Source organism: Humulus lupulus, chromosome 7 (assembly GCF_963169125.1).
Source record: "Humulus lupulus chromosome 7, drHumLupu1.1, whole genome shotgun sequence".
NCBI classification, from domain to species: Eukaryota; Viridiplantae; Streptophyta; class Magnoliopsida; order Rosales; family Cannabaceae; genus Humulus; species Humulus lupulus.
This window is the reverse complement of record NC_084799.1, coordinates 17,620,835-17,692,923: the sequence shown is the minus strand read 5'-3', so window position 1 is coordinate 17,692,923 and position 72,089 is coordinate 17,620,835. Positions and strand designations below refer to the sequence as shown.

The following is a 72,089-nucleotide window of genomic DNA, read 5'->3' as shown; positions in this document are numbered from 1 at the left end:
TAATGGTGTAATAAATCAATTATGACCCTCTCGGCCTACTAACCCAACCATTAAACCTCTTTAGGGATTTCGGGGCATTACAAATAGGTTGAGTCATGTAAACATCTTCAAACAAATCTCCATTCAAGAAGGTTGTCCTCACATCCATTTGATTGAGTTCTAGATCAAAATGAGCCACTATAGCCATAATGATTCGCAATGAATCTTTGGTAGAAACAGGTGAAAAAGTTTCTTTGAAATCAATTCCTTCTCTCTGGCTATAGCCTTTAGCCACAAGCCTAGCCTTATACCTTTCCACTTGCCCATTCGAGTCACGTTTGATCTTATACACCCATTTGCATCCAATGGGTTTGCAACCTTTGGGTAGTTCAACCAACTCCCAAACTTCATTTTGTGACATAGAACTCAATTCTTCTTTCATTGCATCCATCCACAGCACATATTTAGGACTACTTATGGCTTCTTGATAAGTGACTGGCTCAGAAGTATCTCCCACGTCAAACTCATGTTCGTGCAAATAGATAAGGTAGTCATCAGGAATAGCAGACCTACAGGTTCTCTTTGATCTTCTCACCGTAACTTCATCATCCCCAACATCAAGATTTTCACCTTGTTCTTGATTTTGAGGTTCATCATGAGTTTCTATTGGAATCTGTTCAATCATAGGGTCATCAATAGGAGCGGAAGCGACAGGTACAAGGATGAAAATGCGTTCTTCCCTGAAAACAATTTCTCTTGTCCCTTGACTTGAACCAAATTCATCTTCAAAATAGACAGCTCTATCTGATTCTATAACCCTGGTGGTGTGAGATGGGCAATAAAATCTGGAACCCCTTGATCCAATGGTGTAGCCTACAAAATAGCCACTAATGGTCTTTGGATCAAATTTCTTAGACTGTGGATTGTAGGGCCTCTCTTCTGCTTTGCAACCCCAAACATGAAAATGACACAAGCTTGGTTTCTTACTTGACCATAGCTCATAAGGCGTCTTTGGGACAGACTTGTTGGGCACTTGATTCAAGATATAAGCTGCAATCTTTAATGCCTCACCCCATAAAAACTCCGGCAAACTAGAATGGATCAACATACATCGCACCATGTCAAGAAGAGTGCGATTTCTTCTTTCAGCAATTCCATTCTGTTGGGGTGTACCTGGCATTGTATATCTTGCATCAATGCCACATTCCTGTAAGTACCTAGCGAAAGGGTTGGGGTTCCTTCCATTTTCATCATAACGCTCATAATACTCTCCACCTCTATCGGAATTAACTGCCTTGATCTTCTTCCCCTTTTGAAGCTCAACCTTTGTCTTAAAAATCTTAAACGCATCCAAAGATTCAGATTTTTCACGAATGAGCTCTACATGGCCATATCGGGAAAAATCATCAATAAAGGTGATGAAGTATCTATAACCACCCATGGCAGGTGGAACAAAAGGTCCACATATATCAGTGTGAATTAACTCCAACAATTTTGTGCACCTGTTTGTTTTACTCTTTCTAACCTTGGCAGTTAACTTTCCTTTAATACAATCAACACAGGCAGTGAAATCCGAAAAATCCAAATCTTGAAGTATCCCATCTTTGATCAACCTTTCCATTCTGTCTCTAGAGATATGAACTAAACGTTTGTGCCACAACATAGAAGATTTCAAATCTAATCTTGCACGCTTAGAGCCAACAACAGTATTAAGACAAGAAGTAGAAGAAACAGAAGCAACATCATGCAAATCAAGTTTATATAAATTTCCACATAAAGTTCCATTTCCTACCAAAAGAGAGTCACGATACAAAGTGAGTTTTCCAGTTTCCAAAAGAAGACTATAACCTAGCCTATCGAAAATAGATACAGAAATCAAATTCCTCCTAAAAAATGGTATGTAAGCAACATCCTGTAATTCCAAAAAATATCTTGTATTCAACTGTAATCTAACTGTCCCCAAAAATTCAACTTGGACTTTTGTATCGTCTCCCATGTACACATGCTGCTCCAGACTACTCGGTCTTCTTCGACTTGTTACTGCCTGCAAGGAATTCATAACATGAATCCAGTATCTAACTGTAATGCCCCAAATTTCCTAATAAGGTTTAGGACCTTGATTAGGAGGCCGGGATGACCATAATTGGTTTATTATGTTATTAAATTGTTATATGCATGTTTATGTGAATTATATTATTATATGATGATAAATGCATGCATATGGGTCCACATTTTATTATAAGGGCATTTAGGTAATTTGGCCCGTTGAGGGCGTAATTATGTATTTTCATGCATGTGGGTGAATTATAAATAATACCACATTATATGTGGATTGGATCGAGCCATTCATCATGAGACAATCATGGAATGCAAGTTTTCGGTCTAATCATAACGAGATTAAGTTCAGGGCTCGAAGTGAGTCTCAGGGTAATTTGGTGATTATAACGTTGCCGGGAATTAGAGGGCAACATGATATGAATTATTGGCATTTGAGAATTTTGAGAATAACGGGAATTGGAGGGTGTTAATTATAATTAACGAGATAGGCGGGAAATGACGGTTTTACCCTTGGGAGTCTTTAGAAACCTTTATTTGACCTAGGGGTATTTTAGTATTTTCACCCCTAGGATTGATATAAGCCATTAGAAGGCCGTGGAAGTGTAAAAACAGAGCATCATTATCATCCTCATCTCTCCCTCCCGTACCTATTCTTCTCTCCTTCTTTCTTTTGATTTTTGAAAGCCAACGTGAAGAAACAAGCTAGGAGATCAAAGGTGGGAGCTTAGAAACTTAGTTCATCCATTGAAGAGGACTCAAATCCAACTTGAGGTAAGATTTCATCCATGAACTTAAGCTTTACCCTGTTTTTCTTATGGTTTTCAGTCAAAGGAATTTGAGGTGTTAGTTGTGAGAATTCATGGAAGTTTTGTGTAAGATTGCTTGAGTTTTGACGAGGGTGTGTTGTAGATGAAGTTTTGGGGTTGAATTTGATATTTTGATGATGTTTGGGATTGGTTTGGAGGTTTTTTTTTTCAAGGGAAGTCGCAGGGGAGAAGACCAGAATTTTCTCTGGTCTGCTGATGGCGCCCCAGCGCCAATCCTGCACCCCATCGCTAGGCAGGGCATGTTCTGGGCTTCTCTGACTTTGGGGCAGCGCCCCAACACCACTAGGCAGCACCCCAGTGCTAGTGCATTTTCCAGCAAGCCTATTTTAGGGCTCAGGAGGACTTTTAAGGCTCGGGGGTTGGTTCCTTTTGTTGGGTTTTATGCCCTTATAAAACCATGTCGGACATGTAGCACGATTTCATATTATCAATAAAAGTAGTAGAAATCATTTAGTTTGACAATTGTGTTGCTTTCTTGTTTTATTACATGATTATTGAAATAATACAAACATTTATAAAATCCCGAACATATGGATAGTTACAATTATAGTGACTAGATCACAGTGGATTATAGTTGTAATTATATGTTCAAAAGAACGAGTCCTAAGATTAGATCAGTGCATTGGATTTTCACTAATTAAGCAATCTACGATATGATCTACTTACACATTCAGGGTGTGATATCTTGTCCAAGGTATCGACCAAGTAGATAAGATCGGATGTATTTAGTTACATCGGACTAGGACCGATATTGATTATTGATTGATAAATAAGTATCGTTGTTATCAAATCTAATCAATGTTACAACGTTGACCATATGTTAAGTCGATCTTAATTCTGAGTGATAATATTCTGCTAATTATATTATAGTATCATTGATGATATTCTGAGTGATTTATTTTTATTGGCAAAGAGGAGAAGAAATAGATTTAAATCTTTTGACTTGTTCATTACCAGCTTACCCTACGGTCTAACCCATACTTACATCTTGGAGATTTATTAGTGTAATTGAGTGGGAGTATTATTCATAGATACGAAATCTATAACTTCTGTATGAGAAGTGAAAAGATGATTTCCTTAATTGCTTTTTTCAAAAGGTTAAATGATTGAGATCTCATTTCTGTGATTAAGTTCACGGAAATATCATTTATAAGGAATTTAGTGAGAGTTAAGGATAAAATACTGATGAGGGGTAAAACGGTAATTTGCACCCAGCTCGTTAGTAAGTTATCGATAGAGGATTGACTGATTGTAATGGTTATAACAATGGATAACGTATTTATGGTTTTGAAAATACGTTCTATGAATTCAAGAGTTCAATTCCGAGTCTATATTGGAGTCACGAGGAATTAAATAAGGTAGTGAAATTATTCGTAAATAAATTCACGGTAACTTGTTGGAGCTTGATTTCATGGATCCATGGTCCCCGCATCACCTTTGAGTAAATCATCTAGAATGTCTCAATTAATTGATTTAATTATCAATTAGGATTTTTAAAGTTGACATGTCAATTTTGGAAAATTTACAGAGATATGAGATTTAGAGAATAAAAGAGAATCTTTGGGTAAATTTATTAATATTGATAAATTGGTATCAATATAAATAAATAATATTAAATCAAGTTTCAAATTATAATTAGTTAATTTGAATAAGGATTTAATTAATTAATTAAAAATAAATAAATAATAGGTTTTGAATTTAGGCCCAGTTGGGATTTAAATTCAAAATAAAGAGATTGGGCCCAAGTCCATTTATGGCAGCCCAATGCTTTTATTTTTGTTTATTATTTTTAATTAATTTAAATTTAAATAAATCTCATTAAGTTGCCTATATAAGGAATATGATATCTAGGGTTTTAAGGAAGCAAGTCAGTCTCAGTTGATTTGGTAAGTGAAAACCTAGACAGTCTAACCTTTCTTGGCCACTCTCTTCTTCTTCTCTGCAAGATCTCTATCTCATGTGTTGAGAACCAGCCCACACTAGTTCTAGGTTGATCAAAGGCTTGGCGAGGAAGACTGTGTTGCTGATCTTGTTCAATCTCTTGATAATACTCTGCTACAGAAAGGAATCAAGGGTTGGAGAGATTGAAGGATGGAGTTGTTCCAGTTCCGCTGCGTAATGTAAGTTTTTACTTTACTCTGTATTTGTATCAATTTCATAGGAGATGTTCTAGGAATTTGCATGTTTGTTTGATAATATGTAAATTGCATGAAAATAAATAAAGATCCTGCAATGAGTTTTTCCAACACCTTTACCCCGTTTGGGTGGATTGAGAGTCTCGAGAGTGCGGGATGGATCCCGGGAGTGAGGTTTTAGATTGTAAACCTTTTTATAATTTATTTTATTGATGGGATTCCATATTTGGTTATGACTAGGTGACCGCTAAAGGATCAAATGATTGATTGTTCTCAAGGGTCGTTCTTTTATTAATTCTTGCTCGAACCCGAGGTAAGAAAACTGCACCCTGTGTGTATGGCATGCATGGTTATTCTTGATGCATGTTGGATGTTTAAATGTGACATGCATGGTTATTGTTGAGGCATGTCAAGTGATTAAATGTGATGCATGTGTTGCACGAGAAACATGTGATTAGGGCATGCTATGAATATTGAATATGAGATTGTTCAGAGCTTGAGCCTCTGTGTTTATGCATGATCCTAATTATGCTAGCAATTGTTAAGTAAGCATGTTGAATGTCCTATATTCGAATATTTGACATATGATATATGTTTGGTAGCATTGCTTACTTGTGTATGGCACTGACTAGTCAGGGATGACACTGGTCGCATATTACTGACATGTGAGTCAGAAACGGCATGAGCGTCCTGAACGCAGGGCCGATAAAAGATTAGATATAATCGATATCAGCGTTGAATGACTCTGGGAGCATTAATGCTGGACCGACCCAAAGGTCGATGAAAATTCTAAGTGCTTGACTAGTCTAGGACGAGTTACTCAGAGCCAGGGCCAAAGGCCTAGGTGACTGTTTGTCACATGGCTAGGGAGCGGAATCCCATGGTTGTGACTCTATGGTCATGCGATAGGTTATATTGGTGACTAGTTCATCAAGCACCTATTTTGTTCAAGCTAGTGAAATGATCACTTATCTATAAAGCCCCGATGACCCTATCGTCACATGGCTAAAGGGAACGGAACCCACCTTAATGACTTGTACAACTGTCACTCTTCTATTTAGGGCTATTAGCCCGGTATGGTTACCGGAACCACCAGTGTTAAATCACTTATCTGATTGAGATTGACTTGATAGTCATCCACTCAGGAGGGTAGGGTTCCTTATCCCGGATACCCATCATTACATGTATTTGTTTGCCTGCTTGAATAGGGCTATATTTGATAGGCGTGTGCCTTATGATTTGATGGCATGCCATTACCGTTCATGAGCATATTAAGTTTTCTTGCTGGGCTTCGGCTCACGGGTGCTATGTGGTGCAGGTAAAGGCAAAAGAAAAGCTGGACCATCCTTGAGTTGGAGAGCTTAGGTGACGATGTGTACATATGCGGCTGCTTGACCGCCACGACCGAGGGTTGAAAGAGGAATTAGGGTTAAACCTTATTTTGCCGCTTAGATCGGCTGGTTGTAAATATTTTATTGTAATAAACCTTTAAATTATATTTTTGGGATCCCAATGTATATAGTAAACATTCTAATGAAACGTTATATCTTAACTTAAATTTTTAATCCCTAAACCGCTAATCATACTTAGTTACACGATTTTGGCCAAATGACTCGATTAGCGAGTTTAGCACTGTTTATAAGGCACACCGTAACGGTCCCTGAAGTTTAGGGCGTTACACTAACCACCAAAAATTTGAGGGCACATCAATAATATTGGATTCTAAACAAACCATCACAAGACAGTTACCTTTCTTCTCTAGGTGAGCTTTGAGCTTTCTACAATTAGCTTTCTTGTGCCCAAAATTATGGAAAAAGTTGCACTTCCCTTTGAAAAACTCATTCTTATGACCATTAGAGGATGAGCTAGACTGTCCATTCCCTTTAGGACTAAGTGCCTTTTTCTTAGGAGGTTTTTGGTTACCAGAGTTATTGGAAGTGAACTTTCTTTTGTGAGGATTGTTAGGATTTGTCACCATAGAGATGCTTCTTGCCCTACCTTTTCTCATGTCCTCCTCTTCCTTGGAAAGAATTGCAAACATCTCCCCAATAGTCCATTGCTATTTCTGAGCATTATAGCTTGATCTGATCGCATCAAACTGAGATGGAATGGTCTCCATCACCAACCACACCATGTAATCCTCACCAAGGTCCATACCCATGGCCTTAAGCTTGTGATAATAGCTCATGAGCTTGTCAATATGAGCCCTGATGTTAGTTGAACCATCATAAATGGTGTGATGGAGCATGTTCAAGTGTTCATTCTTCTCATTCTTTGAGAATTTCTAGTACTTTTCCTTAATGGCAGCAAGAAAATCCTTCGCATTTTCAGACTTAGGAATACTATCACAAATGGATTCATCCATGTGATATCTCATGAGCATCAAGCAACAATGATTGGAGTGTTCCCAGTCCTCATAAAATTTCTTATCCTTCTCAGTAGCATCATTAGCAGGCTTAGATGGTGCATCAATTCTCAAGGCCAAGTCCATTTTCATGAAAGTCAAATTCATTGTGATAGACTCAACCCATTGCTTGTGGTTGGTTGCATTCAGTGTCAAGACGGTGTAGGTTCTAGGATAGCTTAATGTTGAATGAGAAACAAGAGCAATAACTATTAAATGCATATTATAACAAAATCATGTCATTTGTGCTCTTTTCTCATAAATGATCGCAAAAAATAACAAATGATCTGTAAAGACCCAAGTTTACTAATGAGGCTTAAGGGCCTTGATTAGTGTGCCGGGAGGGCATAATCATAATATATGTGATTTAATGATGTAAAGCATGTTATATGACTATTTGAATATTTGAGATGCATGACTATGTGTATTAGTATGCATGTAGGCCCTGAATAGGTTAGAAGGGCATAATCGCAATTTTGGCCCGTTGCGGGCATAACTGTATATATGTGCGATAATTGTTGAGACCACATTATTATGTGGGTATATCTGTGATCTGTGAGTCAAGACGATCCTAGTGAGCGAGTTAGCGGAAAAATCACGGCGGGAATTATACCTGGCTCGGGGCGAGCCTGGGGGTATAAATGGGAATATAGAGAATATATTGGGGTTAATTTTGATAATGAGGAATATAATTGGTGATTAATTAGGTATCGGGAAGTAAGCGGGAAATATTAGAGACACTCGAGGAAATTAGCGGGAATTGGGTAAAATGACCAAAATGCCCCTAAGTGGATTAAAGGATTTAGGATTAAAAGGGAGGGCATTATGGACATTTGGCTTGCAAGAGATAAGTATGCTGAGGTAGAATAATATAGAAGTCTGAGGAAAGAAAGAAAAGAAGGAAAAGAAAGGGAAGAAAACAAAGCTGTTTTTCTAAGGGTCGGTTAGTGATCTCCTTCACCATTTCCTTGTGTTTTCTTGGAGCAAAACTCAGAGGGGAGCTAGGTTGGGCTGAGCAACAAGAATTCTGAGCTAAGCTTGAAGGGTTGGCAAGGGATTAGCAGGAACACACTAATACCTAAGGTAAGACTTTGGAGTTTTTAGTTTCTGGTTTGACTTGCTTAAGCTATGGGGTCTAAGTTGAGCTGATGGGAACTTTAGGGGAATTCAAGCCAAGGAATTGAGGAAGAACAAGCTAAGGAGGGCTAGAGGCTAACTTGAAATCAAATTTCCATCAAAGGTATAAAATTCTAAGCTTTAAACTTTGAAGTTTTGATTGTATTTTGCTGAGTTCTGAAGTCCAGGAGCAGCTATGGTGAATTTTGGAATTAGGAGTGGTTAGATTTTGTATGGTTATGATGCTTGGGATGAGTTGCACATGTTAGTGAGCTTGATTTTGAGTTTGGGGAAGTTTTGGTTAAGTTTGGCTCGAGAGAAATCGCAGGAAGAAGTTGAGCAGTTTGGCAGTCTGTGACTAGCGCTACAACGCTAGCCTTTGGGCGCTGTAGCGCTAGGCCAAGTTTGTTGAGGGCATTTTGGTTCTGTTTGTAGCGCCCTCCAATGAGCGCTGTAGCGCTACCCTGTGTTCAAAAAGGGATTTTAGGGTTATTTTCAAGGGTTTTTGACCAAGGGTTCGGGGTTCTATTCCACCACCTTGTTTGGTGGAACTAGGACTCGCCAAGGGCTCGGGATTGGTCCCGAGGCTAGGTTATAGACTTGAGGGTTGGTAATGACTTTGGTCTATGATTGTGGCTAGGTTCGCGCTAGGGCTCGGGAGGGATCGTGCTTGAGGATCACAGTGAACATAGCAAACCCAAAGGTAAGAAAACTGCACCCGGTTATATGTTTGTGATGGGACTAAGAGCTCCCGATATCTGTATAATGTCAATGATGGTATTATGCCATGGGACATGTGATAGCGGCCTAAGGGTGCCGTACATAATATTTGCGCACAGGGCACGGCTTGGCCACTGGTAGCCAAGGACAACTTTATAATCACTGAGCTCGGTTTAAGCGGGCCGGAGTCATTGGGATAACGAAGGGTGCGACTTGAGGGTTCTAACCCTAGTTATCATTTGTGAATTGATGTATGATATGAGTTGATATGTTTGGTATGTTGAATACTTGGTTATTCTGAATGTTTAAATGGTTGAGAACATGTTTATGGAATATGTGATATTGAATTGTCTGTTGATCGCTTATGCTCTGTTATTGTGTTTTCGTGCTGGGCCTTGGCTCACGGGTGCTACATGGTGCAGGTAAAGGCAAAGGCAAGTTAGACCAGTCCTGAGATGGAGAGCTGCGGGGCTGAATGTACATAGCCAACTGTTTGATCGCCATGGCCGAGGAGTGGATCAGGACAGAGATTGCCTAACTGTCTATTTTGCCTTAATATGGCTAATACTGTATTTAATTCTTGAATCTTTTGTAAATGGTTTTAATCTTAATATTTTTGGGATCTCGTGTAAACAGGAAATGTTTCTTTATAAGAAATGTGACTTTTGAGACTAAAACATTTTAACCCTAGTTCCATTATAGTTTCAGAAACACGTTCTTAATTAAATGACTTGATTAGCAAGTCTAGCACTTTTATAAACACCCAGTGTAGCGGTCTTGGCTATCTAGGACATTACATGATCATTATGAATGCTAGAGTTCTTAAATAAACAAAAGATAGAATTCATTCACAAGTAAGAAAAATCCATTAAGCATTATAACCAAATACTTGAATTTAATATCTAGAGGATAGAAAAATTGTGGTTCATAAAGTTCAATAGACTTCCTTTACCATATTAAGCACCCTTACCAAATAATTATTATCGATAGGATAATTAATTACTCGTATGGATCTTAATGTAACTTTGGAGGAAAAAACACAAGATTTAAATAAAAAATTATTTAAATGTTCCACATTCACTAAACAATTTACATGCTTATTTTTATGACATGCAAGAAAATAAACAATAATTTTTGTCAATATATAATTAGATTTATGCCACAAAAGATTGAATACAAATAGAATTATAAAAAATAGAATTCATAGGTTAATCTTGTGCATAATCATATAGAAATGATAAAGTATTAAAGATTGAGTGAAAAAGTGAAAAATAGTCCAAAATGGACCTTACACTCGCCTCCACGCACCCTAAATTTCATTAATAATTTAATTAATTTTTTTTGACTAGTCTAGAAAATGACATGTCGTTTTCATTAAACGACGTGTCGTTTTTAAGGGAAAAACAACGAGCTTCACACGTCCAACGACGTGTCGTTTCTGCGAGGTCACCCCTGACCTTGGAAACGGGTTCGCGGATCGACGAACCAGGTCGACGGGACCCGAAGCCGAACCCGCTTGGAACGGACACCTCCAACCACCATTTCTGACGTCGTTTAAGGGGTTTTCATCCTCTCATTGTCGTCGACCACCTTCCCATATCCACTCGCCTCATATTCATTCAAACACATCAAAACAAGTATGAAACCCGAAATGGGTTTCCTCCATTTTTGAGCTTAAAAAAAACTTTGTTTTCATAACAACAATCATGAAATTTTTTGTGCAAAAAAATAGTCAAAACCCAATACTCATTATCAAACCCGATTTCTCATATTAATATATCATTTATTTCGAAAATTTGTGCAAAAAATCAGATTTGAACAAAATGGGTTTTTGTCTAAAAACAAGCCCTAAAACTCAAATGACATTGCTCTAATACCAATTGTTAGTTTGTAAACACAATATTATGAGCATTATATCTATAAATCAGATTCAACAACAACATTAAATGCTCATGCAACAACCAAGATCACATGAGAATGTAGAGAACATACCTCCCATGTTGCTCATCCCATCTTGAGCAATTTCCCCACTCCACAATCTACCAAAATCACACACAAGATCAAGTGTAAAATTGCAAGAGGAAGCTTATGGATAGCCAACCCTTACCACAATACCACTATGCCCCCAATTACCACCCATACACCATATATTTTATGATCCCATACCTTAAAGAGGTATTAGTGGGCTAATTGAGGCTCATTATAATATGAGGTGGTGAACTATAGTTTAATGGGCCAACACATAGTCAATAGGGTGCCACCATGTGCCTCTAATGCAATTAGTAAGTGTGAACCATCCCATTAAGATTATTTGTAATTAATAGGCACTTTGGTTAATGGTTGTGATTATGGAATAATATTTATGATTATATTAGTCCATAATAATAATTCTAACAAGTAAGCCACCTCAATTTTTGTAACGCCCTAAACTCTAGGGACCATTACGGTGTGCCTTATAAACAGTGCTAAACTTGCTAATCGAGTCATTTGGCCATAATCGTGTAACTAAGTTTGATTAGCGGTTTAGGGATTAAAATTTTTGGTTAAGATATAACGTGTCATTAGAACGTTTACTATATACATTGGGATCCCAAAAACATAATTTAAAGGTCTATTACAAGAAAATATTTACAACCAGTCGATCTAAGCGACAAAACAGGGTTTAACCCTAGTTCCTCTTTCAACCCTCGGCCGTGGCGGTCGAGCAGCCGCATATGTACACATCGTCACCTAAGCTCTTCAACTCAAGGATGGTCCAGCTTTCTTTTTCCTTTACCTGCACCACATAGCACCCGTGAGCCGAAGCCCAGCAAGAAAACTCAATATGCTCATGAACAACAATAACATATCATCAAATCATAAGGCGCACGCCTAGGGGATATAGCCCTGCTAAAGTAGGCAAATAGTTCAAACAATGTACGAGTGATCGATCAACAAGTCACTAACAGGGGGTCTGTACCTTTAAACGAGTGACTAATTCTCAAGTCACTAACAGGGGGTTTGTACCTTTAAACGAGTGACTAATTAACAAGTCACTATCAGGGGGTCAGTACCTTTAAATGATTGACTAATCATCAAGTCACTATCGTGGGATTCTGCTCTCTCAGCCATGTGACAAAATAGTCACCTAGGCTTTTGGCCCTGGCTCTGAGTAACTAGTCTTAGACTAGACAAGCGCTTATAATTTTCATTGACCTTCGGGTTGATCCAGCATTAATGCTCCTAGAGTCATTCAATGTTGATATCGATTAGATCTAATCTTTTATTGGCTCTGCGTTCATGATGCTTATGCCGTTTCTGACTCTCAGGTCAGTAATACGCGACCAGTGTCGATCCTGAATAGTCAGTGCCACACACAAGTAAGCAATGCTACCAACATATATCATATGTCAAATATCCAAATACAGGGCATTCAGCATGCTCACTTAACAATTGCTAGCATAATTAGGATCATGCACAAACACAAAGACTCAAGCTCTGATCAATCTCACATTTAACATTCATGGCATGCCCTAACCACATGTTTCTCGTGCATCACAAATGAGCAAGATTTGCTAAGCATTTAATATGCATTCAATGTCCACATTTCAACATTCAACATGCCTCATAATAATAACCATGCATGTCGCATGTATAGGGTGCAGTTTTCTTACATCGGGTTCGAGCAAGAAATAATATAAGAACGACCCTTGAGAACGATCGACATTTTAGTTCCTTAGCGGTCACCTAGTCATAACCAATTGGAATCCATTAATAAAGTAAATCAATAAGAGGTTCACAATCTAAAACCACGCTTTCGGGATCAATCCCGCACTCTCAGGAATCTCAATCTACCCAAACGGGGAAAAGAAACCCATCCCCGAGCCTTAAAAGTCATTCCGAGCCCTAAAATAGGCTTGCTAGAAAAATGGACCAGCGCTGTAGCGCTATTAGGTGGCGCTGAGGCACTATTTCAAGTCAGAGAGACCCAACTCTCTGCCCTGCCTAGCGCTGCTGCGCCAATTACATACCAGAATCTTTCTGGTTTTCCCTCCTTGCAATTTCCCTTGAAACCAACCCTCCAAACATCACCCAAACATCCAATTCAACCCCTAAACTTCATTTACAACACACCCTCATCAAAACCCAAGCAACCAAACTCAAAAACTTCCATGAATTCTCACAACTAACATCTCAAATTATCAACTGAAAACTTACTAGAAAAATAGAGTATAGCTTAAATTCATGGGTGAAATCTTACCTCAAGTTGGATTTGAGTCCTCTTGAATGGATGAATTAAGATCCTAAGCCCTGAAGCCTTGCTCTCCTAACTTGGTTCTTCAAGTAAGGTTCAAAAATTAGGAAGGAAGAATAAGAGAATGAGAGGTACGGGAGAGAGAGATGAGGATGATGATGCTCTGTTTTTTTTTTTTTTTTACAATTCCACAGCCTTCTAGTGTGATATAATCCCCTGGTCAAATGACCATAATACCCCTATGTCAATTAAATCCCTCTAAAGACTTCCAAGGGTAAAATCGTCTTTTCCCGCCTATCTCGTTAATTACAATTAACACCCTCCAATTCCCGCTATTCTCAAAATTCCCAAATGCTAATAATTCATATCCTGTTACCCTTTAATTCCCGGCAACGTTCTAATCACCAAATTACCCCGAGACTCACCCTGATCCCCGAAACTAACCCTGTTATGACTAGACCGATAACTTGCATTTCATGATCGTCTCATGCCGAATGGCTCGAACAAATCCAGATATAATGTGGTATTATTTATAATTCACCCACATGCATGAAAATACACAATCACGCCTTCAACCGGCCAAATTATCAAAATGCCCTTATAATAAAATGCGGACCTATATGCATGCATTTTTCATCATATAATAATATAATTCACATAAACATGCATATAATAATCTAATAACATAATAAATCAATTATGGCCCTCCTGACCTCCTAATTAAAGTCCTAAACCTTATTAGAAAATTTGGGGCATTACAATTTTTTTAAAATGACACTATGGTACTGGCGTTTTCAGTGCCAGTACCCAAGAATTTCCCTATAGTATAATAGATATATCATTTAGTACTTTTATAAAATTTAACATATCAATATAAATTTTAGAATTGTCTCTAATTTGCGGATATTTAAAACTAAAATCTATAGTCAAACTAACTCATACTCTTATAAATAACATAGTGTTACCATACACTTTTCATGTGGAATAATACATCCTATCAAGATATTTATGCATACCATTCTTGGACTGCTGAAAGGTAGAGCATTATAATCTTTGATACCATGAAAGCGTAGACATTAAATGTGAAAAGTATAGGGTGTCATCTCAAAACCAAAACTCTTATATGTAAATGGCATAGCGTTACTACACACTTTCCATTTCCATGTGTGACATTCTAATTGATTCCATGCTCTTATGGGGTGTAGAGATCTTATTAGTGATTTTGAAGCTTGTCCAGTTCAGCTACCCCATAATTTACCTCACCACATTGACATCTATGAAGTTTTTTTTTTTTTTTTGCTCCTGGTAAGCATTTTGGCTAAGTCTGAACTGTAAAAATTGGCAGTAGTTCTTTGGCGAATCTAGCAGCGACGCAACAAAATTGTTCATGACAGTATCTCTTGGAGTGTGAACATGGTCGCAGAATGGTCCCTTAACTACCCTGACAGATTTCAGTGCAGCAGTGATGTTCCTCCTCGGACTGCTGCTGAAAACTCCTGACTCACAGGTCCACCCTTCTTGGACAAGGCCGACTCCTGGGAGGCGTCTTCATCTGTTGTCCAAGGCCTGTTTTGAGGCTCATGTAGCAGGGGCTGCAGATGTTGTCCAAGGTTTGCTGCTATGTACCAGATTAAGATATAAGTCTGTTGTCAGAACAAGCACAAATTGTTCTCATCGTTTGGCACCTTTATGCATGACATTTTTCAACTCTGCTAGTTTTGATATTATTGTTGTTAATCATTGTCCTAGGATGGCAAATGTGGTTGCACAGTCATTAGCAAAGCTTGCTTTATCCATGGAAGGCTCCAAAATATGGTGGGCTGGCTACTTCATGGACATTCACTCTCTTGGGGTAATAGCTGATTCTCAGGTTTGATTCCAATGAAATTTGTTTACACTCAATATAAATCAGGGAATTTCTCATACAGGGCTTTAGCTTAAGCCTTACCAGTGGGGGTTCTTCAGTATTCTCGATCCGTGAACAGATTTTGACGTGATTTTTTTTATAACCGTGTATATTATATTTATTTAGAGCATCCTATAAATTTTCAGAAAATTCTAAATAGTTTACAATACAAAAAACTAGGATCAAATATGTTTTCCACGTACATAAAAAAAAAGGATAAATTACAATCATCACGGTAATATTAAAAAAATATCGTTTTTTACGGTAAACTAAAATAATTACACATTTACGGTAAAATTTATTCTTACTTGCCGTATAACACATCTGTTCCCCTTAAAATTTATTTGCTGTCAATTCCAATACTCAACTTATATATTATCTATATGTGAATAGATGTCTATATATATATATTTATATAATACATGTAACTAAATAATTTTTGTTTGCTAACCGGCCATTTATAAACTGCTAAATAAACAAATATATATTTATATATATATAATAATATCTCACTTATCTCACTCTTCTTTTTCCATTATTTACACTTCTGTTATTTTTTCTTTATTCTTTTTCTCGTCACTAATTTTAGTTCATTCATATTTTTTTGTATGTTAATAATAATAATTATAAATTTATTTATTTTACTTATAAATATTATAAATAAATATAATTATTGATATTAAATAAATATTTATGCTTATATAAATTATTATATATTTAAAAAATATAATTATTTTTATTAGTAGTTACAATTTAAAAAATATATATATGATACTTGTTTAATGCAATTTAATATTTTTATATATATTAGTTACAAAAACAAAATTGTATATTTTAGTTACAAACTTAGTTTTATATATTTTTGTTACAAATATGTTAACTTAATTCACAACTTATTTTTATAAATATTAAAATTAGTTCTGTAAACCTTTGTTACAAAAATAAAAAAAATAGCAAATAATTATTTTATAAATGTTGTTTACAAAAATATAAAACTTGTTTACAAATTTGTAAAACTTTGTTATATATTTGTAAATGTTGTTTACAAAAATATTTTTTTTACGAATCTCAAACATATGTTTACGAATTTGTAACAACTGTTAACAAAAAAAGTTGTATTTAACTGTCACTCCGTATTTACACTTTTGCCCCTCCGTGTTTTTCATAAAAATTCCGTATTTTTGTAGGCTACCGTATTTTTCATATATTTTTCTAATGTTAATGCATTTTTGTTAATTTCCCAAAAAAAAATTAGTCATGCGTGCAACATGTTTAAATCTAGTTTTTGGTACCATAAATTATTCAAAATTTTTTAAAAATTGCAGCGATGCTCTAAATAACTACAATATATACTGTCATAAAAAAAAAAATTGCGCCTAAAATGATTCAAAGGTCGAAAATACTGAGAACAGTAAAGCTTAAAGTGAAACACTATGCAATAATTGTCATATAAATATATATAAAAATTATAATGATTCAAAAGTGCTTTAACGTGTTGTAAATTTAGCTCGAGTACGTCCGCCTCCAATATATAAATACCTATATTTGTAGCCTTTTTAGAACTTGCAGTGCAGCTTTACTGTATAAATTTGACTAAAATATGTTATTATGAAACCACTTGAGGCTGGTTGGTACTTGGGAGCACTCTTTTGGTATATAAGATACAATTTTGTATTCATAAATATTAATAGCATAACAATGATAAATATAAAAAAAACTTCATGGAAACTTGTACATTTTTGCCTTGAAATTTCCATGATTTATCAGCATATGCATAATCAGATGAATATCTGATACATATTAAATTGTGTATTTCCATTGATGAAGACCATTAAAACTTGCTCCAAATAATCTCACGCATCAATTCTTCAGGAGCTGCAAAACCCGGGAAAGTAATAGCCACACAAAGAATAGGTTTAATGAGTAAACTAAAACTTGTGGAAGATATGGATAAAAACATCAAGTTAAAACAGCAAAGTGTATACCTTCTCCTTCTGTGAAGAGATTGAACTGCCCAATGGCTTGTCTAAGGAACATTTCGACTCCACTGACAATGATAGCACCGGCTGTTTCAGCTTCTTTCAATAATCTGGTTTTCTTGGGTGTGTAAACCGAGTCAAATACAAGCTCATAATCTGCCAAGCTTGCCTTGAAGAACAAAAAAAAACATCTCAACAAAAAGTCTTAAAATGAAATATATAGAAAATGTAGGTATTAGTAGTAGATCACCTCAGAAACAGGAATTCGATCTGTATTTGGGTGCATTCCTAGAGGTGTTGCATTGGCCAGAATTGCTCCTTTCTCTGGCTGGAACTTGGCTAATTCTTTGAAATGCCTTACTTCACCAGTTACAGCACAAGCAAGAGACTTTGCTCTGTCTTTTGGACAAAACAACAAGAGTCAGGACCAGTGTTTGTAGTGAGCCTTAACTTTTACTTATTATGATTTAGCTTTAAGTAAGAATACAAAGCTATGATTTAGTGAGTCAGGACCAGTGTTTGTAGTGAGTCTTAACTTTTACTTATTATGATATAGCTTTAACTTTTTTATATTTATCATTGTTATGCTATTAATATTTATGAATACAAAATCGTATCTTATATACCAAAAGAGTGCTCTGTCTTTTGGACAAAACAACAAGAGTCAGGACCAGTGTTTGTAGTGAGTCTTAACTTTTACTAATTATGATTTAGCTTTAAGTAAGAAGATTCCTACCAAAATCAATGTCGAAAACTACTACATGAGCTCCTCTACTTTTGGCACCAAATGCTAAAGCTCTTCCTGCTCCACCAGCTCCAACCAGCACAAACAACTTGCCATTAAGTGGAGAATCCAAAGATGCTCTTCCATTAGTGCATCTCTGAGCTGGAACATTCCAAATTGACAAAAAGATGAGAACAATGTCTGGAGAATTAGGAATAAGCATAGCATTTTTACTTGGGAAACTTTCATCCATGATTACCTTTGATTAGAGCATCCTCAATTGCAGTTATTGCAGCCTCACAATCTGTGTTATAACCAACCAGCTTTCCATCAATAGGCCTCCTTATAATTGTATTAGCAGCATCTATAGACTGATGCAAACATTGATTAGCACAAAGAGAACTTACTACTATAATCATAATTCAAACTAATACAAAAGCAACTTCAGTATTTTGAATGAGAGATAGTGCCAACCTGAGCAAGTTGATGGACTTCATCACAAAATCCAATTACAGCTTCCTTGTATGGAATTCCAACACTAGAACAACGCCATAACAAAAATACACTTAGAACTTAGAAGAGTGTCAATCCAGCAAAGAGCTCGTGATATCATTCTTTTCGTCACGAATAGGCTTACCTAAATCCAGCAAAGTCAGGGCTCGGATAGATGCTGAAGAATTTCTGAAGATCATCGACGAACATTGGAACATAAACTCCATTGAAATTAACATGTCTAATGACAGGATTGTGCAATATAGGACCTTTGCTATGACCAACAGGTTTGGAAATAAGCCCAAAAACTTTAGTATCCTTGTTTATGCAGTCAACTTTATACACTTCTCTAAGGCTAGCTAAGGTAGGTAAACCTGGTATAGAATCTCCCTCCATAGAGCCATACACCATGAACCCACCATATTTTGGGGACAATATTTGGCTTATAAGACCTCTGTCCCCAGAAGAGTATGCAATCAGTGGTACCTGCAGGCAGAAGCAAAAGCAGATTTGGAGTTTTTCAAATTGAACTTTAAGCCACTGAAGAAGAAAAACCATTCAATCATTTATCTAAATATCTTATTTACCCCTTTTCAGTTTTTCATTAGAAATTCTAGTGAAAGATTGCATAAAGTGAGAATCAGAGCAAATTACAAGAACTCAGACCTGGCAACTTGAGAGGAGATTAAAAATTCTTGGTATTTCTGTGATATCAGCTGCATTAGTGACTAATTTGATCATATCTGCTCCTGTTTCTTGCATACTTGCAATAATATTTTTCAGGTCTTCTTCTGAAGGGGTCTCTCCGTTCACATAACAGGACACAATATTTTTACTACCTCTGCTAGAACTCGTTCTGTGTTCTTCCATAAACTTAGAGGCCACCTAAAACACACGAGAAATTTCATTTTCAATGTCTACTTTATCAAAAATTGATTGATTTTTCACCTATACGATGAAAAAGAGCAAATAGTTTAAGACTTCAAATACCCCACAGATTTAAATGACAAAAAAGCCTCAAAGAACTACACCTCGAGCTCAAACTCCACATAATCAGCTCCCAACTCTTTTGCCAGATGAAGTGCCTCCATTCGAACATGTTCATCAACTTCATACAAACCACCATTCCACTTTGGCCTGAGATAATCAATTACAATATTTCAAACAAACAGAAATGAAAGTTTCTCATTTGTGACTTTGACATCAAAATTAAGATATGATTAGTTAGAAATTTTACCGATAAACGATAAGGGTTGTCAACAGTTTATCTTTCAAGATGATTTCAAGGTCTTTGTGAGGATGAAAGTTGTTAATGCAGTCCAGCCTGATCTCAACAACATCAGCGCCTTGAGCCTTAGCCTGGCGCATGCCCCTCACCATTTCCTCAGCAGATTTAGCCATTAATGGAGCACATATCAAGGTTGAAGCTTTCTTCATTCCAACACTTCCCATTATCAAATCCAACCCCAATGGTGAAAGGAGCTCAACTCTTTGTTGCTGACTTTAATGGAAAAACAGAAAATAGTACAACACCAGAAAAACTGACCAAAGGCACTATTTAAAGCAAGAATTTATAAGGAGTCAAAGTAAATATTTATGGGATTTACTTGAATTGCAAAAATAATATCAGCAATCTTAAAAAAAGTTGGCACAGAAAGTTGGTGGACCAATAGTGGATAAATGAATAGGTGGGTGGGGTAGGGAAGAGCAACAGAACAGAGGATTAAAAAGAAAAGGCATAGCTTGACACTTTGGCCTCTATCAAAACATGATAGCGGGCAGAGTGGGTGAGGTTCAGAAAAAACTTGGTTGTTGGAAAATGTCGGGTCAAACTTCTTTGTCAATGGTGAACCAGATACACGTGTTGTTTTCACTTTTAAGAAAGATCAATTCAAGTTAAGTAGACAAATCAAAATTAGATTTAAAATGAAAAACAGGTGACTTAACTAAACAAAAATTTTGAAAAAATACGTGAGATGGTTAGGATAAGGTCAAAAGTTTACCAAAACTCTAAATGATAATAATTCAATTTTCAGTCACTGAAAGCCACAGCAGGTCAAAGTCCAGCTCGGATCCACCTCATTAAAACGCCGGCACTCGGTTCACCGCATATGGCACATGACAATTTGATTTTGATTTTGTCTTCTTCTTCTCTGTGTACACTATCACAGTAAATTATTCTTTTTTATACACGTAGATAAGTAAGTTTGGAAAAAAATTGAAGTTATATCATGTAAAAATATAAAAATGTACACTATTGTAGTCTTGCCCAAAAATTATAAATATAAAGATTTTTAAAAAATAAGAATAAAAATATATTTTGTTTAGTTTAAATTAACAAAAAAAATTATATTTTAAAAGTTATTATTTTTTGTGTTCTATAATCATACTATTGGTCTTATATTTATTTTAAATATGATTATGTAAATTATAATTTAAACTTTATATTTTTTTTTAAATCTTATTTCTTTTTTTTTTAATATTAACTAGAAAAAATAGCCGCTCTTCGCGCAGTTTTTTTAATAATTAAATTTTTTTTTGAGAGATTGTGTATAAGGAATTCTTTTTTATCCTACGCGTGCAAGATGCTCCTTATATAAATACGTAAGAATGTCTTGACTATAATTTTTCTCGTGATAATGTTCATTATATAGCGAGCTTCTTACAGGTTTTCGAGAATATCTAAATAATTAAATTGTTGAAAATAAAACTCAAACTACTTGGTGTGCGTGTGTTTTTATTTAATATTATTATTATTTTATATGCTTTGAGTTGTTTTTTTGTTTATTATATATAAAAAAAAATTTAACATTTTTTTTTATATTTTTAGGGAAGAAAAATTATAAATTATGACATTTTTCACAATCATTCATTTTTTTCAAAATAATTTTTTTTATTAATTTAATTAGTAATGTTCTTAATCAAACTAATATCACGTATATACATGTTGATATCTTTAATTGTTAAGATATTTTGGTTTTGAATTTGAAATATCAAAATAATAAATCTTGAAGATAAATGTCAATTTATATATGATTCATTTATTATTATAACTATTAAAAAAATAGTTATTCATAAATATTTTATTTAAATATAAATAAAATATTTTTATTTTTATTTTAAATTTGAAATATCAAAACAATAAAAAGATAAATACAGATGGAAAATTTTAAAATAAATGTCAATTATATATAATTATTAAAAAATTAATTATTTCTAAATAAATTAAGATATTTTAAATTTTGAATTTGAAATATGAAACAATAAAAATATTATCATGAACTGGAAAATCTTCAAGATAAATGTGAATTTATATATGGTTGATTTATTATAATAATTATTAGAAAATTAGTTATTAATAAATATTAAAAAAAAAGTTACGGAATAAGTATTGCCATTATTGATGATTTTAGATATTTTTTTAATTATTTAATAATCATAAATTAAAGAAAATATAATTAAAAATGTAGAAAAATTAGAAATAGATTAGAGATTTTGACTTGAATTCTCCTTTTATTTTATTTTTTAAAAAGTCGTGTGACATTTTCCAATTTTGACATTGTCATTTAAAATATATTTGACGACAAACTTTATAGGTATTATTTATGTTTTTGCCAAATAAAATTGATTCAATTGGCTTATCACATTATTGTTGATTATTTGAGCATAGGAACAAATAGAACTTGAGTAACTTAATCCTATAAAACCAAGTTTTAAGGGTTTTTTGCTTCCTATTATTAAGTTCTTTTATGCATAGGGACCGTTTACTTCATTTAGATTTGATGAATTTGATTTCTTGACATAATTATAGTTTACCTTGTATGGTAACTTCTTGAATGTACAAATATGTTATTGGTCAATGACATTATTCATACTTGTTAGTTTTAGAAGTTGGCAGGTGTGATAAGTTATTATATATTATTGGTACTAAAAGATATTACAATACATATACATATATAAATTTTTCTATGTAGTAGCATATTTTGATGTAATGGTAAATTTAGATTTTTTCCATTCTATTTACTCGTTTCTCTTCCGAAAAAAGAGAATGATTATTGGGAGAGATTATAGACTTTTGCATCGTAATGATAAGATTCAATTCAATTGTACCAAAACTTCACATATAATAATAATAATATATTTAATAATATCCATCTAGAATAATATTTTATATTTATATACAAAAAGATATATTTGTATAAAATATCTTTAATTTAAAAAAAAGTCTACAAAAAATAGATATGAACATATTATTATAAATAAATAAAAATAATATCTTATTTAAATTTAAAATAATAATAGTAAATTAATTAACCACAAATAAACAAATAAAAAATAAGATGATTATATAAATTTTATTATTTTCTATTCATTTTCAACAATAATAGTAATTAAATGAAAAAAATAGATATATTAGAACTTGTAATTGCTTCCACATCATTGGAGATGGTGGAAAATCTTTCGATTAATGATACTACAAAATCTATCTGAAGATTTATACAACCTAATCATCCGATAACATCTAAAACATAATAGAAAAATAAGATGAAGATGTTAGAATGTCAATATCAATAATTTAAAGTAAAAACTTTATTGATTAACAAACATTAATAATTGAATAAATACCAAAACTTTAAAGATGAACAAACATTAATAATTAAATAAATACCCGAAATGATTGTGTAATCATTAACAAGTAAATCAATCAAATTTGGAGATATGAATTGGAATTCATTGAAAATTGAAATTGAAAGAGTTTAGAGAGGAAAAAAAAATTAGAGTAGAGGAAAATATGAGATTAATAGATAATGTTTAGAATATATATAGATTCACAAATAGATATCTATCTATATTTTAATAACAATATCTTATAAATATCTCATTTAAGTTTAAAAAATTACATTTATTATTATAATTTATAAAATGAATAAAAAAAATTAGACTAAATGAGAAAAAAGTGATTTGAAGAGTGTTTAAATTGTCACATAATCTCCAATATGATATAGATTTTAAGTAAAAAATAAAGGTATTTATTTTTTCATGAATATAAACTTTTATAGTATTTTTAATCCATGTTCAATTTTTTTTTTAATTATTTAATGTGATAATTTTTAATTTTATTGTTGTCATTAAAAGTTTAAAATATATATAAAAAAAAAAACTGTAGACTAAGGATCAAACTTTATTCAATCCTTGTATTGAAACTGAAAGGTAGGGACCAATTTACCAAAAAAAATATAGGAACCAACTTGTAAACACACGTAAAAGATGAGAACCAACACAAAAAATGTTCCACATATGCTTTGTGCTTCTTCTGTTGCTATGGTATGGCAGTCATTTATAGGAGCATTAGTTTCTGGTTTTCCAGTTCCACTATTTGTCTCTCAAGCTCCTCTAGTGGGTATTCTGACTCAAGCTTGTATTTAGCTATACATTTCATAACATTTCTCACAGCAGCTATTTCTTTGTCAATGGCCTGATTCCATACCACAGTTCAATCCACAAATGGACTCAGAAAAGGCAGGTATAACCTCATAAACACTATATTAAAACAATCCCAAAAAACAAAATGAGGACTTACTTGTTTTCTGGTTCCTTTCTTGTATGCCGTTTTCTTTATGAAGATTAGATAGCCCTTCAAAAGACGTGCTGCTGGCTTGAACTTATCACTCATCTCAAATGCATATATATGCTCAATAGCCTCAAATATCAGATTCTTTTGTAAGAGAGTTTTTATTAAAACTGCATGACAAGTGACACAAGAACCATATAGATTTCATCAAAGTGCTATAGAAAGTGTTTTCACTAGCCTTATTGAAGTATTTATAGTTTTTTCAATTCAAATGAACTAGCAAACAAGTTGAGGATCTGCTCACCTTCGATTCTATCTGTCAAACCAAGGATTTGACACAAATTGAGACACACTTTATACTGATTTGCAATTGTCATAAGACCAAGAAGCTCATCCCCCTCGTAATTAGAGGCTAACTCATAGGCTGCCACAAAATGCAGAAATCCATAAACGATGACAGGTTTTTGATACTTCTCTCCCAAGTTAGCTTTCCACTCATTTGCCATCTTCAAAGACTCTTCTTTCACTTGAGGATTGATCTCCGGCAATATAGTTATCAATTGTTCTAGCAAGAGAATGCAGCTTTTTCTGACTTTGTTCAATGATAAACCCTTAACAGACTTGGACTGTGAACGAAAAAATCCAGGCATTGCATCTAAAACAAGCTTTGCTGGATCAGCTGCATACTGTAGGGCATCATAAACCTCATTGCACAGTGAATCATGCTCCTCAATATGGTCATGAAGAAAATTTCTCAATCCCCTACCCTCCATATTGACACAGAAGGACTTAAGCTCAGGCCAAGGGTGACTAGAGGAAGAAGACATTGAATCATACTCCTCAGTGTGCTCGTAAGAAAAAAAGTCCAAACCTTTTCCAGCGTTACTGATACAGAACGCATCAAGCTGAGGCCAAGGGCCGGTAGATAATGAAGTCCTTTGGTTGTCCAACTGTAAATTTTCATTTGGAGCTGGTTCAAATTTTACTTGAGAGTCGGCAGAAGTGCTTGCTAACCAGTCATAAACAAGCAGCATATGATATGAAGATACCGTGAGTAAGTGAACTTCAAAAAGATACAGCATTAGGAAGTGAATTCAAAAATTAAACCAAATGATTACCCATATGAAGTTGAGCTTTGCAATTCAAACAACACAAATCGCTGAATTCAACATAACAAGAAGTATACTAGGCATAATAATGGAGATCCTTATGTTTCCCAATGTTTCAACAGAGAGGTAGAATAAACAACAATTCCAGGGATATAAAATTTCTGCATAAATTTATGAAAACTGGTGACGAAGTATCTGAAGTTTGATAAGATGAAAGCCCATAAAAGATCATACATAAACCGTTTCTGTTGATTACCAGGCAATATATTAGAGATACATCTCTAGCAGCTTAGCATTTCCCAATAGACAATAAGCTAGATTTATGACAAATAGTCAGCAAAGTTATACATACATACATACATATATATATATGGATATTCATTCTCAACTATCAAAAGAACAACAAATGTATAATCAGAGTTGGAATCTCATTACAAATTCTACTGTTCTCACCACATGCTAGAGTGGAATGAGTTTACATTTCCTATGATATAAAAAAAAAATGAAAAAAAGTATTTTCACAGATTGAATTCGATTAGAAATTCTATTGTTCATACCACATGATAGAAAAGGGTCTAGTGTTATACCGCTCCCATATGCTTTTGGTTTTTCTGTTGGCAGAGTACCAAGTATCCCCTTCTGCTGTTCCAGCTTCACAATTTGTTTCTTAAGGTCCTCAGGTGGAAATTCTGATTCAAGGTTGTATTTAACAATATATTTGATCACTGTTCTCATAGCAGTTATTTCTTTGTCTATTCCCTGATTCTGTAGGAAAATTTCAATCGATATGAGCACTCAGTGTCAAAACTTAATACTACAAATATTACTAGCATGCAACAGATAGGTTACATACCTGTTGAGTAACCGGTTTTTTGCCTTTTCCTTTCTTGTATATTCTTTTCTTAGAGTAACTCAAATAGCCCTTTAGAATACGTACTGGCTGGAACTTGTCAGCCACTTGATATGCATACATATTGTCAATAGCTTCAAGCAGCAGAGGTTTTTGTATGAGACTTTGGATGATAACTGTCAGCCATAAACCAAGAACCCTGGATTTTATCAAACTGCTATTAACGACATCCGAAAGCCTAATTGCAACTATGATCACCTCAATCTAAATTATCGTCATCCTAATTGGATAACCTGTCTAGTAAAAAAACACAATAGATTGCATGAAATATTGCACTTTCCTATAAAAGAGAGATCATATAAAGTTTAGTGCATAAATATATCTGTTTCTTGTTTAAAAGGAGAAGATACAAAACACCATATTTGGGGTCTACTCACCTTCTACTTTATCCGCTAAACCAAGGACTTGACACAAACCAGGAGAGGGTTGATACTGAGTAGCAATTCCAAAAAGACGAATAAGCTCATCTGCCTTGTAATCAGAATTGAATCCATACGCTGCTAGGAAAAGAAGAAACCCATACACAGTCACCGGACGCTGAAACTTCTGTCCCAAGTTAGCTGCCCACTCATCTGCCATAGCTGAGGCTTCTTCTCTCACATTAGGACTTACCTGTGGAGATATAATCATTAACTGCTCCAACAAAAGGATGCAGCTCTTTCTGATTTTTGCCAGTGCCAGACCCTTGTCAAACTCTGGCTGTGTCCGTAAAAAACCAGGTATTGCATCTAAAACAAGCTTTGCCGGATCAGGTGCTTGAGTTAGAGCACATTGAACTTCATTGCACAATGAGTCATGCTCCTCCACGTGATCATAGAGAAACGATCTCAGACTTCTTCCATCCATACCAACACAGAAGTACTTGAGCGCATCTGAGGGGCAATCAAATGACAAAGCTATCCTGTTGTCCAACTCTTTATCCTCCTCCAAAGACCAGTTAGCCTTTACTTGAGAATCAAAGACAGTGCTAACTAAGCAATTTAACATCAAATCAGTACTAAATGTATACAATCCTGATGCATGTAGTAACTGATTACTACAGAGTCATTCTCAACTCTACATACTAAATGTATACAAGGCATAATAAAAGAGAAAGACAGAGAGTCAAAACCTTATTAGAAATCCAACAAAAAAAACTACCAAAACAATTAACATACCAGGATCTTTATTGGCTAAATCGACCGTTGTGCACGGCTCACCAGCTTGTCCATGCTGCTGCCCAATAGTCTCGAAAACACTCAACATTTCAAAAATATCAAACTCATCAACCAATCCGTACGCACCCAAAAGAAGCAAAAACCCCATAACCTCCAAAACACCATTTTGCTCGTTCTCCATTTTTATCTTTGCCCTCCACTCTCGGGCTAATGTCGCCACCTCTGCCTTCACTGCGGGCTCAATAACTGGCCCCAGCCTTGTTAATTGCTCCAACAAAATCACACAACTCCTCTTCCGAACACTCCCTGAAAAACCCATTTCCTCATTCTCCGCGTAGAACTCTTTGACCGCATCCAGAACCAATTTTGCTGGATCATCAGACCGTTTAAGATCATTGTAAATCACATCATGTAACTTTTCTTGCTCGTCCACATACTGATTCAAAAACATCAACATCTTTTGTCCATCCATGCTTAAACTACGATCAAAATCAGAAATCCCTCCAAGCCCTTTCTCTTTCAATTCGACCATTCTTTCTCGCTGTTCTAACATTTTCAGGACCAAACCTATCTCATTCTCCTTGGATTCGATTTCTTTGAAGCGGTTGTTGATATGGGTCTCCTTCATTTCGAGCTCCTTTAGACGGGTTTCGCTTGACTTCTGCAGAGAGGCCGACTGGTTTTTAAAAAAACTCTGCTCCATTGAAGCTGCAAGCTTGAGACCATATGAGACTTGTATTTCCAGATAAGTTCTGTTTTCTCAATCAAAGATTGACTATGCTTCTGAGCTAGAAACAGAAGATGAAGATGAAGATGATCGGTCGGGGGAGTAACTGAAGTAAGAAGAAACTGAGTCTTTGGCAATTACAGAAGAAAAAGTGAGGACTTCATTTTCATGGGTCTCCGTCCCATATTTCGTAGCTTTTTCGAGAAAAGTAAGTGAAACACTTCACGAGGAAGTAATCTACGATGCTACAAACTTTAAACTTTAGAGAAGGAAGCAGAGTACGTAGGTGAAGAAATAAACTTTATAATAAACTTGTCATTATATATCATATATTTTTTTATATATAAACTGTCACAAACTGCCTATAGGTCAAGAAAAACAAGAAAGCGAAGCCTTGTTTTCTTAAAAACGGGTGAGTTGCCCTGCTCTGCTGTAGAAACTCTGGCATTGTATATAGTATATTCTTCATTGGGGTCTACCAATACCAATACCAATACCAATACCAATACCAATACCATGTTGTCTAAAAGAATTTTCGTCAGTCCCTTTTACCAAAAGAGAGAATGCGTGTCATTATGAGTATTATTATGATCTAATAAGGGTCAGAGCCAAGTTTTATGAGAGTTTGTGCTGGTTTGGTTCGAGGGTCATGCAAAGCCTAGAGCCCCACATCTTCTTAATTTGGCTGCAGTTTTCAGCCAAAGTTAGTGTGCCATGAATCAATGATCTGCAATTGTAGTCAAAGGGCTATTTTTCTTATTGGAACAATTAGTCATTCCCCTCCACTTTACTTTTGCTATTAAACGCATTTCTCCCACTTTTAACATTTTCTTCAAATACCTTGCAAAATTAATCTTATTTGACCCCTAATTTACTCCCTAAACTTTTTGTTTATCATTATATATATATAAATATATATATATATATCACATACATTGATGAATTTGTTTTATTTTTACCCTTGAATTTAACTTTTTTAATTTATGTTATAATATATTACTAAATAAAATTAATCAAAAATATGAAACATATTAAACTAATTATAATTTTATTAACCATTATAAAAGTTAATTTACCTTAAAAAATTAAATTAATAAATAACTAAATAAATAATATAAAATTTTGTAAGTTGCTTAAGTTTTTTTTAATCTTACTTATATAATTAATGTATACATTTAAAAAAAATTAAAAACCTTCATTTAGTTTTATTAATAATAAATAAATAAATAACACAGCCATAACAAAACTATATAAATTTAAAAATTCTTTTAGTTTTTTCTAAATCAACATTTTCCCAATTCTTTTTTTATTTACTTATAGCTAACAAATACATTAATGACATTATTAATAAATTTATCTTTATTTAATTTTTTCTAATCATTTCATCAATTATATAATCCAACAAAAATACATAATCAATTCCTGTAAATTATAGGTAAAAAAATGATAATTTTTTTTAACTTATGTAACAATTAAATAAAAATAAAATTAATTGTATGGTCAAATTTATAATAAAAATAAAATTTAAGAGTAAAATTGAAATAAATTTATCATGTATGTGATATTTATGATAGACAAGAGGTTTGGGGAAAAATTCATATTAAGAGAAGTAGTTAGAGGGTAAAAAAAGACTAGCTTTGTCATTTAGTAGGTATTTGAAGACAATGTCAAAAGTGAAGTAACAAATGCATATTGTTAACAAAAATAGGGGTAAAATGACTAATTGTCATTCTTATTATTTTTTTCTCCATAACCAAGAAAACCGTACTCAATGTGCCAAAAAGGACTCAAATCTATTGTCTAAAATTATGTATTAATTTGGTGTCTAACATATTACAATTAAACACTCATTTAATACATTTAACTTTTATAACAAAATAAACACTAATTAATATAGATCTAAAATATAGCATAAACATTAATTTTTTTAAAACGTTAATACATATTTATATATCTCTTCTATATAAAAAGAGTAGATAAGACATAACGAAAATTCTTGGTTTTAATGATTTTTTATTTTTTTCGGTTAACTTAACAGAATATTCTTATATTTAACAGAATATTTTTATAAATAAATAAACATGACTTAAACTTAAATAAATAAATAACTAAACAAATTAAAATAAGATATTTTTGAAATATTTTACAATAATTATTTAAAAATAATAAAACCATACGTTTTATAACTTAAATTTCACTTTTTAGAATAATATCATATTAAACATATAATATATATAATCTACTATCAACTAGCAAATAACTTAAATTTAAAATATACCTATAATATTAATATTATATTAAATATATAATATATAATTTCTTGTTGTTACTATCAAATTCAAAAACTAGAACAAACATAAATTTGAACAAAAATTAATTAATTAAAATATGACATTTTTAAGATATTTTATGATAATTTAATAATTAAATCATATTTGTTTAAAATAATAAAGCCAACTCAATACTACAAATTGCATAAACCACTCAACTTTCTTTATTATATAATACGCAAAAACAAGAAATATTCACCAATCGAAATACCCTATTCTACATAAACATTTATAAATATGTATATAAAAATAAAAATGAAGCAAAATGGTACCTAAATCTTGGCCTCGACATTGTCGATGGTGTCGCTACTCTCGTCCTCGAGAGTGATGGTTTTACCAGTGAGGGTCTGAACGCAAATCTGCATCTTTCTTCTTCTACTACTACCACGCCTTCTTCTTCTGGTTTTGAGGGTTTGAAAATTTTAGTGGAAGTAAGTGTGGTTGCATCATTTTTTTTATCTTATAAATTTGTGTGATAGTATGTATTTTATCAAGCGATTGAAGTTTTTTTCTTCATCAAATTTACCAAAGGATATTGCAAGATACATTAGAAACTAAAAATAGTTGATGTGCATGTATACTACTCTACACTATGACTTTTTCTATTATTATTTTATTATATTATTAATTTCTTTTAAATATTATTGTAATTTATATATATGTTATGTAGCATGTAAATATATATTAATATTGTGTTTAGATGTCATATATGTAGAGATTATTAATAAAATATTTATATATACTATAGAATTGTAATTCATTCTATTATATATATTTTAAAAAGTGAACCAATTTTTATTAAAATTATAGATAATGTTTTACCCTAATTTTTTCTTATATATTTATACATTATATTAAACATCTTTTATTTATTTTATGATATTGTTTATTTATTTAAAATTTATATGATAATTAAAAAATATAATAAAAAAAATACATATTTGAATAAGCAATTTACAACTTTAAACTAAGCAAACGTACACTTATAAAATAAGATTTCTGTGTTTTTACTTTTCCTTAAATTATTTTTTGGAAAATTCCAAAATTAACTTTTTTATGTTATTTTTTAGACTAAACTCAACAGGTTTTTTTATCTCTTACAAAAATCAGAATTATATATAAATATTTTTCTTCATCTCTTACAAAAAAATTAATATGCTTTTACATTAGATCTAAATTTTGTATTATTATAAAATAAAATGTTTAATCATGTTTCATTATAAACTAAAATGGAAAATAAATAATTATTCATGGATGAACTATTGTTCAAAATAACATAGCAGTATCTAAAAAAACATCCAAAAAAATCTTTCAGAAGAATTAATAACAAAATATATTTAAATTAAAATATCTTTGATTTTGCTGTTGACCATTTTTTCATAAATCTTATAAGAGCACTCTCAATGGATGAGGTAAAATATTTAATTCTTTATAATATAGAGAAAAAATTGTTAAATAATCTTCCAATGGGTGATGTAAAGTTATATTTTTTTACCTAAATGAATAGTATTTCTTTATATGGAGTGAAATACTATTCATCAAGCTATAAATATTTTATTATTTTTTTATAAACTTTTGTATATATATGAGTGTGATACTATTATATTTAATTATTTTATTTCTTAAAATGAATAAAATATTTTTAAAAAATATAATATTTAAATGATGTAGAGAAAAAATAGAGAAGTTGATATATAGTGTTGGCGCGGTTCTTCGCCAACAGGTAATTAAGAGAATGAGAGAAAATGATTAGTGCTGAAAGTAGAACCGTCACAGATATGAAATCTTAGAGGATGAACTTGGTGACCCAAGACACGTTTTTAAGTGGTTCAAATGTTAAAATCCTTCTACTCCACTAGTCAATATTATTGATATATTCTGGGTATTTGGTTACAAAGTGTATATCTCTTCAGAGACTATTTTTTCCAACCCTTATCAACTCCCAGGGTCTCCATATTTATAGGAGAAGGCACCTGGAAGTTGGTAAGGAGGTCATCCCGTGACCTTCTTATTTGTCATATCAACTCTGTGACATTCATGATTAATTCCTAAACCTGACACATAAGTATGGTCAAATCGATAGATAAGGAGATAATGGGCCGCACGGCCCAACCCAGCCGTGGGTGTCTGAATACGCATGTTCCTGCTGCGTGTCCGAGAAGCCAGGGAGATATCGGACACGTGATGTCAGATATAGGCACGTCTATCTTGCGTGTGTTGACTTTACAAAGGGTCAGAGATCCATGAGAAGCTCGTACCACGAGCTGCTTCCCTGACCCGACCTTCGGCCTTCAGACTCCTTCCCCCAGTCTTGGGCAGCCTTGGCGAGTCCTTGAGGATCCCTCGAGCTAAGGGGGTACGACCTCGAAAACAGGAGCTCCGGCCTAGGGAAATTTGCGGACTAACTGGGATTAGTCCGAGGCTCGACCTGCTAATCAGCCCATGGGAAAACCAGGGCGTACATCTGCCCCCCAAGCTCCTGCTCGTGGTATATGACGTCATATATAGAAGACCACAGTAGGGGCTTTTAGACTCCCCCACAACCCTTCATATTCCACTTTTTGTGCAGGCGTCTGATACGCGGAACGCCGTGGGTGGTGACGGTACGTTTTTCGAGAACCGCATTTAATGGCCTAGTCTAAGCCTAGCCGTCGTTTCGTATTTCGAGTGGAAGACCTCGGATCCCTCACTAGGGTCATCCAAGAGCCTTCTACACGTGATCCTTCACGTATATAAAAAGGGGGTGGCCACCCTACGCACGGGCCACCCCTTCATTCAAAATTTCCCAAATCTCTTTCCTTCTTCCCTCTCTAACTTTCAGAAGAACGAAACCCTCGACTCCGTTGCTGCCATTTTCATTGTTCAAGAAGCTTAGGCGCACGAGTTTCTCCGAAGCTTTGGAAGCTATTTCACCGACGAAGCTCCTATCAGCGCAACATTCTCTTCAATCTTCCAGCCATACACTGTAAGTTTCCTGACCCTGTTCACTTTGAAAACATGCTACTGTAGCTTAGGTAAAAAAAAATTTACTGTAGCCGCATGCAAGGGTTTTCTGGGTTGCGTGGATATGGAGGGTGACAGCCCTTTTTAGGTTAGGACATTTTTTCTTCTCTTTATTTTGAAGTATTTTATGTAATCCTTAGTACGAGGTGTTTTTACCTCGAGACAATTTGCCTTGCAATTTTAACTTACATATTTCTTCATGCTTTTGGATACAATACACTTCCCCTTCTTTTTTTCTTTTTTTTTTATAAACTTAGTTCGCGTTAACCGTTATTTATATCCCGAGCCCTTTAAGAAGAACCACGATCCATAAATTTAAGTTAACTTCTAAGTTTTATGACCCGGTTAAAACCAGGAGCTTATTTTGATAACTTAGTTTGCGTCAACATTTATCCATATCTCGAGTTCTTTAAGAAGAACCACGATCAATAAATTTAAGTTAACTTCTAAGTTTTATGACCCGGTTAAAACCAGGAGCTTATTTTGAAAACTTAGTTCGTGTCAACTTTTATCCATATCTCGAGCTCTTTAAGAAGAACCACGATCAATAAATTTAAGTTAACTTCTAAGTTTTATGACCCGGTTAAAACCAGGAGCTTATTTTGAAAACTTAGTTCGTGTCAACTTTTATCCATATCTCGAGCTCTTAAAGAAGAACCACGATCAATAAATTTAAGTTAACTTCTAAGTTTTATGACCCGGTTAAAACTAGGATAGGACTTAGTTCGCGTTAACCCTTATACATAGATAAGAATCAACATCTAAGTCGTTAAGGAGACCTGGTTATATCTAGGTACCATATGCCCCCCAAGTAACTGGGAAAGGGTCTTTCGTGCTTACTTTAAGATTACACTTGCAAATAAAAAGAAAAACTTGATTTTTATTAATACATAAAAAGTGGCCTTCCAGGCCTTACAAGTGGATCATTGATAATATTTCTTTAAGTGGATGGCGTTCCAAGTCCGTGGGACTGCCCCTCCATCAAGTTGAGCTAACTTATAAGTTCCTTCCTTGATGACCTCAATGACCTGGTATGGTCCTTCCCAGTTCGGTCCCAAAACTCCATCTTTGGGATCTTTCCCGGCTAGGAAAACTCTCCTTAGGACCAAGTCGCCGACGCTAAAGGTACGTTTTTTGACTTTAGTGTTGAAGTAGCGGGTGATCTTTTGCTGGTAATGGGCGAGCTGGAGTTGCGAATCCTCTCGCCTTTCATCGATAATGTCTAGGGAATGGCATAAGAGCTCGTGGTTCCTATCTTGGTCGTAAGACTGGACTCTATGCGACAGAACTTTAACTTCCACGGGGAGGACTGCTTCACTTCCAAAGGTTAGGGAGAAAGGAGTATGACCCGTAGGAGTCCGATGCGAGGTCCGGTATGCCCAAAGGACCTGGGGGAGCTGCTCTGGCCAGACCCCCTTTGCCTCATCTAATCTTTTCTTGAGGCTCGCCTTTAGAGTCTTGTTGACAGCCTCGACCTGGCCATTTGCCTGAGGATAGGCGACAGAGGAGAAGCTTTTTACAATTCCGTGCTTTTCACAAAACTCGGTGAATAGGTCGCTGTCGAACTGAGTGTCGTTGTCGGAGACAATTTTCTTCGGCAGGCCGAATCGACAGATGATGCTTTTAACCACAAAGTCGAGTACCTTCTTCGATGTTATTGTTGCCAACGGCTCTGCCTCGGCCCACTTAGTAAAGTAGTCGATGACTACCACGGCGTAACGGACCCCGCCCTTTCCGGTAGGCAGGGCGCCTACTAGATCTATCCCCCAAATGGCGAATGGCCAAGGGGCCGAGATCATTTTCAGTTCAACTGGAGGAGCTTGGGCAACCGCAGCGAAACGCTGGCACTTGTCGCACTTTTTCACATATGAAATCGAGTCTTTGGATAGAGTTGGCCAGTAATAACCTTGCCTGAGAACCTTTAAGGCCAGGCTTTGCCCCCCAGCATGGTCTCCGCAGAATCCTTCGTGAATGTCCTGCAGGATGGCCTGTGCCTCACCTGGATGAACGCACCGGAGGAGAGGTAGGGAATGTCCACGTCGGTACAACACACCATCGACCAGCGTGTACCTTGGAGCTTGATACAAGACTCGCCGTGCATCGTTACACTCTTCAGGCAGCTTGCCCTCGACGAGATACTCAAGAATGGGGGTCATCCAGGTTGGCTTGACATCAATCATCTCGACCTCTGCCCAATCTCCTTCTATACTTGGTTCTTTCAAGAATTCTATTGGCACCAACCCCAGGGTTTCTGTCTCTCCCGAGGTAGCGAGTTTGGCGAGAGCATCTGCGTTGGTGTTCTGTTCTCGAGGTATCTGCTCGATCGATCCTCGCTCGAATGCAGACAGCTCGGATTTTACCTTTGCCAAATAGGCGGCCATCTTGGGTCCCCGCGACTGATATTCGCCCAGAACCTGGTTTACCACGAGCTGGGAGTCACTGAAGCACTGGACGGAGCTCGCCTTTAACTCCTGAGCTACCCTTAGCCCAGCTAACAAAGCTTCGTACTATGCCTCGTTGTTGGACGCCTTGAACCCAAACCTTAGCGCCGAGTGGAACCTATGTCCTTCGGGGGATATTAGAATGATTCCAGCCCCGGAGCCGCTCTCGTTAGATGAACCATCAACGAAGATCTTCCACGAAGAATGCGGCGAGGCGACTTGAAGTAGGCCTTCTGATGGATCCTCCTGGAATCCCGTGCACTCCGCCACGAAGTCAGCCAACGCCTGACTTTTTATGGCAATTCGTGGAGTATAGAAAATCTCGAACTGACTGAGTTCGACTGCCCACTTTAACAAACGTCCCGATGCTTCAGGCTTTTGCAAAACCTGCCTTAGAGGCTGATCGGTCATGACGTGTACCGAGTGGGACTGGAAATACGGTCTGAGCTTTCGCGAGGCTGTGATTAAGCAAAACGCCAATTTTTCCATCAGTGGGTACCGTGACTCTGCTCCGAGGAGTCTCTTGCTGATGTAGTAGACTGGCTTTTGAACTTGGTCCTCTTCTCGTACTAGCACGGCGCTAGCTGCATCCTCAGTGACGCCCATGTAGAGGAAAAGAGGCTCTCCTGCCCTGGGCTTGGACAACACGGGCGGTTCAGCCAGATGCGCCTTCAGATCGAGGAATGCGTTTTCGCACTCTACTGTCCACTCAAACTTCTTGTTTCCCCGGAGCAGGTTGTAGAAAGGCAAACACTTGTCGGTTGACTTGGAAATGAACCGGTTGAGTGCTGCCACCCTTCCTGTGAGGCCTTGGACATCTTTCCGCGACCTGGGGGAAGGAAGCTCGAGCAGTGACCTGATTTTGTCGGGGTTTGCCTTGATTCCTCGGGTATTGACTATGAACCCCAGGAATTTCCCCGATGCGACACCGAACGTGCATTTCTGAGGATTGAGCCTCATGCCGTAGTCCCGTAGTATTTTAAAACATTCTTCCAGGTTGGAAACATGGTTGTCGGCAGTCTTTGACTTGACGAGCATGTCATCAACATACACCTCCATGTTCTTTCCGATCTGGTCCACGAACATTCTGTTTACTAGCCTCTGGTAGGTAGCTCCGGTATTCTTCAGGCCAAACGGCATGACCTTATAGCAATAGACATTCGTTGGGGTCATGAAGCTGGTATGTTCCTGGTCTGCCGGATTCATCGCGATCTGATTGTAGCCTGAGTACGCGTCCATGAAGGACATGAGCTCGTGCCCCGCCGTAGCATCCACCAGCTGATCGATCCTTGGCAATGGAAAGCAATCCTTGGGGCAGGCTTTATTCAGGTCGGAGAAGTCAATGCAGGTCCGCCATTTCCCATTGGGCTTTGGAACTAGCACGGGGTTGGCGACCCAAATTAGAAATTTGGCTTCGCGGATAAAGCCGCACTTTTTGAGCCGGGCCACTTCTTCTTCTAGGGCTTCAGCTCGAGTTGTTCCTAAACGCCTTTGCTTTTGAGACTTGGCAGGAACGCTTTTATCCAGATGGAGCGTGTGCATGATGACGCTCGGGCTGATCCCCACCATGTCCTTGTGAGACCATGCGAATACGTCCAAGCTATTCTTCAGAAACGTAATCAGCTCCGCCTTTCTCTGGTCGCAGAGGTTCTTCCCAAGCTTAACTGTCCGTGATGGATTTTGTTTATCAATGTTCACCTCCTCGAGCTCCTCAATAGCCTGGAGCTCGGATCTGTCCTCGCCTACTCGGGGGTCAATGTCCTCACTCAAGGCGATCTTTTCCTTTTCGGGATTCTGAGGTTTTTCAATCTCAAGAGCCGCCAAGGGTCCCTGAGATTCCTCCTCGCTCTGAATGGCCATTGCCAGCTGCCCGGGTTTAGACTTTCCCTTCATGAAATGCTATAGCATTCCCTGGCAGCGAGCTGATCACCCTTGATGGTGCAGATTCCTGTTGAAGTAGGGAACTTCATGGCGAGGTGTCGAATGGAGGTGATGGCCTCGAAAGCTATGTGTGTAGGTCGGCCCAAAATGGCGTTGTAGGCAGCGGAGCAGTCAATGACCACGAACTCAAGTAGCTTGGAGACTGTCCAAGACTCTCCTCCTAGGGTGATCACCAGCTCGATCGTCCATATCGCTGCCGATCCTTCTCCCGAAAAACCATACAGCATCATGGAGGTCGCCCTTAGCTCAGCGACGGTTAGACCCATCTTTTCTAATGTGGATCGGAATAGGAGGTTCACCGAGCTTCCGTTGTCCACCAACACTCTCCTCACTCTCCGGTTGGCGAGCTGGACTGCCACGACCAAGGGATCATTATGGGGGAATTGGACATGGCCTGCGTCTTCCTCCGTAAACGTAATCAGTTGCTTCTCTAACCGCTGCTGTTTTGAATGACGCTGCTCTGGGATGAACTCCGCTCCATTGTGGGCCTTTAATTCATTCACATACCTCTTCTGGGCACCTCTGCTCGTGCCAGCCATGTGCGGTCCTCCAGAGATGGTGGATATCTCTCCCTCGACCACGGGAGGAGGGACGTCCTGATCTACCCGAGGCCCGGGCTGACTGACTGGGACTTCTGGAGCGGGTCGACTCGCTGGGACCCTGTTTCCTGAGTACTGTGCCAAGGGGCCTGCTCGGATAAGGGTCTTGATTTCATCTTTTAGATGCCTGCAATCGTCGGTATTGTGGCTGACGTCGTTATGGAAACGGCAGAATTTTGAAGTATCTCTCTTTACCTTGTGGTGTTTCAATGGCTCCGGCCTCTTCCAGGGGACCCGAGCAGCGCTGGCCAGGAAAATACTTTCCCTGGACTGGGTGAGCTCGGTATATGTCGTGAACACGGGCTTGAATTTATCCACAGACTTATTCTTCTTTTGACCGTGCTGGCTGTTTTCACCATTTTCCTTTCTTTCGCCACCACAGGGCTGGTTGTTCTATGCGATCTCGGGGATCGCCACCACGATCTCTGTCCCCGCTCCAACGGGTTTCTCGGGAACCTGGCTGGTCCCTGCGGCTGAAGCTTCAGCTTCTTCTAAGTTTATCCACTCTTGGGCTCTGTTAAGGAATTTGTTAACCGAGCTGACTCCCTTCCTCTGAATATCTTTCCACAGGTCTCCCCCGACCAGGATTCTGATTCTCATGGCCATGAGCTTAGAGCTATCGTCAGCGTCTCTGGCTCGAGCAGCGACATTCGCGAATCTGCTCAAGTAGGCTTTCAGCGTCTCACCGGGCTGCTGTCTCACGTTAGCTAGGGAATCGGCTTGGACTCGAGCGGCCTGGGAGGCGCGGAATGCCCTTTTGAAGTCAGCTGAAAAGGTCTTCCAGGAGCTAATTGACTGCCTTTTACTCTGCTTGAACCACTGCCTGGCAGGTCCGGTCAGTGTGGAAGGGAATATCAAGCAATGCAGCTCCGGGCCAATGTTATGGGCCATCATTAGGGTGTTGAACATCCCTAAATGGTCTGACGGGTCCCCGTCCCCGTTGAACTTTGACAAGTGAGGCATACGGAAGCCAGATGGGTATGTCGTCGCTGCTATGTTGGGGGCGAAGAGTTCCATTTCGTCACCCGAATCATATTTGTCTTTTTCTTTTTCTGATAGGAGCTTTCTCATCAATTCCTCCATCTGAGTTAGGCGCTCGAGGGTTTGGTCCTGAGATCCTTGGTTATTCCGGGGCTGTTCAACAGCTCCGGACCCATTGTACATATTAGGTGGGTTGTTGCCCCTCCTTTCTTGAGATAGGTTATTTGGGACATTCCCTCTGTTACGTACTTCGGATCGGACTCCCGCCGAGCGGGCCGGGCTACCATCTCTAGCTCGATCCTCTCTGTGAGAGTTGAGGCGATCTCGAAGGTCGCCTCCCTGGGTGGTCTGGTGACTTTGCGCTGAACTCAGTCGTTGACACAGGTCTCCTCCGGAGAGATCACTCCGGCGGCTGCCGGTCCAATGACTCCTGCTAGACAAGCTCGGAGTGCGTCTTTGGTGGTGAGGACCTGAGCTTTCTTCAGGCGCCCTGCTACGCCGGGAAGGTCCTGCTGATGGTGGGTTTCTCCTACTACTCCCGTAAGCTGGGATGTCTCGGACGAGCTGAGGAGATGGATATCTGATTGGAGAAGGAGGATGCCTGATTGGGGAGGCGATCCTAGTTCCGTCTGGACGGATCAAATTTGGTGGGGGCCTTTCGGCCCTGCCAGCTTGCTGGTCCCGCTCTGGGCGAGCTGGACGAGGCGCAGAACGATCTTCTGGGATGGGCTGACGTCGCTGGCCCTCCCCGGATCTCCTTCGGAAATTTCCTCGAGCTCTCCTGGGCGTTCTCGAGGAAGGTTGAGAACTAGGAGTTGACGTCCTGACCGAACGGCTGTATTGCTGTTGTTCGGTTCCAGGCATTTCCCTGAAGTTTGCCTCTTGATGGTGCGATGAAGGGGTGGAGTTGGCTGCAGGAAGTCTATCCGAACGGCTACGCCTGGGCCGATTACCCCGGTGAGACTTAGGAGCCTCACCTTGCCTCTCTCCAACGTTAACGTTGGTTGTGAGAGGGGGTAGTCGGGCCAGAATATCCTGGATTTGCCGACTAGCAGTTGCTAATTGGCTCCTCAGCTGAGCGTTCTCCATCTCCACCGCAATATAATAACACGGGTTCGGATTAGGTGGCCGGGGCGCCGAACTACCAGTATTGTCTTGGCCCGCCGGCTGCTTTCCTGGCCTCTATTGGACTTCAGGAATTTGTTCATCAGGGATGGCAATATGGTGGGCCTCCTGCCCATCCTGCTGCTCTGTTTCGTTGCCATGCCTGGATCGAGTGGTCACCATAGTTGGATGTTTGTGGCAGCACTAATTGAACTTGCTCTCAATGAAAGCACCAAACTGTTGGTGCGGTTCTTCGCCAACAGGTAATTAAGAGAAGGAGAGAAAAGGATTAGTGCTGAAAGTAGAACCGTCACAGATATGAAATCTTAGAGGATGAACTTGGTGACCCAAGACACGTTTTTAAGTGGTTCAAAGGTTAAAATCCTTCTACTCCACTAGTCAATATTATTGATATATTATGGGTATTTGGTTACAAAGTGTATATCTCTTCAGAGACTATTTTTTCCAACTCTTATCAACTCCCAGGGTCTCCATATTTATAGGAGAAGGCACCTGGAAGTTGGTAAGGAGGTCATCCCGTGACCTTCTTATTTGTCATATCAACTCTATGACATTCATGATCAATTCCTAAACCTGACACATAAGTATGGTCAAATCGATAGATAAGGAGATAATGGGCCGCACGGCCCAACCCAGCCGTGGGTGTCTGAATACGCATGTTCCTGCTGCGTGTCCGAGAAGTCAGGGAGATATCGGACACGTGATGTCAGATATAGGCACGTTTTTCTTGCGTGTGTTGACTTTACAAAGGGTCAGAGAACCATGAGAAGCTCGTACCACGAGCTGCTTCCCTGACCCGACCTTCGGCCTTCAGACTCCTTCCCCCAGTCTTGGGCAGCCTTGGCGAGTCCTTGAGGATCCCTCGAGCTAAGGGGGTACGACCTCGAAAACAGGAGCTCCGGCCTGGGGAAATTTACGGACTAACCGGGATCAGTCCGAGGCTCGACCTGCTAATCAGCCCGTGGGAAAACCAGGGCGTACATATAGTATAATGTAAAAGTTTGAGATAAATTATAAAAAAATATATGTTTTGGTGATATATTTTATAATACACTTTCTCTATAATATTTAGCTAAAACTCACAAAAACACATTCCATCAGCTCCTTTATATATATATTTATAATAGCTATGCACAAACTCCAATTAATCCATATTTATATTTACATAACATTTAGAGCACTCCCAATGGGTCCTCTACTCCATCCTTTAAAATACCTCATCAAAACACATCTTTTTCTATTTTACCTCTAATTTTTACATTATATCATACATCAGCTTCTCTATATATTTCTCTACATCATTTAAATATTATATCTTTAAACATATTTTATTTCTTAAAGTAAAATAAAATAATTAAAAAAGAAAAAAGAAATAATAAATATATACTAAATGGAGAGATAAAACTTATAAAGAAAAATAATAATATTAAAATATTATATAAATGATATGTAAATGTTATGTAAATGTAGATATGGATTAATTGGAGTTTGTGCATAGCTATTATAAATATATGTATAAATGAGCTGATGGAAGATGTTTTTATGAGTTTTAGCTAAATATTATAGAGAAAGTGTATTATAAAATATATCACCAAAATATACAATTTTATAATTTACCTCAAACTTTTACATTATACCTTCTCTATTTTTTCTCTACATCATTTATATATTATATATTTTAAAATATTTTATTCATTTTAATATATATAAATAATTAAATATAATAGTACCACACTCATATATGTATACAAAATGTTGACGCCGTTTTTCGTCAACAGTGAAAGGAGAGCACGTAAACAATAACTGATAATGGCCAATTAAAATATGACAATACAAACACACGACTTTTACGTGGTTCAGCAGTTAAATCTGCCTAGTCCACGAGTCTCTGTTATTAAACTTAAGATTATCTCTTAAAATTCTTCAAGGATGAATTCTTCAGAGTTTTCTCTCAAGGTTCAGAATTTCGGTCCCTTACAATGGTACATGACCTCTCTATTTATAGAGAATGCTGCAGAATACTATCCCACATATTTTGGGTAGTTACTCTTTTTGTGTAAATAAAATAAATGGCTTTAAATGCCTATAATCAGATATAAAAGGAAACGTCCCCTGAAGACCAGGGGGCGTATAACTAACCAAATAATATCCCATGATATCATGGGATTTACAACAATAAATGTAGACTGCGTCTCTTGTGGATAACACTTGTGGATATTCAAAGTCATAATCATGCCTCTCTAAGGCCTTAGTCCCTCAGATTTCTCATCAGCTTTCGAGCTAATGACATCTCCCGAGGTCACATGTCTTTCGAGATCGTATGCGCGTCAGGCCCGGAACCCCCGTCTGAGGTCATTCCTGAAGATAGATGCGTCTCGGAAGCTACCTTTCGAGATCGTAAATATTTCAAGGTCACCACAATCGAGGTCGTCTCAGTTTTGCAGGCTCGATATTTAATCCTAGAGCATACTTCAAATTGTACGAGTTCATTTGCTGCGAATCCAGCTTTCGAGGTCACATTTAACATGGCTCGAAAACTGGGTACAACATCTTGCCCCCTCAAAAGTATTTGTTCGAATTCTAAGAGAAGGAAACTTTTGAACTACTTTCCTCGGGAACCATACCGTCATACACTTTTTGAAAATGGACACGCGTCAGCCAGGTATTGCTCATTTTTGGTACTTGAGTACCTTGGAAACATGCCCACGATCATCCGTCTGCCACCTTTTCGGCGCCATCTTGTCATTGATCCCCATCTGTTGGATCTAGCAAGGATTTCATTCAACGCCCCAGATTAATCCCCCTTTTTCCATCTATATATTCGAGACCCCACTCGTCATCTTCTTTTTTATTTTCGTTCACCAGAAGCAAGAAAAGAAGAAAAACGAAACCAGAGACCTTCCTATAAGGTTTCTATCCTGTGCATGTTTTCTCAGCCAAAGAAACAAAGAAACCCTGGTTTGTTCGAGTCCGTGAGTTCTTATTTGCAACCTCTCCTTCAATCGACGATCTCTCTGCAATCGCCATTATTGTGTAAGTATGCAATCTTTGTTTTTCATTTTGTTAGTTTTTGTTCATGCTGTTCTTGCTGTGTCTGTGTATGTACTAGTTTACATCCTTAGCATAATATGATAGGAGATTTCCATCCGATAGGCTCTTGTGCTTTTTTAGACTCCCAACACAGAATTTACATCACTGGTTCATATCCAGTTTTGATGTTTGAACAAGATTCCTGTTTTCTGGGTTTTAAAATTTTAAGAGACGTTTCTTGTACACCAAGATTTCGGGTAAAAAACATTGGCCTTGACAAATGCACGAAACCCAAGGCTGCCCTTTCTGGTCATCTGCCACTCTTTTTTCCCTTGATTTTCGAGATTTTTAAAAAATTATCCATTCTCCTTCCCTTTTCGTGGAACGCACGCCCTGACTCTCTAATAAGGGTCTTAATATATAGCTTGTTTTGTTCCTACACTCCGAGCTCGTCTTTTCGAACTCGTAATTCTTGCATGCATGGCCCTCACCATTTTTTCTTTCTCGCTAGATGTCACAGAATTAGGAAAGACGGTGGGGGTTGTTGCTGGCAATCCCTTACGAGCCAAAAACCCCGAGCCCAGAATCGGTGTTCGCTCGGAATCAATGCCGGATTCGGGAGTACGAGCTTGCACGCGAGCAGAAGGATATTCGAGCTCATTACCACCGCCAGATAGACGAGGCCATAGAGGGGAAAAGGAGAATTCTTCAGGAGGCCCTCTATCCGGAATCCAATTCAGGACCTAGGCCGATTCCCCTCGACTCTGCACTAAAGGTCACTGTCGCGTATAATCCAGGAGAACTTCAATTTTCACTGATGGGGGAACCTTCTTCCTCACAGCCGAGGAGAGAAATGTTTGAGGCCGAGCACTATTGGAGCTCGGTTACCACAACTAGTCAGATAACTGAAATCCTGGCTTTCCACGGCCTCAGCCTGTCAGGCTCCTTGAAGTGTCGAGCTCCGGCCGACCATGAACGAAGCTGTTTCGCCCCTGGGGGCCATGACGCCAGGTTGAAGTACGCGGCGCGGAGCCAGGAACACATGAGGGCGGGAGCACTGTTGCCCTTGAAGTTTTTTTTCAAGGACTTCACGGATTTCGTTGGGTTGGCCTCGTTCCAACTCAACACCAATTCTTACAGGGTGCTGTCTACCCTGAGGTCCTTATACCACGAGATGGGGTGGAAAGGACCTTCGCCTCAGGAGATTTTGTATCTCTTTTGTCTGAAAAGTAACCCCTCCCGAGCTCGGGGAGGGGATGGCTTTTATTATCTCTCGAGCTATCCCAAAGAGAAGAAGGTCTTTGAAGATCTTCCCAATCATCCACCTGATTTCAAAAAGGCCTTCTTTTGGACAGACGATCTGTCCCCGTCTCGACACTACTCGTTCAGGCGAATTCGTAAGTTTTCTCGTTATTTTTATTTCTGTGCTCGAAATTTTAGCTCTTAAATCCACACTTAGCTGAAATGTGTCTTGCCCTTCAGCCAATTTTTAGCATCCCACTCCTGACGATACAATGAAGGGGCACAGAGAGACCCTGCTCCAACTCCCCCATGGAAGGAGGTCTCTCTTGTACCTTTTACATGAGGATAGGCTCCGAAAATGCGGACTTTTGGGAGAGGGCCAGTCCACCTTTGACTGGTCCAATAAAAAATATGAACACTGGGAGCAGGTGCCCCTGCCCACAGGCGCCCTTCCTCTGAGGAGAGAAATGAGGCCGCCACTTCCAGTTCGCCTAAGGAGTCCGCTGTCGGGGAATGAGGCTAATGATGAAGCCTCGAGCTCAGATTCGGATGAAGTTAAAGCCCTCCCTACCTCGAGAATGTGGTCCCCCACCTTACTAAAACATAAGCCCAATAGGTTAGTCTCATGCCCACAGGATAGATACCACTTCTACATATGGAGTTGGGTAGATGACTGTGTCCATAGGTTTGATAGTGGGCTCGGGAAATACGACACCATGTATACCATGGACGAGGTGTGGAACGGGATAGCTGTTTAGTACGGGACCAACGATTATAGGGACCTTTTGAGGTTATCACCCACATATAGGGAAGGTACTCCCCCTGACTCCTCTGAAGACGGGGGAATTTCATGGTCCCCAAGCTCGAGCTCGGGGGAGAGTTCCAGTTAGGTTTCCTCTATCATCACTTTATATGTCTGTGATACTTAAACAACTTATATGCTTCTCTTTTGCTGACTCACACTATGTTGTGATTTGTGCAGGCAAGATGGACTCCGACCTCGACAACATCATCGAAAGTGGTGGCGCCAAGAGGAGCAAGCGTCCCAGAGCGGGGTCGCTGAAGACTGATCGGCCGAGTAAGGGCCCCAAGAGGTCCAAGAAAACCCCTCCCCCTGCTCTGCCGGTTTTGAGCTCCATCGCTACGGCGACTTCCCAGGCCGACGCTTCCACAGCGGCGCCGTCCTTGTAGGTCGTCGCCCCTGCAGTGGCGCCGACTTCGCTGGTCGGTCCCTCTATTATGGTTGAGCCCCAACCTCCTGTCATGGTTCAGTCATCCTTAGGTCCGCCTTCTAGAAAGCCTTCTGCTTCTCAGGCTCAGAAGTTATCAGTTTCCAGCCACATGGATGCATATGTGGTCGACAATGCCGCTGGGTCTCATGGGTCTACGCTGGTCTCGGATGTTATGTCCCAGATCGGCCAGAGCTTCGGCAGTCTCGAAGCTCCCCAATGGCAATGCTTGAACGATACCCAAGACTGTACTGTCCTCTATGATAAGAGTATCGAGCTCGCTGCCGCGGTAAGTATCCTTCTACAGTCCTTCTTCTTGGTTATAATCACACAGACTTGGTGTTAATGATGACTTTTTTATTTTTCCGTCTCTTGCCTTTACCGCCCAGCTCAATTATAAGTTGAACAACGAGATTCATTCGAGCAAGTCTCATGCTCCAGAGGCGAAGGATCTCCACCTCAAAGCGAGCGATGATCTGAAGGCAGCGAATGCGAAGCTTGAGGCAGGAGCTAAGGAACGTGAGGACATGGCCACCAAGCTCGGGAAGCTGAAAACTGAGCTCGAGGAGCATAAGAGGGAGATCACCCAGCTCCAGGAGACCAACAAGAAGCTTGAAGAGGAAAAGGCTACCACCTTTGATATCATGGAGGATGAAAAAGCTCGTCTCCTTGCTGAGTACAAAGAGAAGAAGGATCAAGCGGTTGACTCAGCCATGTACCGAATGTGGGCCAACAATGAAGATCTGGACACCAGCTTCTTAGGTCCTCACGAGGCGACCCTTCTTGATAGGTAGAATGCTCGGCTCGAGAAGGAAGAAGCTGCTCGGGAGGCCATTTCGGAGGGAGCCCAGGAGGACAGCCATGCTATTCGTCCTGAGGAATCCGGTGCTGCTGATGCTAAGAAGGCCAAGGAGACTCCTCTTCCTTAAATCTGATCTTGGGGAAACCATCTATTGGGGCTGCGTCCCCTTATTTTTGTAATTATTTTAATTTATGCCCACGGGGCTGATACAATTTCTTTAAATATTACTTATATATGCTTTACATTTCTTTGCTCGAAATATTTTGCACATTTTTTATGGATGAATCATTTATGTTTATTTATTCATACAAACATATTGTGGATTTAGGTTCGAAGCTCAATGCATTCATGCACAGTTTGTTCAAATTATCCGCTTCCGACTTCGTTATTTTTCAAAGTCGGATATTACTTTAACCATGGACCCAAAAGTACTTATATGGTATGTAATGTGAATGATTTGGTTATATCTTTTTTGCTTAGTCACTTTTCCTCATCCTCAGTCTTTGCTCCAAGGTTAAGAGTTCGAAACTATTTTTCTTTAAGACATTCCAGCCTCGTTCTCGATTTACTCGAAGTAGGTTTAGGTTCCTACTTATCATCGATTAGTTTTTTGGCTGGTTTGTTCCAAACCTGTTAAGTTTGCACAATTGGTTAACTCCAAACGTTTTCGGTTTTTGATAAATTGGTTATGTCCGAACTATCTAAGCTCGTGTACCTGGTTATATCCAAATACTTTATTTTTGATAATTCGGTTATGTCCAAACTATCTAAGCTCGCGCATCTGGTTATATCCAAATACTTTGTATATTTTTTTATTTTTTAAGCTGTGTATATATACCAATGATGCCCCCTTAATGTCCTATGAGTGTGACCATAGGTTATTAAATTAAGAGAGATTGCAAAAATAAAAAATAAAAAGAGATAACATATTGAACGAAATAGATCTTTTATTTGATGGAATTCAAAAGCAAATAGACTAATACAGATAGAAAATCATGGTTACAGGCAACACTTTTCCTACACTACTGATAGTAAGGTCTAAGATGTTCGCCATTCCATGCTCGCGGTACCAGGCTCCCGTCCAATCTCGCAAGTTTGTACACACCAGGACGGATGATTGACTCTATCTGGTACGGTCCTTCCCAGTTCGGCCCGAGCACGCCAGCTGCTGGGTCTCGAGTTGCCAAGAATACGCGTCTCAACACCAGATCTCCTATTCCGAACTTTCGATCTCGAACCCTCTTGTTGAAATATCTGGTAGTTCGTTGCTGGTAAGCAGCATTTCTCAGCTGAGCCTCTTCTCTTTTTTCTTCAATCAAGTCTAAGGTTTCTTCGAGCTGAGTGTGGTTTGAACTTTGACCGTAAATCTGAGTTCGGATCGTTGGGATTTCCACCTCAATGGGCAACATTGCCTCGCAGCCGTATGCTAGAGAGAACGGGGTATGCCCTGTTGATGTTCGAGCTGTGGTCCTGTATCCCCAAAGGACTTGGGGCAATTCTTCGGGCCATCGTCCCTTGGCTTCCTCCAACTTTTTCTTCAGAGAACTCTTGAGGGTTTTGTTTACAGCTTCGACCTGGCCATTCGCCTGAGGGTGAGCTACCGATAAAAAACTTTTTATTATACCGTTCTTTTCACAAAAGTTGGTGAACAAGTCGCAATCGAACTGGGTTCCGTTGTCTGATACGATCTTCCTCGGCACTCCGTATCGGCACACAATGCTCTTTACAACGAAATCAAGGATCTTCTTTGAGGTTATAGTTGCCAATGGTTCAGCCTCCGTCCATTTTGTGAAGTAATCTACGGCGACTACAACATATTTCACTCCGCCTTTGCCAGTCGGGAGAGAGCCTATGAGGTTGATGCCCCATACCGCGAAAGGCCATGGGGATGTCAACATGGTCAGCTCAGATGGTGGGGCTCGGGGTATCGTGGCGAATCTCTGGCATTTTTTGCATTTCTTCACATACTCGAAAGAATCCGTTTTAATGGTTGGCCAGAAATATCCCTGGCGTATGATCTTCTTGGACAGGTTATGCCCCCCAGTGTGATCTCCGCAGAACCCTTCATGAATTTCTTCAATGATTTTCTTAGCTTCGGGAGGGGTTACACACCTAAGTAACGGCATGGAATACCCCCTTCGGTATAGCCTTCCATCCAAAATTGTGTAACGGGGAAGTTGATACATCAACTTTCGAGCTTGGTTCCGATCTTTTGGAAGAACTCCGTTTTCGAGATAATCAACTATTGGGGTCATCCAGGTTGGCTCTGTTTCGATCATATACACATCTTTCTCTTCTGGCTCGTTAATGCTTGGTGCCGAAAGGTGTTCTATGGGTACAACGTTTAGTTCTTCATTTTCGGTGGATGTGGCGAGTCGAGCTAAGGCATCTGCATTCGAGTTCTGCTCGCGAGGAACCTGTTCGATTGTATAGAATTCGAAACACTCTAACGCAGATTTTGCCTTCTCCAAATAAGCTGCCATTCTCGTGCCGCGAGCCTGGTATTCTCCCAAGATTTGATTAACCACTAGCTGGGAGTCACTATAGCAATGTATAGCTTTAGCTTTGAGCTCCTTAGCTATACGAAGTCCCGCGAGTAAAGCCTCGTATTCGGCCTCATTATTCGACTCTTTGAAGCCAAATCTTAGGGCAGAATGAAATCTACTTCCTGCGGGGGTAACCAAAATGACCCCTGCCCCTGCTCCATTTTCATTTGACGAGCCGTCGACGTAAAGTTTCCACAGCTCGTGGGTCGTGGTTATTACCTCGTCGTCGGCTATACCAGTACATTCCACTATAAATTCTGCCAATGCCTGTGCCTTAATGGTCGTTCTCGGGTGGTAGGTGATCTCGAACTGTCCGAGCTCAACAGCCCATTTAAGAAGTCGACCTGAAGCTTCTGGTTTAGACAGAACTTGCCTAAGTGGTTGATCAGTCAACACATGGATGGGATGTGCCTGAAAGTAGGGGCGGAGCTTACGGGATGAATGAATTAGACTGAGCGCAAGTTTCTCCATCAATGGATATCTTGACTCTGCCCCCAGTAATCTTTTACTGATGTAGTAAACGGGTCTTTGCACCCTCTCTTCTTCTCGAACGAGCACTGCGCTTATCGCGTGTTCGGTGGTTGAAAGGTATAGGTACAATACTTCTCCCGCTTCAGGTTTTGACAGGATGGGTGGTTCCGCTAGGTGCTTTTTGAGCTCTTGAAAGGCTACCTCGCATTCCTCTGTCCATTCAAACTTCTTACCTCCTCTCAGTAAGTTGAAAAATGGAAGACCACGATCCGTAGATTTCGAGATGAATCTGCTTAGGGCTGCCATCCTGCCAGTCAGACTTTGGACATCTTTATGCCTTCGAGGTGAGGGCATGTCAATCAGGGCCTTGATCTTGTCGGGGTTAGCCTCGATTCCACGAGAGTTCACAATAAAGCCCAGAAATTTTCCTGAAGATACCCCGAAAGTGCACTTCTGAGGATTTAGCTTCATGTTGTATTTCCTGAGCACGCCAAAGCACTCTTCGAGGTCATCAACATGGTTCTTGTTGAGTTGAGACTTTACTAGCATGTCATCAACATAAACCTCCATGTTGTTCCCTATTTGTTCTGAAAACATCATGTTTACGAGTCGCTGGTATGTGGCTCCAGCATTCTTGAGCCCGAATGGCATGACATTATAGCAGTATAGCCCTTTATCCGTGAAGAAGCTCGTATGTTCTTGGTCGGGGGCATGCATGGGAATCTGGTTATATCCAGAATATGCATCCATGAACGACATCAGGCCGTGCCCCGCCGTGGCATCCACGAGCTGGTCAAGCCTTGGTAACGGAAAATAGTCTTTTGGGCAAGCTTTGTTGAGATCTGAGTAGTCAATACAGGTTCTCCACGTCCCATTGGGCTTTGGGACCAACACCGGATTGGCTACCCAGTCAGGGTAAAAGGCATCCCTAATGAATCGGTTGGCCTTTAACCTGTCGACCTCCTCCTTTAGCGCCTTCTTTATGTCTTCGTCCAGCTGTCTTCGCTTTTGTTGCTTCGGAGGAAAGCTTTTGTCTATGTTTAGTGCGTGGCTTGCTACATTCGGGCTTATCCCCACCATGTCTGAGTGTGACCACGCGAAGACATCCAGGTTTTTCTTTAAAAAACAAATTAATTGCTATTTTGCCTCGTATTGGAGGTGTTTTCCGACCTTCACCTTCTTCGAGGGATCAGCTTCCTCGAGCTGAATTTCTTCGAGCTCCTCTAAGGGTTCGAGGTCAACTTTCTCCTCAATCCTCGAATCAATCTCCTCGTCAAATTCTAAGACTGCTCCGTCTTTGTTTTGTATAATAACGAGTGCTTGAGCGCTCGTTTGTTTCTTTCCCCTCAAGGAGATGCTATAGCATTCCCTCCCTGCCAATTGGTCTCCTTTTAATGTCCCGACTCTGCTAGGGGTCGGGAACTTAAGGACCAGATGCCTTACTGATGAAACTGCCCCCAGCCCAACCAGGGCGGGTCTCCCGAGCAGCACATTGTAGGCAGATGGTAAGTCTACTACCACGAACTCCATTATCTTGGTCACCGAGACTGGATAGTCTCCCAAGGTCACGGGGAGCTCAATGGATCCCATACAGGCAGTTCCTTCTCTTGAAAAGCCGTATAAAGTAGTTGCACATGCTTTCAGGTCGCGAAGGGAGAGTCCCATCTTCTCGAGGGTTGCTTTATAAAGGATGTTGATTGAGCTCCCATTATCTATGAGAATTCGGTGGACCCTTTTATTGGCCAGCTGAAGAGTAATGACCAGCGGATCATGATGAGGGAACTGAACATGGGAGGCGTCTTCCTCGGTGAAGGTTATTGGTTGTGTTTCAATCCTCTGGCTTTTTGGTGCCCTAGGTTCGGGTTCATAAGGAGACCCGTCCCCTGTCTTTAACTCGTTAACATATCTCTTTTGGGAATTCCTGCCTCCTCCTGCGAGGTGAGGCCCTCCCGAGATGGTTATTACATCCTCTCCATCTATCGGCGAGGGCCTATCCTCTTCCCGAGCTCGGGAGTTATTGTTTTGTGTCGTCGGAGGCGCGGCTACTCTCTAGCTCGCGGCCGTCTAACCAGTACTCTAGTTTTTGACATATTGCCGGAAGTAACCTCTCGAGATCAACCCTTCGATCTCGTCCTTCAATTGTCGACATTCATCTGTTGTATGCCCGGTGTCTCTGTGGAACCGACAATATTTACTGGAATCCCTCTTGGATTTTTGATTTCTCATCGGGTCCGGACGCCTAAAGGGGACCTGGTTTTCATTAGCCAGGTATATGTTCTCCCGAGACTCATTGAGCTCGGTGTATACTCTATACACGGAGAAATACCTTTCCCCTTTCTTTTTCTTTCCTCCCTCAGCTTCGGGGTTACTTCCTTCATTCTTTTTTCTCTTGGAGGGGTTCTCCATGGCAGGCTTTGGAGTTTCGGACTGGGGAGTCGCTTTGAGCGTCGACCTCGCTTCCTCTACATTGACAAACCTCTACGCTCGTCTGTTAAACTCGGTTATTGACCTTACCGGTTTCCCTTGCATGTCGTCCAAAAGGGCACTTCCCGGTAATACACCAGCTCGGATAGCCATTAGGTGCCCACTGTCATCTACGTCCCGAGCTCAGGCTACTTCCAGTTTAAATCTTGTTAGGTAACTTTTAGTGTTTCGCCCGGTTATTGCCGGACGTTAGTTAAGGTGGATGCTTCTGGTCTGACCCCCATCATTGCTCTGAACTGCTTCTTAAAATCTTTAGACAACTGCTCCCATGAGGTTATTGAGTGTCTCTTATATTTTTCGAACCAACTTTTGGCAGGTTCTGCCAATGATGTTGGAAACAACATGCACCAGAGCTCGTAACCCACGTTACTGGCTCTCATGATAGTGTTGAACGTGCTCAGGTGACTACACGGGTCGGTTTTTCCTTCAAACGTTGGGACGTGAGGGATCCGAAACCCTTGAGGAAATTGAGTGTTGGAAATATGGGGAGCAAACGGCTCGAGCTCCTCGTCAGAGTCCTCATATCGACCATTTCCTCGTTCATTCTTTAAAAGCCTAAAAGCTCTTTCGAGTTGATCGATTCTTTCTTGGACTGGGTCAGTAGGAGGTACTGTCTGGAATTGATTGTCATTGATCGTGATTCCAGGCTCGCATCTCTGCGAGGGATCTCTACGCCTATTCAAGCGATCCCTCAGGTCCGGATTTGTTTAATCTCCATTACCCCGACTCTGGTTCAGATGATTCGCAGGTCAGGACGATTCTTGCGGCTTCCAGTTTTATTACGACCTCGGTCATGTTTACTGACGGACCTGGTATCTCCGGACTCATCACTGGTGAAACTCATTGCTCGGTTATTTCGTGATGGATTCTTCCCACGTCGCCTCGTCTCCGCCGTACGAGACCGAGACGTTTGACTTTTCTCAGATGGAGCGCCTCTCTGCTCCTGGAAAGTCTTCCTGTTTTCTTGTCTTTCCCCCGCACGCCTTTCATCCTAACCTCGAACGGGTTGAGCGTTCCTGCGGGGGGGCGAAGGATATCTTATGGGTGACAGAGGGAACTGTATAGGCGACGGTGGCTACCACCCTTGTCGCGGCCTAGAGGGTCCAGAATTTGCCCGAGATGGGTCAGTCGCATTCGGTGTGCTCCCAGGTACCTGAGTCTGAGCCTCTGCAGGGGTTCGGTTATTCTCAGCTCCTACAGGCACTTCCACAGGAGGGTTAGCCGGGGCCCGAGGCCGAGTACTCCTCTGGGGCCTAGGTGGAGCGGATGGCTCTGCTGGTGCCGGAGGTTGAGTCGGCCTCCTTGTGGCAGCATCCTTTCGTGGACGCCCGCGGGGCCTCTGAGGAGGAACATGCACGTCCCTTGGAGGAAAACTTGGTTTTCGCGCGGAGGCGGGGGCTGAGCCACCTGCGTCTCTGCGGCTATCCTTGTCAACTCCTCATTCCGTTTGTTGGCCTCTGCCAACAGCTGCTTCAGTTGCCGGTTTTCAAGTTCCACAATAGGAACGTACCGCTCCGGATTGTAGTACATATCCTCATCCCTTGGTGGAGGGGGTGGTCCCCGGGAATCAGAGGACCCACTTCTCTCTTCAACATCCGGGATCTCCATTGGTTGTTTTCCAGGACGTCTTGGGTAACTTTCCTCAGGTGTGTTCTGATTGTTTGTGGCCATGATTTTCTCAGGGATGAATGCTTAAATCTCTCAATGAAAGCACCAAACTGTTGACGCCGTTTTCGTCAACAGTGAAAGGAGAGCACGTAAACAATAACTGATAATGACCAATTAAAATATGACAATACAAACACACGATTTTTACGTGGTTCAGCAGTTAAATCTGCCTAGTCCACGAGTCTCTGTTATTAAACTTAAGATTATCTCTGAAAATTCTTCAAGGATGAATTCTTCAGAGTTTTCTCTCAAGGTTCAGAATTTCGGTCCCTTACAATGGTGCATGACCTCTCTATTTATAGAGAAGGCTGCAGAATACTATCCCACATATTTTGGGTAGTTACTCTTTTTGTGTAAATAAAATAAACGGCTTTAAATACCTATAATCAGATATAAAAGGAAACGTCCCCTGAAGACCAGGGGGCGTATAACTAACCAAATAATATCCCATGATATCATGGGATTTACAACAATAAATGCAGATTGCGTCTCTTGTGGATAATCATGTCTCTCTAAGGCCTTAGTCCCTCAGATTTCTCATCAGCTTTTGAGCTAATGACATCTCCCGAGGTCACATGTCTTTCGAGATCGTATGCGCGTCAGGCCCGGAACCCCCGTCTGAGGTCATTCCTGAAGATAGATGCGTCTCGGAAGCTACCTTTCGAGATCGTAAATATTTCGAGGCCACCACAATCGAGGTCGTCTCAGTTTTGCAGGCTCGATATTTAATCCTGGAGTATACTTCAAACTGTACGAGTTCATTCGCTGCGAATCCAGCTTTCGAGGTCACATTTAACATGGCTCGAAAACTGGGTACAACACAAAAGTTTATAAAAAAATAATAAAATATATATAGCTTGATGAATAGTATTTCACTACATATAAAGAAATACTATTCATTTAGGTAAAAAAATATAACTTTACATCATTCATTGGAAGACTACTTAACTATTTTTTCTCTATATTATAAAGAATAACACATTTTAGCTCATCCATTGGAAGTGCTCTTACATATCCTTTATATAATATTTTAATATTATTTTTCTTTATAAGTTTTCTCTCTTATTTAGTATATATATTTATTATTTCTTTTTTTTAAATTATTTTATTTTACTTTAATTAATAAAATATGTTTAAAGATATAATATTTAAATGATGTAGAGAAATATATAGAGAAGTTGATGTATGGTATAATGTAAAACTTAGAGGTAAAATAGAAAAAAATGTGTTTTTAGAGGTATTTTAAAGGATGGAGTAGAGCATCCATTGTGAGTGCTCTAAGAGCTAATGGCTAAAAAAATATATATTATTTTTAAATTAAAACAAATAATGACAAGTAATTAATAGAAAATTATCATATCAAAATTAAGTTTTTAGAGACAGAAAAAAAATATCTCAAAAAAAATTCTATACATAATTTTATTTATGTAATATTAAAAAAAGAATATGAAGGTGTGAATTGCTGACAAAAGTTAATATTATTCTACTCAAAAAATAAAAGTTAATATTATTGTTAATTATATTTTTACTTTTATATTAATTAGTTTTTATTTTGTTATAAAAGCCACATATGCATTAAATGAGCACTACAAGTGTTAATTTGTAAAATACTAAGACACCATTCTAGACAGCAGATTTGAATCTAGTAAAAGAAGATTAGTTTTATCATTTAGTAGGCATTTGAAGATAATGTCAGAAGTAAAGTAACAAATACATATTGTTAACAAAAGTAAGGTGCAAAATGACTAATTGTCATTCTTATTATTTTTTTCTCCATAACCAAGAAAATCATTCTCAATATGCCAACAAGGAAAAAGAGTTTAATAAAATGTGTCATACATGATTTCGTTTAGCTAATTTCTTTTTGGTTGCTAAAATGGCTAAAAAAATTATATTTTAGAGATTTATTTTTGTCAACTTTATTCATGCTTCTTATTTTAGATAACTTAGATTATTTTAACTTTTCTTTATATAAATTTGCATATTTATTTATTATTAAATAATTTACACCAAAAGATAAAATCAATTAAAAAGATTTTAGAAGCTGTCTACATTTAACAAGTGAGAGTCCTGACAAAAAAAAAACTAGTGGGAGTAATCAATAATCAGTGAGTGGTCTAATATTTATATTCCTTTATTTATTATAACTAAAAACTAATTTGAATTTTGAAGAACCTTAAAGATGCTCTCAATCATTTGTTTTTAATAAATATATATTATAAGCCTTCTCAAGTTACTACGTGACGACATTCAAAATTCCAACTACTCTGCAGATAAATGGTTGCAATTGACAGAAGGTTTTGGTGGATGTATAATCAGAACCCTTTGACAATACAACAAAGTGAGCTACATAAAAGTCAAGCTAAATATATAATGCATCTTTTAAGAGGTTCTATTAATTAATTAATTAACCATACTCGTATACTATGAACATGCTATGTACCCGAGATCTTTTTAAGATAGCACCTTTAAACTAAGTGTAAATCCCACTGAAAATTCAAAATTAGCCTAGAACTATTTATAAAAGTTGTTAATGTCTACACTAGGAGGACCATCCAAACTGCCTAGGGTCTCCAGCAAAGCCAAAAGCATTTGATCCATGCAAATCAGGTGGTGGAAAGAGCACCGGTGGCGGTGGAGTGCCATGGTAGTAAAGGGGAGGGCCAACATGGGATCTAACAGTAGATGCAGATGTTCGAGGGAATTTGTGTTTATCTTGTGGTGGATTATGATGGTTGTCGTTTCTTCGTTTCTTCCATGTCTGTTCATGTTGTCGTTCAGTATTAGGGTGGACTGGTGGTTGCTGTTGCTGTTCGACTTTGGGGTAGACTGAGGGCTTCTGCGACTGTTGTTCGTCCTTGGAGCAAACATATGGCTTCTGTTGTTGCTGGTCAGCCTTAGGGAAGTCCAATGACTTCTGATGCTGCTGCTCAGCCTTTGGGCAGTCTGATGGCTTCTGCTGCTGTTGTTCAGCCTTGGAAAGGTCCAACGGCTTCTGCTGTTTTTGTTCAGCCTTGGAACGGTCTGAAGGCTTCTGCTGTTGTTCAGCCTTGGAATGGTCCAATGGCTTCTCATTCTTTTGTTCAGTCTTGGGGTGGTGGGAAGATGGCTTCTGTCGCTGCTGAGGCTTGCCCAGTGTGGCTGAGCGTCTCCTATCCTTCTTTATCCGATCTAGAAGATTAATGCGTTTCAAAATGTTGGCTGAAGGGAATTTGGACTCGAGATTGTAATCGGTAATGCATTGAATTACGGTTCTTAGAGCAGCAATCTCTTCATTTGTAGTTTTCTCCTGTAAGCATCAAGCATAGGTCTCAATAACAAATATATATATGCATAAATATAAATGAGTTGGGAATATTGACGGTGGAAATCAAAATCACGGACTAAGAAGCACAAGTCTTGAGAACAAATTAAGAAAATTTAGTACCTTTTCTTCAATAGGTCTCTTTGCCTTACAAAATTTTTGGGTAGAGTTCTTAAGATTCTCCACGTATTTAGTCAGCAATGGGACCGGTGGGAACTTATCAGTTAGCTTGAATGCACAAATGAGTCGAACGGCATCAGTGGCCTTCCTCCTTTCAATATATTTACGAATAAATGCTGTGAAAAACAAAACAAAGTTGCAGGTTTTACTAAAGCATATTAAGTTGAGGTTCCAAGGCAATCCAAGTAGTAGTCAGAACTCAGAAAATAAAACTTAAATGTAAAAGGGAAATTTGACTATTGATGCATTAAATAGGGTACCACAACAAAAATACCCAACCCACTGTATACATGTCCATTTGATCCTAGTATTTTCTTTAGTTCTAAAAATACCCTTGTCATTTGTTTCCCACTTTCTCTCTCTCGAAACCAAAATCTATCACTCTCCTTTCACATTCACTGTCAAATTTGTGGACATTGTCTTCCACGACCACGACCGCACATCAGTGACAAGAAATCTCGACCGGAGTAGGCGGGAAAAACTAAGAGATCGACGAAACAACCTCGAAATAGAAAAATGTGAGGGTTGTACTTGTTTATTCTGCAATAAATTGTACGAGTCTGGTTTATTTGTTAATTTTTTGTGCATAGGATAGATCGAGGCTAGGGAATGAAGAAATCTGAGTTTTTTTTCGAGATTTTTATTCACCTCGATAGTATATTTTGGTTCTGGGTGGCCTCAATAGAATTAGGCATATTCTGATTTTTGCATCGGCCTCGATAGAGTTAGATATATTATGATTTTGCATTGCCTCAATAGACCTCGATAGCCCATGCAAAATCATAAAATACCTAATTCTATCGAGGTCTACCAAGGTCTATCGAGGCACCTCAATAGCCCATGCAAAATCATAAAATACCTAATTCTATCGAGGCCTATCGAGGTCTAGCAAAATCAGAATATATCCAAGTCTATCAAGACCTATCAAGGCAAATACAAAAATCAAGTATGCCTAATTCTATTGAGGTCTATTGAGGCACAATCAAACCCAGAACCTAACATATACTATCGAGGCCTATCGAGGTGAATAAAAATCTCGAAAAAAAACTCAGAATTCTTCATTCCCCAGCCCGATCCATCTTATGATCAAAAAATTAACAAATAAATCAGGCCCAGACAATTTATTGCAAAATAAACTAGTAAATCCCTCATATTTTTCTATTTCGGGGTTGTTTCGTCGATCTCTTGGGTTTTCTCGCCTACCCGCCTACTCCGGTCGAGATTACTTGCGACTGATGTGCGGTCGTGGAAGACAATGCCTACAAATTTGATAGTGAATGCAAAAGGAGGGTGAGACATTTAGGGATTTTGGTTTCGAGACTGAGAGAGTGAGGGAGAGAATAGAGAGTCCGTGAGAGTAGAGAGAGAAAGTGGGAAACAAATGATAAGGGTATTTTGGAACTAAGGAAAATACTAGGATCAAATGGACATGTATATAGTGGGAAGGGTATTTTTGTTATGGTACCCTATTTAATGCATCAATATTCAAATTTCCCATGTAAAATAAAAAGAAGCAAGCACCAACAAATCCATCATATAATAGTTGCATTCATTTTCACTTCCTAATGACATTATACATAGATAAGGCTAGCTAAATAAATCTACTAGATATCGATTAATGTTTGGTAGCCGACGATAATTCCTAAAACAAGAAAAGTGCTTACTGCAATGCAACTATTGTAATTTTAAGCAAAATTCACAAGCAAAGCTGACAATTGAGAGCAAAATTTTAGAAACTATACCAGGAATCTTCTTTGCAAAACCAATAGTACTGCATATTTCAAGAGCTTGTTGATGCTGAGAAATTGTCTCCAAAAACTTCAGAATTTCAGTTTCATTAAAGGAAGAAATTAATTCGTATGTGGTCAGGAACTGTAGAAAACACAAAACCTCCAGAGAATATTCAGTGTTGGTCATTCTCATTTTCGCTTGCCATTCTAATGATAATCTTATTGAGTCTTTGTGCACAGGAGGTTGGATTTTTGGAAAGATTTTGAAAAGCTGATCAAATACGAGAATGTAATTCCTCATTACACTTGCCTCAAACCCTACTTCTCCTCGATTCCAATGTTCAGAAATAGACCCTTGTATAAAGTCAAAGACAATTTTAGCTGGATCAGGTGACGTTTGAAGAAGTGTGAGAATATTATTTTGCAAAGAACTTAATTGAAGATTTGAAGTCACAAGATTGGACGAGGAAGTTTCTGCTTGCTTGATTAACTGAAGATTTGAAGTTACAACTTTGGCCAAAGAATTTTCTTGCTCCATTAACTGAAGATTTGAAGTCACATTGTTGGCTAACGAAACTTCTGCCCGCTCGAATTTAACTGTGGAAAGATGGAAGCTTCTCATTAAGCATTTGGAATAATAATAAAATCATGAGAATACACAATTGAAAAATTTATCAAATGATATGTTTCAAGTAATTAAAAATGTGTGGACATGTTAGCAATTAACCAATCAGTTGACAATTGATGTTCACAATCTACACAGTAACACCAACAATGACACTAGCCAAGTAATATATAAACTGAATGAAAGGCAGCACAAAATAAGAAGGGCAATAACTGTAGACATGCCAAAGGAATGAGTATATTAGTAATGAAGTTGTTAAAGGATTTCAATGGAGTGAAATCAATTATCCACAACTAATATACATTAGAAACTCTCTAAAACGTTCAAATGTGCTACTGGCAGATATAACTATTTAGCTTCAATAACATATCTCTAAAATCCTCCTCATAGGATGGCATAGAATTCTACTTTAACATAAGAAAATTTTACTCATAAGAAAAAGTCTTTTTTCTTGATAAAATGTGAAATATGTATAAAAAGCACTATGATTTTTTATATAGGACATAAACAAGATGTTAACTCGAAAGAACTTACCAGGTGCGTTATCAGGGGGGCAAAGGAATTGACTTAATTCAGATGCCTGTCTGTGCTTACCAACAATATTGAAAAGAAAGCGAATCTCATTTGGATCAAAGGCAAACGCCAATCTATAGCTAGCTAAAAGCTGCAAAAATCCCAACACTTCCAAAAAATTCTCATTTGCCACTGCCATCTTAGCCTTCCAATCTCTTGCCAATTTCAGTGCTTCTTCTCCCACTCGAGAGTCAATCTGTGGTGAAGCTTCCATGAACTGTTCCAACAAAAGAATGCAGCTTCTCCTAACAATACGGACATCGAACGTCTCTGTACCTTCCCTACTCGAGTTCGAAGGGTAAAATCCATTCAATGCATCCAACACCAACTTTGCAGGATTTAATGAAGCTTGAAGAGCAGTAGAAATCTCATTGCAAAGCACATCATGCCGTTTCAAATGTCGATTCAAAAGCAGCTGCAAGTCTTCTCCTGCCTTTGGGATGGAGAATTGATCATTTGCAGTTAAAGGAGCAATTGCATTGTTGATGTGGGTGTTTTCAGATGGCTCAGTCTTAACTTGGGAGGAAAAGATATTGTTATTTTCTTGTGCTCTAAGTTCAGTTAATTTTTTAGACGAATCGTATTCTTTTTCCCTTAATTCGAACTCAACGACTCTTTTCTCGAGTTCCATCTCTTTCTTCCTCAACTCTTGGAAATACTCATCTACAAATTTCTGGATCGACCCTAGTTTCTTCTCTTTCAATTCAACTTCTTTGAGGCAAGCATTTACCTTATTTTCAAATACACTAACTTCCTCAAATTTCGATTTGCAAAACCTTTCTCTCAACTCAAGCTTCTCTAAAAAAGCTTTAAAATCTCTCTCTTTCATCACGTACTTTTCAGCACTCTCGTCGAGTATTCTTTTCAGCCGAGCAATATTCTTCTCTTTCAACTCAACATCGTTTGTAAGCAAACCAAGCCTTTTCTCTTTCAACTCGAGTTCGGTTGAGCATTCTACTATCGAGTTTTGAATAGAATTGAGCTTCTCCTCCTTCACTTTGATCATTTTATCACAATCATCAATGGAACTTAAACAAGTTTTAAGTTGCTCTTCTCTTGTCGCAATTTCCTTCTTATGTTCCTCGATAGATCTTCTAATGCCATTATATTTCCTATCTTTCAACTCAATATCTTCTCTGTAACCCCTCAAACTCTTTCGAATCAAATCGATTTCCTTCTGTTTAGACTCAACTTCTTCAGATTTTTCTTTTATCTTTTTCTCTAAACCCCCCAATTGCTCCTCTCCTTTTTTGATACGGTTACTTATACTAGCAAACGTCTCCTCTCCATCTTCAATACAACCCTGTAAATGATCAAGCTCCATCTCTTTGTCCGCAATGGATATCTGAATCGCAGCATATTGCTTCTCCTTAACATCAAGCTCGTCGCGATTCTCTTCAATCAAAGACTTGAGCGAATCGACATGTTGCAAATGCGATTCAATCACTTTAGATTGTTCTTCAATCAATTGTTCAATTCCAGCCAATTGGGTTTCTTTCGACGCAAGAAACCCTACGGCCTCCAATTTCTTCTTTTCCCCTTCGATACAATTGCTTGCAGAATCAAATTTCTTCTCTCCTTCTTTAATACGCCTCTGTACCTGATCAAACTCCCTCTCTTTCTTCGCAATAGACGTCTGAATCGCAGCACATTGCCTCTGTTTAACATCAAGCTCTTCGCGATTCTTTTCAATCAATAACTTGAGCGAGTCGCCCTGTTGCTTATTCAATTCAATCTCTTTCGAACCTTCTTCAATCAATCTTTGAATTTCAGCCAATTGGGTTTCTTTCAACGCAATGCTTGAGTTCAACTGAAACCCTTTGGCTTCCAATTCCTTCTCTCTTGAAATCACATCCTTTTCCCGCTTCATGAGTTGTTCCAGTTCGGTTTCTACCAATTTCCGGGCCGACGCGAGTTGGGTGTCAACGTCCTTCCACTGGAGACCGAACATGACGATGGAAGAAGCTCGAGACTGAATCTCATCGTAGGCCTTGCAGAGACTGTCCTGCTTCCACTCCGAAATTTTCAAGCCTGAGATTATGTTTTCCATTATTAAGAAGAGGAAAACAAACACGGATGACCGAAAATAAATCCAAAAAACATAATCCTCTAAGAGAACTGTATTGCCATGGGAAGCAAAATCTGTCTCTAAACCCTACCTAGAAACACTGCGCTTCCAATTAAGTGTGAATAATGTGAATATATATATATATAGAGAGAGAGAGAGAGTGGGGGTGTGAGTGGGAGGGGGAGTGTGACTAAATTTGACATGTGCCAGTGCCACGTTCCGTGAATAAACTATTATTTGACTATAGCTTGTTTGATTTTTTTTATTTATTTACTTTTTGTGGCAATTTGTTTGAATTAGAATAAGAAGGAAAGAAAAATATAAAAAAGAAAAAAATCATCTTATATTTAAGGACAAATATTTTTACACCTGTTTTTTATTTTATTGTTTTGACAAATATTTTTACACTTATTGCACTTATACTTGTTATACCCTATTTTTAAGAAGAGTAACTCAGTTCGGAATTAAGATATGTCAAATAATAAATTCTAAAAATACTTTCACATGAAACTATCTCAGGCAAGTTAGCACACGATATACCACTCATGTAGACTCAAAGAAGTTTAGAATCTCAGCATGTGGGCCATGACGGGTAAATAGATCACAAGAAATAGTCACTATTCGATATTTGATAAAGAGTAATGATATGTGCACTCAAAATATACTCTCAAACATTACATAAATTGATGTGACAGTTTAGCATAGCTAATCATATTTATTAAAAGTGGGATATTTTAAAAAGCAATGACACGTCAATGTGTGTAATATTTTGGTGCATATTTTGAGTGCACATATCATTACTCTTTAATAAATAGTTATTACTTGAAATGAATCTATTATTTCGATTAGCTCGAATACACATAATAACATTCGAAAAATTGGGATAAATATCTTTATAATTGTAAACCAATTGCATGTGTTTAAGGGTTTGATTAGTTATCTTTTTAATTGTAAGCTAATTCCATGTTTTAAGGGTTTGATTAGTTGAAGATATTTATAAAAAAAAAATTATATATTTGTATTTCAAACAAATATCTTATAACTTTCCTATTTTTATGGGATAAATTTCTTTTTCAATGTAAATCAATTCCTTGATTAGTTGGAGATATTTATTTAAAATTTATATATTTGTATTTCAAACAAATATTTCGTAACTTCTCATGGGAGAAGAATTCGAACCAATTCCTTTATAAATCGAACGGATCAGTATCATTTATTCTCTATGCACAAATTATTGTATTAAAACTTTGAGAAAATAGCTTAAAAAAACTAAATACAATATTTCTAAAGTAGAAAATCAATTAATGACTAACCTAAACTCATTATTATTCATTGCCGATGACTAGTGTCAATGTGGTAGAACTTGTGTGAGGAGAGATTGGGCTATGTGTGTTGGGCTAGGGAAAATTCTAGGTTAATGTTGTTCCATAGATCTGGAAGAAGCGGACCATGTATCTAAACAGGGTGGAGAAACGATCGTCGTACCCAACTTTCATGTGCTCATTGTTGTCGTTTTTCTTCCTTACATTGCATCATATATTTTGTTATTGCTGGTCAACACCATAGTAGTTCAAATGGCGGTGGTGATAAGCTTGATCCCAAGCTTCAACATTTATTATTAAGTAAGTAACTTTATCATATTCTGGGTTTAAGGGAATCATACAATGAATTGCCAAATTATCTTTTTGTCAATGATACTTTGGCTTTGTGGTGTTGGCCTCCCACCACTTTATTCTAAAATGGTGGTTGCTGGCGGCCTTTTTCGCCATCAATCTAATCTGGGAGTTTAAAGAAAATAATAGAAAAGAACACAAGAATTTTACATGGTTCAGACTATAAGTGAGCTTTAAGCTTGTTTGAGCAAGTTTCAATAGTGGTTCTCAAGTAGCGTATATATTGCACTGAGTTACAGAGTTTCTATCTCTAAAATCAAGACTATTTACAAGGAGATACCCTAGCCTTATTTATAGAGGCTAAGGTCATTAATATCAATCATGCATTATTAATACAAATTTCCCCCTTATTGGGATATTAATGCTAAATTAATACAAAAAGGGATGCACTAAATAGAAACTACGACTCAGGCGGATTGCACGAGGCCCATTAAAGATAGTTGTTTATCAGCTTTATGGGGAACATGTCTCTGACACTGTCAGGGTGTAGCCACACGTTTCTCCATGTCAAGCGGCGTAGTGAGAAATTGTAGCGTCTCATAATTTTACTTAGTTAGATAGTAGTAGCTTGTGCTGTAGTATTTTAGTTTTCGTGGTTATTAGTTCAAGTCGGGATTTATTTGGAAACTCATAGAGATAGTTATGGATTATATAAGTTTAACATATAGTTTAGAAATAATAATTTTATCATAAAGTTTGATTATTGAAGCTCGTCCTAGAAATATTGTTTATTATAACCTAAGGTTTAGATAGAATAATTAAGAATGTGACATTTGTCACATGTATGTTATTAAGGATTTAAGGATTTTAGATGAATAAATTAATCAAGGATAAACCTAGGAAGTCTAGAACCTTCCCTCAGATATTAGTATCTCGTATTACTTAGTCAAAGTAGTTTAAACAACTTCAAGTGTGCTAAAAGTGTGCAAAAATGTGCTTGATATATCAGCGTAAGCTGATATATCGCAGCTATAGAGGTTGATATATCGCCTATGATTGATACGAAAAACACGTCGACTTCGCACGAACGAAACCACAGAGGCTCGGGAATATGGGGCAGGCGATATATCGCTTATAGGGGTCGATATATCAGCTCCCTCAGCCATTTTTGAAACTCCGTGGAATCCGAGCTAGATATAGCCCTCAACAACTTGGACTTGCTCTTGAACGATTTTGACCGAGTTTTGGGCATTTGTTGAGCAGAAAATTCAATTTTTATTCATTTATTTATTCATTTTAATGGGAGTTAGTTTCACTCCTTGAACTCTATAAATAGGACCATTCACTCAGTCATTTGCATCATCTTTCAAACACTTCTCAGAGCCTCAAAGCTGCTAATTTTGTTCTGGAGAGAAACATTAGGGTTTTGGGGTTAAAAGCTTTCAAATATAAGCTTTTCTAAACAGTTGGGAAGTAAGCTAGAGTGTGATTTTGGGATTGAGGTGTAGATCGAAGTTCTAAGTTGTCTAAGGTACTCGCAATCCTCAAGTTTAGTTCATCACAGTTCCTCTTATTCTTTTTTTTTACTTCAAATCCTAACTTGTTATAATGGCTTTTGGTTAGGTGTTTGATTTATTTGAAAGTTAAGGTTTTCGGTAAGTTCTATTCTTGATGGTTTAGATCTTCTTTTTATCTTCTTTTCTTTAGGAAACTTATGGTTTTACTATTTGGTTTTAGGAGTTTCCAATCCCTCACTTGTCTCCAATACCCCGGTTTTGGTAAGGAAAATAAGTTAGATTTTATGTGCTATGTTTATATGCTATGTGCTTGATGTATGTATGTATGTTGTTTTTATGTTTGTAGTCGCTTGGGAAATATGGTTGCTTAGATAGAAAATAAGCAAATCCCGAGATTTTTATCATTATCATAGACTATAGTTGTGTTTAAACCTACATCTAAATAATAGCAAGAGAACCTAGATGGTTTCTATCACAAACTACGGTAATGAGTTAATGGCCATTGATATGTAGTCTTATGTTTCATGCTTTATGTTTTTATGTCTTATGTTTTATGTTATGCTTTAGTAGTTTTTCCTTATTGGGCATTAGGCTCATTCCTTTTTATTTAGATGGTCCAGGTAAATGAACATGGAAGGCGGGACAGATTCTAGGTGGCTTTGGCATGTGTATTGGGAGAGGACTGAAGAAATGGACTGATGGAATCGATCGAGAATGACGTTGATATTTGATTCTTTTATTTATGTATTTATGATTTCCACATTTAGTATTTGAACAATTAATTAAAGGTTTTTGTTTTTGTTTATGATTTTATGTAATAACAATGGGATCCCGTATTTTGGATTTTTATAATAAAGTATATTATTTTATGTATATATATCCAAAAGATAGTGGTATGTCTTAGTAATTTTTAAAGGTCCGAGTCCTTTTAGTTAGTCGGGTCTTTACAGTTGCTACCAGAGCCACAGTTCATATGCATGAATTTCTCATTGATACACACACAAAAGCTCCGGATCTAACCAGCAATGTAATTGTTTATGTTATAAATATTATGTTTATGTTAAATCTAACGTTTTAGTCATTATGTTTTTAGTCAAAATGAATGGAGCTATGAATTATCAAGATATCCGAGCCATTAAGGCATTGAAAAGGATTAGAGAGCTAGGTGATACAATAGGAGTGCTAGAAAGAATCACTCAAAGATTGGTCAAATTTCACAAGGAGATAGTTCACCTTCAAATCACTAGGCAAATTATGATGAGAGCCATGGAACAATATATCCTAGTAATTAGGCTTTTAAAAGATTTTCCTTCTATGGTTTCAAAATTAGAAGAATTATGGGAAATTGTAGATAATGAAGATGACTTACCGGTAGCCATGAGATATTATTTTCTTGTACTTAGGTTCGCCTATAGGTTTGAGATTCAATTTACCAATGAACAAAAGAATAATATCCTAATGATTATTCCCCATGGTAGTTTTGAGGTTTACAATATTGATGATTATGAGGAAATAACATATGATATGCTAGATGAAGGGCCAGATGTAGAAGATCCTTATTTTTAGAAATTTTACCCTAATTATTATTAGTATTGTTTCTTTATTTTGAATTATTATTGTAATAAGTGAAAATCTTTTCCAATTGAATAAAGTTGTTATTTTTGAATGGCATGTTTGAATTTTTGTTTTGAATTTATTTTTGAAATCATAATTAATTTAGAATAAACTTAATAAATAATGACTGAGTTCAGTGAGGGTGGGTACAAATCAATGGACCGGGTTCTGTATTGAGAGTTTAGAGGGTCATAGTAGTGGGAACAATTTTACTTTTCCCAGCCCTCCCTCAATATGGTTCACTTTGGAACAACGACAAGTTTCGAGCTTGAGAATCAAGTCATATAGGGTCATTAGAAACAAACTTAGAAAATAATAAAGATGGCCTAATAGTCTAAGTATAAAAACACACCCTAATTTATAAAGATGACTTGCATAATTTTTCATAAGAAATCATAACTGATAGGTCTGAGTTATGTTTGCTTAGACTAAGTTTTTTCCTTAGAAACTATTAGGGTAAGTTCTAACTGTTAGAATTTTGTCGAAGATGTCACTCCAAAGGTCTGCACGCATGAACGACAATGCCCCCAGCACCGCCAACGAGAATCACGAGGTCCCTCCAGTCCAAAGAAGGGGAAAACGTACTGCCACTGCTGCTGCTAATAGAAATACACCATCTCCAATTGAAAACAACTGTAACGCTCTGGATAACCAAGACCGTTACACTGTATATTTTAAAATAGTGCAATACTTGCTAATCAAGTCGTTTGAACATAAATGTGTTCCTAAAGTCAACTAATAGGTTAGGGTTAAAAGATTTTGGTCATAAACGGTTAATTTTCATTAAAACAAATGTTTTGTAAAATCTTTTATTGGCATATTTGATAAAATTGACAAAATTAATTAAAGATGTATTTCGAAATATATTGTGTGGTATTTTTCGAAATGGTTTGGTGTGACATATTTTCTAATCAGATTATTCTATATATGTTAATAAAATAAATATATAATTTCCTATAAAAGAATATATTTTCTTGAATTTTTTATATGTGGAAATTATTGGTATTTATTTTAATTTCTTGATCTGATTTGTTTGTCTAGAAACCATGTACAGCTTGCAGAGATAATGTATATATTGTTTCCTTATTTATTTAAGGAAACTGGGTTTAAAAACTGTCCAGGTTCAATAAATCTGTTTGAACGGATTGCCATTCTGTTTGAACAGATTCTGACTTTCCTATTTGGGAAGATTTTCCATTTATTGGCTGATTGGTTTCTGATTTGTTTTCCACGACCTAAAGGGATTCTAAAGGGTATATAATCATCCTTAGGTCGTTGGTTTTTTGATCATCTCTCTTGGTGTATTATTTTCCAAATATTTTCAAGTTTTAAAGATACCTTTTTATTATGTGAAGAACTTGAGTCCATCAAGTTCTTAGTGGTTTATTACAGTGTACTTTTGTATTATTTTCTTTGTGCTAATTGTGCAGGTAGAACACACTCAGATATTGTTCATCAAGCTTCGGGAGAAGTCTTGCTCGTGAGTCACTTTTCGGGGGAAAAAGTGCAAGTGTTATGATTTGAAGGGAATTTAAGATCTTAGCACTTCAGAAATTTGATTAGAAGTTTAGATTACAAAAGTTACGACAAATTCAAGAGGGAGTCTTTATTTGTATAAGTCAATTTGGTTTTGTAATCGTTTAGATATTTTTCTAATAAATTTCATTCTCTGGGCGTGGCCCCGTGGACTAGTAGCAATCTTCAAAGATTGTTGATACCACATATAATTTCGTGTGTTCTTTACTTTATGTTCGTTTTCATCTTCTAGTGATAAAACTGTTTAAACATATCTGGTTTCTGTTCAAACAGACTATGTGTCCGTTTAAACATTTCTGTAACAGTTCAGCAATTAATTATTTAATTTGAATAATTAAGTTGGTAATCATAAAAAACGGGATATCAATTGGTATCAGAGCAGTTCACTAAACTCTTAGTGAGATCTTGTGGTTATTTTCTGTTTGATTTGTTTTGTGTGAAATGTCTTTCTTTGCAGAAGGTAGTTCGGTGTCTCGACCTCCATTGCTTAATGACTAAAACTATCCATATTGGAAAGTTAGGATGAGAGCTTTCATAAAAGCTCAAGATGAGAAAGCATGGAGAGAAAATTTGTCTGGATGGTCACCTCCTACTGAAAAAGGTTAAGATGGAAGCACAATTGTAAAATCTGAACTTATTTGGGATACAGAATAAGAAAAATTATCCAGTTATAATAATAAAACTCTTCACGCCATTTTCAATGGTGTTGGAGAAAGTTTTATAAAACTTGTTTCCACATGTGTCTCCACTAAAGATGCTTGGACAATTCTTTAAACTCAGTTTGAAGGAACTGTAGATGTCAAAAGGTCTAGATTTATTATGTTACAAACTAGGTTTAATGACCTTAGGATGTCTAATTCTGAAACACTATCTGAATTTTATGAGAGATTATCTGATATTTCTAATGATTATTTTGCACTTGGTGAAAAACTTGATGATTCTGTTCTTGTTAGAAAAATCGTTTGAGTTCTTCCTGACAGGTTCAATGTTAAGCTCACTGCTATGGAAGAGGCAAAAAACTTCAGTACTATGAAAGTAGAAGAATTGATGGGGTCACTTTGTACCTTTGAGTTAAATCAAAAGATTCGTCAAAAAGACAAGCCAAGTACTTCCAAAGAGAAAGAGAAAACCATAGCTTTCAAAAGTACTGAAAAAGAAGTGTCAGATGATGAAGGTGGTGATAATGAAATGACAATGCTTACAAAGAATTTTCGAAAATATATGAATAAGATAGGAAATAAGAAGTTCAATGGCAAGTCGTCAAAAGGTAATCCTTCTTCTCTTAAACATTTTCAAACTAATAAAAAAGGTATTCAGTGCAGGGAATGTGAGGGATTTAGCCACATCTAGTCTGAATGTGCAAACACCTTGAAAAAGAACAAAAAAGGTATGATTGCGACTTGGAGTGATAATGACTCTGAAAGTAGTGACGATGAGGAAGGTAATGTCACTTTCACTTCTATTTTACCTGTTTCTAAATCTGAAAATGAGAAAATTATTTGCTTGAATAATGTTTCAAAAGATGAAGAAAAATCTGATAGTGATGAATTTGAATTGAATGATGAGTATTTGAGTGTATCTTACAAAAAGATGTATGGTTCATGGGTGAAAGTGTGTTCTGAGAATCGGTCATTGGTAAGCAAAAATAAAGATTTATTCTTTGAAATTAAACAACTTATTGACTTAAATGAAAATTTTGAAAAAGAAATAATTTCAAAAAATGTTGAAATTAATAAGTTGTCTAAAGATTTGGATACTCTTGAGAAAAATGTTAGAATGCTTTACCCCGATTCTACTGTTTTTGAGAAAATACAGAATGCAGGTCAAAGAAGTCATGTAGAACTTGGTGCTTCAAGTTCTCAAAAAACAAAGAAAACTGTCTTTATCTCGGCTGGGATGCTATTGTCTGATGTTCCTGTGTCATCTTCACATAAATCTGTTGCATCCAGTACTCGGATAGTTCCAACAAAATGGACACAGTCAGCAAGTAAATTCAATGGAAAGTTCAAAAAATTCATTCCAATCTGTCATTTTTGTGGTAGGAAGGGCCATATTCGTCCTAAGTGTTTTACTCTTATGAATTTTGCCAAAAATGAATATTTTGAGAAATTCAATTATTTTGATCATTTCAAAAGAGTAAAAAAGGAAAATGTTCAATCAAAGAAAATATGGATAAAAAAGAATAATTGTTTTGCTGGTTTTACTAATGAATATGATAGATCTGCTTCTTCATATTTTTGGTATTTTGACAGTGCTTGTTCAAGACATATGACAGGTGACAGGTCTGTTCTTACAGACATAAAACCTATACATTGTGGATCTGTTACTTTTGGGAATGGAATTGAAGGTAATGTTCTTGGAATGAGTACTCTTAACTTTGAAGGGCTGCCTAGAATAAAAAAAAGTGTTACTTGTGAAAGGACTTAAAGCTAACTTGCTTAGCATAAGTCAAATTTGTGATCAAGGTTATACTGTTAACTTTAATAAAGTGAATTGTTTTGTTTTAAACAAGAATGGTGGGAATGTTCTTGAAGGTTTTAGATCTAGTGACAATTGCTACACTATTCTGCCTTCTATTATGTGTCAATCTGTTGTGAGTAATAACACTAATGTGTGGCATGCTAAATTTGGTCACATAAATTTCAAAACTTTGAAAAAATTGTCACATGCAGGGATTGTTCGTGGTTTACCTAAGCTAGGTAAAGAATATGATGGTAAGTGCAAGAGTTGTCAACTTGGTGAGCAATTAAAAATTACACATAAAAGTGTTTCTGATGTAAACACTTCGAAAGTATTAGAAAATTGTTTCACATGGACCTTATGGGTCCAATTCAAATTGAGAGTTTAAATGGGAAAATGTATATTTTTATTTGTGTGGATGATTTTTCTAGATATACTTGGGTGGATTTCTTGAAAGAAAAATCTGATACTTTTGATGCATTTAAAACTCTTTGCTTAAAATTAAAAGTTGAAAAAAATTGCAACATTGGAAAAATTGTTCGTATAAGAAGTGATCATGGTAAAGAGTTTGAGAATACTGTCTATGATGATTTTTGTAAGTCTACAGGTATTTCACATGAGTTTTCAACTCCCAAAACACCTCAACAGAATGGAGTTGTAGAAAGGAAAAATCGCACTCTTCAAGAAATGGCTAGAGTAATGCTAAATAGCAAAAAATTGACCAAACAGTTATGGGCAGAAGAAATTAACACTGCTTGCTATATCATAAATCGTGTTTTTCTCCATCCAGGTACATCTAAAACATCTTATGAAATTTGGAGAGATAAGAAACCAAGTGTGGCTTACTTTCATGTTTTTGGATGTGTTTGTTACATTTTGAGAGATAGAGAAAATCTTGGTAAATTTGATGCTAAGAGTGATGAAGGTG

The 72,089-nt window shown here is 37.7% G+C and overlaps 3 protein-coding genes across 4 annotated transcripts; all 3 read right to left on the bottom strand.

The window, feature by feature from the left end:
* Positions 1-17,026: 17,026 nt before the first annotated feature.
* LOC133790831 (bifunctional 3-dehydroquinate dehydratase/shikimate dehydrogenase, chloroplastic-like) lies at positions 17,027-20,308 on the bottom strand. The gene is made up of 10 exons (XM_062228625.1): positions 19,812-20,308; positions 19,606-19,711; positions 19,241-19,459; positions 18,720-19,060; positions 18,557-18,620; positions 18,342-18,453; positions 18,095-18,244; positions 17,609-17,757; positions 17,365-17,527; positions 17,027-17,254 (listed from the first exon to the last, which is right to left on the bottom strand). Exons 1-10 carry the CDS (start codon positions 20,024-20,026, stop codon positions 17,211-17,213), a joined length of 1,563 nt encoding a protein of 520 aa, XP_062084609.1. The 5' UTR covers positions 20,027-20,308; the 3' UTR covers positions 17,027-17,210.
* A 3,430-nt stretch (positions 20,309-23,738) lies between these two features.
* On the bottom strand, positions 23,739-28,379 carry LOC133790830 (FRIGIDA-like protein 5). Of its 2 annotated transcripts, none has more exons than XM_062228622.1 (7): positions 27,323-28,379; positions 26,543-27,136; positions 26,109-26,281; positions 25,813-26,020; positions 24,451-25,155; positions 24,156-24,316; positions 23,739-24,050 (listed from the first exon to the last, which is right to left on the bottom strand). In XM_062228622.1, the coding sequence occupies exons 1-7, from the start codon at positions 28,023-28,025 to the stop codon at positions 23,913-23,915; spliced, it is 2,682 nt and encodes an 893-aa protein (XP_062084606.1). In that variant the 5' UTR covers positions 28,026-28,379; the 3' UTR covers positions 23,739-23,912. The 2 variants fall into 2 exon arrangements, with proteins under 2 accessions (XP_062084606.1, XP_062084607.1); XM_062228623.1 differs by having other exon boundaries at positions 25,843-26,020; positions 27,323-28,377.
* A 27,810-nt stretch (positions 28,380-56,189) lies between these two features.
* On the bottom strand, positions 56,190-62,523 carry LOC133790829 (FRIGIDA-like protein 5). The gene is made up of 4 exons (XM_062228621.1): positions 60,315-62,523; positions 59,168-59,752; positions 57,369-57,541; positions 56,190-57,230 (listed from the first exon to the last, which is right to left on the bottom strand). The coding sequence occupies exons 1-4, from the start codon at positions 62,401-62,403 to the stop codon at positions 56,484-56,486; spliced, it is 3,594 nt and encodes a 1,197-aa protein (XP_062084605.1). The 5' UTR covers positions 62,404-62,523; the 3' UTR covers positions 56,190-56,483.
* Positions 62,524-72,089: the final 9,566 nt, after the last annotated feature.

What these genes read in the sequence shown, in the direction of transcription:
- LOC133790831 (XM_062228625.1), bottom strand. Translation starts at nt 20,026, where the DNA reads ATGGGAAGTGTTGGAATGAAGAAAGCTTCAACCTTGATATGTGCTCCA. An exon ending in ATCTCCTCTCAAGTTGCCAG is followed by an intron (nt 19,061 to 19,240) that starts GTCTGAGTTCTT and finishes TTCTGCCTGCAG; the next exon opens with GTACCACTGATTGCATACTC. An exon ending in ATCGAATTCCTGTTTCTGAG is followed by an intron (nt 17,528 to 17,608) that starts GTGATCTACTAC and finishes TTGTTCTTCAAG; the next exon opens with GCAAGCTTGGCAGATTATGA.
- LOC133790830 (XM_062228622.1), bottom strand. Translation starts at nt 28,025, where the DNA reads ATGGAGCAGAGTTTTTTTAAAAACCAGTCGGCCTCTCTGCAGAAGTCA. An exon ending in AAAAACCGGTTACTCAACAG is followed by an intron (nt 26,021 to 26,108) that starts GTATGTAACCTA and finishes ATTTTCCTACAG; the next exon opens with AATCAGGGAATAGACAAAGA. An exon ending in AGAAAGGAACCAGAAAACAA is followed by an intron (nt 24,051 to 24,155) that starts GTAAGTCCTCAT and finishes GTATGGAATCAG; the next exon opens with GCCATTGACAAAGAAATAGC.
- LOC133790829 (XM_062228621.1), bottom strand. Translation starts at nt 62,403, where the DNA reads ATGGAAAACATAATCTCAGGCTTGAAAATTTCGGAGTGGAAGCAGGAC. An exon ending in CCCCCCTGATAACGCACCTG is followed by an intron (nt 59,753 to 60,314) that starts GTAAGTTCTTTC and finishes ATCTTTCCACAG; the next exon opens with TTAAATTCGAGCGGGCAGAA. An exon ending in TTTTGCAAAGAAGATTCCTG is followed by an intron (nt 57,542 to 59,167) that starts GTATAGTTTCTA and finishes TGTTTTTCACAG; the next exon opens with CATTTATTCGTAAATATATT.